Source organism: Prionailurus bengalensis, chromosome D1 (genome assembly GCF_016509475.1).
Source record: "Prionailurus bengalensis isolate Pbe53 chromosome D1, Fcat_Pben_1.1_paternal_pri, whole genome shotgun sequence".
Classification (NCBI taxonomy): Eukaryota; Metazoa; Chordata; class Mammalia; order Carnivora; family Felidae; genus Prionailurus; species Prionailurus bengalensis.
In genome coordinates this window covers 101796054-101868142 of record NC_057346.1, presented here as the reverse complement: position 1 = coordinate 101868142, position 72089 = coordinate 101796054, and the positions used below count along the sequence as shown (strand labels likewise).

The following is a 72089-nucleotide window of genomic DNA, read 5'->3' as shown; positions in this document are numbered from 1 at the left end:
GGTTGAGTCTTCTAATCTATGAACTCAGTATGTCCTGCCATTTATTCAGATATTCTGTGGTTTTCTTAATCAGCATACTTTTCAGCATACAGATCCTGCACATGTTTTCTGAGTTTCACTGTGAGTATATTTCATTATACTTGTGTGATTATAAATGGTATTTTAAAATTTTGGTTTCTATAATATATTTGTATGTTGATCTTTTATCTTTGTGCTTTCATGGAATCCTGTGATTTTGCTGAACTCATATTTTGGTGGGGGGATTCCTTGAGGTTTTCTATTGGACAACATGCCATTTGTACTACAGAGGGTCTCGTTTCTTCCTTTCCAAGCCCTATGCCTCTTATGCCATTTCCTTGCACTGTTTGGAATTTGTCATATTATCTGTTTTGTGCAACTTTAGATGAATCTGCATTTGAGATTTTTAAATTTTTTAAAAATATAATGTTATATTGTTTACACTTTTAAGTCTGATCTCCTTTACTCTGCATAATAATTTTGAGAGTCATCCATATTTTTGTGCATACCAATAATTTATTGATTTTTATAGCTGAAAGGTATTCATTTGCTTGGATATTCCATAATCTGTTTATCCTTTCTCAAGTGGAAGAACATTTGAATTATTTCCAGTCTAACTATTATAAATAAGCTTTCTGTGGACATTCACATAGAATATTTGCAATGGAATGTGATGTCTTTTCTCTCTCACATGGCAGTGGAAGGCCTAAATATATTAGCTGCCTTTTTACTTTCTAAGATGGTGAATCTTAAACCAGATGTTTTTAAAATATTTATACCATTTTAATTTTCCACCAACAATGTATGAGTTTTCATTTCTCCATATACTCACCAACAACTAGATATTACCCTTGGTTTATGGTGTTATCTCATTGAAGTTTAAATTGAAATGCACAAATGAAAGCAATGCTGAGCAACCTTTTCTGTTGGTAGCAGTACCTGATGTAAAATTAGGAGCCCGATGCATGGCTTGAACTCAGGAAGGTGAAATAATGACCTGACTCAAAGTTGGACGCTTAACCAACTGAGCCACCCAAGCACCCTAAGAATATAATACTTTCTGATATGTGTAATATATATATCTAGTAATGAAATAAAGATTTTTTGGGGGGGAGAGAGGGCGCAAGTGAGTGAGAGGGCAGAGAGAGGAGAGAGAGAATTCCATGGTGGGCAGAGAGAGAAGGAGAAAAAGAGAGAAACGGGGCTCACTCAAAGTGGAGCTCACGTTTTTACTCGAAGCAGGGGTCCTGTTCACCCAAAGGGGCTCGAGCTCACCTGATGTGGGACCCAAACTCACTAACCGTGATATCATGACCTGAGCCAAAGTCAGATTCTTAACCTACCGAGCCACCCAGGCACCAAATAGAGACTAATTTTTTAAGCGAATGAAACATATTATTGAAATTTATAAGTCTTAATACTTTATTTTTCTCTTTTTGGCTTGTATTCTGAGGGCTAATCAAAACACTCCAATATTTATTTTAGGAGTGGGATATTGTGTTATATTTACTTATCATTTGTTTTTTCAAATCCCTGTTTATTAACATTTCACCGTAATGCTGTCCTAACTATGTCACCTAAGAAACATGTATTTCTTTATATTTGTACAGGCATAGCTCATACTTAGGTGTATAATTTTTTAATATAAAAAATAAGCCATAAAGGCCCTATTAATTATTTGCACATGACTCTCTCTCCCTCTGTGAGTGTATGTGTGTGTGTGTGTATTCTTATTAATTACTTTTATTCAAATTTTATTGGCTTCACAGTTAATTTTATTCCATGATGGTGGACTCAGAAGAGTTCAGTCTCTCCATGATGCAAATACGTTTTTGAATGTTAAAAAAATAAAAGTAAACAAAAAATAAGGTATTTGGCAAGTGTTATGTAGGAAGTATGTCCAAAAAGCACACCAAGTATATATGCTTGACATCACATTTATTCACAGTCCAAACCATAGAATTTTCTTCTTTTGTTTTCTCCAGGCAGGGGCAGGGTCATCCAATCAATGTAGTCTAACAATTTACCTGTTCAAAATATAGTACACACTCATTTGAAACAAATTTGTGGAAAGAGTCAACACTGTTATTTATGATAGAATAGATTTCATATGCAACCATACAAAAAAAAAACTAGAAAATGACTTTTACACAAAAATTATCCTTGTTCTTTAGAGAGATAAAGCATAACTTCATTAGACAAAAATAAGCATTTAAGATTCAAAATTAGGGCACATGGGTGACTTCGTGGGTTAAGCGTCCAATTCTTGATTTCAGATCTCAGAAGTCCTGGGATCAAGCCCCTCACTGGGCTCTGTGCTGACAGTATGGAGCCTGCTTGGGATTCCTTCTCTCCCTCTCTCTCTCTGCCCCTCCCTCATGCTCTCTCTCTCTAAATATAGACTTTAAAAATTTTTTAAAAAAGGAATCAAGATCAAGCTGGCAAGAGAAATTTAAAAATCCAAAAATGTGTATGGCAGACCCCATGAAATTTAATTCAATTGCTATGTCCACTATTATAGACAAATGGACACATTTAGACAAAATTAGATGCTGTGGTGATCTTCTGGATTGTTGAAATGCCAAGTGTGTGTGGGGCACCTGGGTAGCGCAGTCGGTTAAGCGTCCGACTTCAGCCAGGTCACGATCTCGCGGTCCGTGAGTTCAAGCCCCGCGTCGGGCTCTGGGCCGATGGCTCAGAACCTGGAGCCTGTTTCCGATTCTGTGTCTCCCTCTCTCTGCCCCTCCCCCGTTCATGCTCTGTCTCTCTCTGTCCCAAAAATAAATAAACGTTGAAAAAAAAAAAAAAGAAATGCCAAGTGTGTGTAGTCGATAGACTCTCTGGGGCTTCAGTCATGAAAATAATGAAAATAATGGCGCTCGTGAAGAAAGACCAGGACACAAAGACCCTTCATGGAATGGAGAGATTGGAGCACATTCAGATGACTGATGACTTCAAGTTAAGGCAATACACTGAACCTGCTTAAAACTACAATCAACTGTGTTTTAGACACCCCATAGAAACCTATGTAGGTTAAACAGAAAGAATGTACTTACAGAAAAACATACCTACAGGTACCTTTCTGTTCCAGGTATTCTTCTTCACTTGCCCAAAGCATTTCCACACTCCTTGCTTGGTGTTGAGTCTACAGACTAGTAACCATTCTACTGTGCTAACACATTGCCTAATTATGATGCTCATAACTCTTGTCTTTCCCTCAAGAATGGAAATATATTCGTTATTTATTCACAGTGTGTTTAGAGCACTTCAACCTATGACTGATGCATAGAAGTCAATCTCTGGATATATGTTGAACTCACTTATCCTTGACCTTTCCTCCGAAAGAACAAATAGAAATGTTTAATGTTGACAATCTAATTCACAGGAACCACATAGTATACAACAAACTTAAGAAAAGGTACTACATAACTTTTTCCATATCCTATGGAAAGCATATTTTACATCTATGTTCCTCAAGCTATAAATCAAGGGATTCAACATGGGGATGATGAGGGTGTAAAATATGGATGCCACTTTATCGGCATCAAAGGAATGACTGGACTTGGGTTGCACATACATAAATATCAGAGTCCCATAGAACACTGTGACTACCGTCAGGTGGCATCCGCAGGTGGAAAAGGCCTTGTGCCTACCCTCAGCTGAGTTCATCCTGATGATGGCTGCCAGGATCAGCAGGTAAGACACAATGACTACAAGAAGGGATGACATCAAATTAAAAACTGAGAAAGTCAAAATTATCAATTCAATTTCATGCGTACTTGAGCAGAGCAAGGACAACAAGGGAAGACTGTCACAGTAGAAATGGCTGATGACATTGTAACCACAGAAGGATGAACTAAAAATCTTTATGGTGACCAGAAGAGACACAAATGTGCTGTAGAGATAGGGGATTGTCATCAGCACCTGACACACCCTTTGTGACATGATGACTGGATAGAGCAGAGGATTACAGATGGCCACGTAGCGGTCATAGGACATAGCCGACAGAATGAAAAGCTCGCTAATGATGAACATAATGTAGAATGCTCCCTGCGTGGCACACAAATGATAGGAAATTGTGTTTTCTTCCACAACAAAACTTGCTAACATTTTGGGTCCCACAGTTGTTGAATAACCCAGATCAGTGAGAGCCAGGTGTTTGAGGAAGAAGTACATGGGTGTTTGTAGCCTGGAGTCCACCTTGGCGAGGATGATCAGGCCCAGGTTGCCCACCACTGAGATCACATAGATGATGAGGAAGAGCCCAAATAATGGAGCCTGCAGCTCACGACGGTGTGTGATTCCCATGAGAATGAATTCTTTCACCACTGTCAGGTTGTGTTTTTCCATCCAGGTTTACTGGAAAATCTATCCTGAATAGATAATCAGCACAGTAAATAGCTTTCATGTTATATCATCTGGTTGTGTTTTACCCTGAATATAAGTAAAATAACAGTGTCAAGAGTCTAAGAAAGCAACAGAAATATGCAGTATTGTAATATTATAAACACATTCATAGAAAATCCACACTTACAGCTCATAAGACATTGCTTATAAGATGGCGAGATTCTGATAAACTGCTTGTTACCAAGTACACAACTTCTTCGGTGAGAAATACTGAATTTGAATTACTTTAAGAAAAACTGTTATGTGAACAGAAGGAGAAACAATATAGTGTTGTTTGGGTGCAGTGGTGAACGGTGAAAGAAAAAAATGACATTGCTGGTGCTGATTTCCTGTGAGATAAGGGAGAAGGGCTTTTGCTCTTGAGCTTGACATCTAGGCTTTCTCTCTTGAGTCCAGCAAAGCACATTTTTTTTCACAGTTTACTATCTGTTTAGAGATCAGATCCTTGTTTTTTGAAGTTATACTCTTTGAGAAAACTATATTTGCTTTCTGTCAGATTCCGCTGGTAACTGAACATGCTGTATATTTACCGTCACCAAAAAACTGGATACTAAAAGTCTCCTAGGCTCCAAATATTAGTTTTCACACCTCAGTATGAGGTGGAGTTTCTCTTATTGCTCATTAAAAAGTAGGAAAAAATCACATTTATAAATTGATTTAAATAACTATCACAATGTTTTTGAGAAGGGGATAAGAAGAATCTAGTCCCTAATGACTGATAATTTAGATATCAAATGAACACCTGAACACCTCAAGTTTCATAATTCTGCCATACATTTTATCCTTTATTTTTAACAATTTTTTAAATATTTATTTATTTTTGAGAGAGAGAAAGAGAGAGAGCAAACGGGAGGTGTAGAGAGAGAGGGAATCACAAGCAGGCTGCACACTGTCAGCACAGAGACATGCAAAGCTAGAACTCACAAACTGTGAGATCATGAGCGGAACGGACACCAAGAGTCCAACACTTAGCCAACTGGGTCACCCAGGTTCCCCTATTCTTTATTCTTGACACTTTAGTTGGGCTTTATGGTAGCTCAGTTTTGACCTGTATTATTTATATGATCAAGTATTTACATGAAACATACATTTACATAAGCTATATGGCAGTGACATTTCAAAAATGCTTATTAGCCTTTGTGAAGATACTTGAACAAGTAATCTGAAGAGAAAGAAGAACATTCTTATTCTGTCACGCACTATCAATAGTGGAACACAGAAGCGAACCAGAAATCCTAATGTTTTGCTATGCTTTGACAATGGAATAAAACTGTTACCTTGCAAATGTCACCAAAACTATTTGGATATTGGTATAATACAGCATTACATGAAATATTCTGTTTACCTGTGATCTAACTTCTGTCTTGTCTTCCCCATGTGCTTCATAATACGTGAGATCATTTTATGGATTCTTTTTCGCCCTCTGAGACTCTCCCTGAGGATATGCCGAGCAATTTCTTGATCATCCCTGAAGCATTTGAAAGCTTTGCCAAATACGAGGGGGGGATGTTTATTAATTGTGTAGAATACTTTGTATTCACCAGTGACTTAGTTTTTTTTTTGTTAGTTTGTGTATTACATTCATACATTTTACTCCTGATTTGCTCTTTTTCCCCCATGCTTTGATGGTTAATTTTATGTGTCCACTTGGCTAAGCTGTGATGCCTAGTTGATTAGTCAAATATTAGTCTCGATGTTATTGTAAAGATTTTTTTTTACATGTGATCAAAATTTAAATTAATAGAATTTGAATATAGTCATGTACCCTCCGGAATGTAGGTGGACCTCATCCAATCAGTTGAAAGCCTTAAGGAACAAAAAATGAGGTCCCCCAAAGAAATTATGCTCCAGACAGCAATATAGAAAATCTACCTCAGTTTCCCCTCTTTGTACTCAAGACTGCAATATCAACTCTTACAATGCTCGGCTACTCTGCAGATTTTGCCTTGCCAATCCCAACAATCATATGTGTTAATTTCTCAAAATCTCCTCTCTCTCTCTCAAAGCTGTATTATCATATATTGTATACAGTTATATATGTATTTGTATGTTATATAAAAATATTTTGCACATATAAAATATGACATATTCATATATGTGTGTATCTGTACGTATGTGTATGAAACCTTCTTTTGATTTCATTCCTCTCAAGTACCTTTACCAAAACAAACATATAGGGAAATTGATTAACATATGTTATCTACACCCCTAGCTTGCCAGTATTCCTTCAGTTCTACAATGGTGTCCTTAGGTGGATGACACACGGACTCATTTTTAAACACCGTCCTATTGTATTGTTTAAAATGATTAAATGCGTTACAAGTAATAATATATTGTGTATATAAGGTGTGCCCTTAACCTTTTTTTTTCATGTTTTAAATTTTTTTTGAATTTTGTTAAAGGAATATATAGAGTCTCTGGTTTATAAAAATAAGTGTTTAGTAGAAGAGACAGGCAAATAAGCTATGTGCAAGAATATGTAGGAATGGCACCTGATCTGGAATTGAAACTAATTGAGGCTAATATCTGAAGTATGAGCAAGAATCAGAGGGGCACCTGGGTAGATCAGTCAGTTGAGCGTCTGACTTCAGCTTAGGTCATGATCTCACAGTTCGTGGGTTTGAGCCCTACATTGGGCTCTGTGTTGACAGCTCAGAACCCGTAACCTGCTTCGGATTCTATGTCTCTCTCTTTCTCTCTCTCTGCCCCTCTCCTTCTTGCTCTCTCTCTGTCTCAAAAATAAATAAATAAAAATTTTAAAAAAATTAAAAAAATCAACAATCTGTTAGAGGATTGTTCTCACTTGAACTTTTAAAATAATGAAAAATTTTATTTATTTCTATGGTTATCACATTTTGATTGTTGCCCATCCCCTGGAAACAACAGTACAAGACTCCCGCAGAGTTATAGTTTACATTGGTTAATACATACTTTATTGTTAGTGTATCTTACAATGAATTTTAAATACCACAGTTGCAAATATCCTGCAGGTCCTATTAAGAGCATTTTTTTTTACCTCTTTGTTCCTCAAGCGTGGATCATTGGATTCAGCATGGGTATAAGTAAACTGTAATGTAAAATAAAGAAGTTATTTTATCAGTGTCAAATGACTGGCTGGATTTGGGCCATACATACATAAAAGATAGAGTACTGTAATATATGACTATCACTGTCAGATGGATCCACAGGTGGAGAAAGCCTTGTGCCTGCCTTCTTCAGAGTTCATTCTGAGGATGGCAACAAGGATCAGAATGTAGGACACAAGGACTATCAGAAGAGATGACACTAATTTAAAAGTTGAAAAGATCGGAGTTATCAATCTAATTTCGTAGGTCCCTGAGCAGAAGAAAGTTATCAATGGAGACTATCATAGCAGAAATGCCTGATGACATTACAGCTGCCAAATTATGAAAGGAAAATCCTTACAATAGTTAGCAAAGACAAAATGGTGCTGTACAGATAGGGTCTCAAGCAACTGACAATCTTTGTGACATGACTATGTAGAACAGAGGGTTACAGATGGCTACATAGCAGTCATAAGCCATTGCCAACAAAATAAAACTTTGCCAGTAATAAACATACTGAAGCAAGTGAATTGGGTAGCACCTTAGTTATACAAGATGGTAGTTTGAGCTACAGAAGAATTTACTAACATTTTGGGTCCCGCAGCTGTAGAATAATCCAGATCAGTGAAAGCCTGGTGTCTGAGGAAGAAGTACATGGGTGTTTGTAGCCTAGAGTCTATCTTGGTGAGGATGATCAAACCCAGATTACCCACGACCGAGACCAGGTAAACAGTGAGGAACAGTCCAAATAATGGAGCCTGCAGCTCAGGGAGTCCTGTGATTCCCATTAGAATGAATTCTTTCAACAGTGTTAGATTGTGTTTGTCCATGCAGGCCATTCGGGAAACCTATACTGGGAATAAATATAAAAATAATCATTAACTTTCATGATATGATGGAGATGACTGTTGTAATAAGTGATTAAAGGCCTAAATCTTTCATTATGGCCTGTGGCCTTAATTGGCTGTTCTGACACCCAACAGCTCAATTCTTTCTCTCCCAGTCCAGCTGAGCTCTTTACAGCTTTTTATTATGTAATACCAAAGACACAAACAAGAAAAGTAAAAACAAATAAATGGGCTTTATCAAAAGTTAGAAAGCAAATTTTTGTGCATCAAAGGACACTATCAAAGAATGAAAAGACCCACATGATGGAGGAAATTTTAATTCACATATATCCTAAGGCTCTATTATCTAAAATATATAAAGGATTTTTCAACTCAACAAGAAAAAAAACCACAAATAATCCAAATTAGAAAACAGGCTAAAGACTTGAAGACACATTTCTCACGGAAAATATAGAAATGGCCAATAAACACATGAAGAAATGTTTAACACATAAGAAATGCAAACAAAAACCACAATGAGATATCATAAATGGTTATTGAAAAAGAAAAAGACAAATACAAACGCTGACAAAGGTGTGGAGACATTAGGACCTTTGTGTATTGTTTTTGGCAATGTGAAATGGTACAATTTGATGGTTATTCAATAAGTGAAACAGAGGATTACCATTATAACCCAGCAAATCTATTTCTAGATATATATCCCAAGGTTTTGAAAACCACAGGTGCTCATACCAAAAAGTGTAGGTAAATGCTCAGAGCAGCTTTATTCACAATAGTTAAAAAGTAGAAACATCTTAAATGTCCATCAGCGGGTCCATCAACTGGTGAATGGATAACAGATGTGCTATATCCATACAATGGGATATTAGTAAGCCGTACAACGAAAAGAAGTATTAATATATGCTAGAGCATGTATGAACCTTTAAAACATTATGCTAAGTGAAAGAGTATAAAAGGTCACATATTGTAGATACTGCACAATTCCATTACATGAAATATCCAGAATAGGTAAATCCATGGAGACAGCAGATTAGTTGTTGTTTGTTCAGGAACACTGAATTAGTTCTGAAGACACAATACCTTTAGGGACATATTTTTAGTGGGTATTAAAAAGCATTCTACATCTCCTGGAATAAATGAGAGTTTTATTTTTATTTTTTTTAAACAGGTGCAAATATTTTTTTCAATGTTTATTTATTTTTGAGAGACAGAGACACACACACTCACACACACACACACACACAGTGTGAGCAGGGGAGGGGCAGAGAAAGGGGGAGACAACAGAATCCGAAGCAGGCTCCAGGCTCTGAGCTGTCAGCACAGAGCCCGTTGCGGGGCTCGAACCCATGACCCATGAGATCATGTCCTGAGCCGAAGTCGGGCGCTTAACTGACTGAGCCACCCAGGTGCCCCATAAATGAAAGTTTTAAAAAAGTGTTCTTTTTTTCTGAATCTGTGCTAGTAAATATAAGTCTTCCTATATGTGAAGACAGATATGAGATATTTTTTTCACTGTCTTTATACTTCTATATAATGCACTAAACTCTTCTCTGTCCCCGTGGTTTATTTATATTATATTATATTATATTATATTATATTATATTATATTATATTATTATTGGAAATAATCTACTTTGGACCATTGAAATTGTTATTTTTTTCCTGCTTAAGACCCTACAAACATGTAAAAACAATACAATGGGCAGAGATTTAGCATTGAATCTTCACTATAAAACTGCTCTATGAATAGAAATGAGAATTAAACCAACCCATCCCTGCCCCATCCCCCTGCCAAGTAGAGCATTCAACATTAAAAAGAATGACCATAAAGGTATACTATGATTATAGATAAATAAAATTTGCATTTAAATGCATATATTTAAAACCGAAGTAACTTTTGAGGGGGAATAAAGGGAGTTTTAGAAAGAGCTACTAAATAAATAAGTGGCAAATTTACTTTATTTTTATGTATGTATGTATGTATGTATTTATATTTATTTATTTTTTTGCTTTTAGTTAAGTGCCCTTTTCCTTTCTTTCTTTCTTTCTTTCTTTCTTTCTTTCTTTCTTTCTTTTGCTCTTTTGTTCTTTCGTTCTTTTGTTCTTTCTTATTTTTCCTCCCTTCCTTCCTTCCTTCCTTCCTTCCTTCCTTCCTTCTTTCCTTCCTTCTTTCTTATTATTTAAATCCAGATTAGTTAACTTACACTGTAATAATGATTTCAGGAAAAGAATTTAGTGATTCATCACTTCCATATAGCACCCAGTGCTCATCCCAGCAAGTGCCCTCCTTAACTCCCATCATCCATTTATCCCATCCCCCTACCCAACACCCCTTCAGCAACCGTCAGTTTGTTTTGTTTTCAAGAGTCTCTGATGGTTTGTCTCCCTCTCTGTGTTTATCCTATTTTTGCTTCCCTTCCCCTATATTCATCTGTTTTGTTTCTTAACTTCCACATATGAGTGACATTATGTGATGTTTGTCTTTCTCTAACTGACCATTATTTCACTTAACATAATACACTCTAGTTCTATCCATGTTGTTGCAAATAGCAAGATTTCATTCTTTTTCATTGCTGAGTAATATTCATATATATATATATATGCATATATACACACACACACTACACCTTCTTTATTCATTTATCAGTCTATGGGGATTCGGGTTTTTTCTATAATTTGGCTATTGTTGATAGTGCAGCTGTAAACATTGGATGCATGTGCCTTTTTCAATCAGTCTCTTCAGCAAATGGTGTTGGGAAAACTGGACAGAGGCATGCAGAAGAATGAACAAGGACCACTTTCTTGCATCATACACCAAAATAAAATGGATTAAAGACCTCAACATAAGTCAGAAAACCATCAAAATCCTAGAGGAGAAAACAGGTAACAACTTCTTTGACCTGGGCTGCAGCAACTTCTGACTTGACTTGTCTCTGGAGACAAGGAAAACAAAATACAAAATGAACTACTGAGATCTCATCAAGATGAAAAGCTTCTGCACAGTGAAGGAAACAAGCAGCAAAACTAAAAGACAACCGACAGAAAAGGAGAAGATATTTGCAAATAATGTATCAGATAAAGGGTTAGTATCCAAAATCTACAGAGAACTTATCAAACTCAACACCCGAAAACAAAGAATCCAGTGAAGAAATGGGCAGAAGACATGAATAAACACTTTTCCAAAGAAGATATCCAGATGTCCAACAGAAACATGAAAAGATGCTCCATATCACTCCTTATCAGGGAAATACAAATCAAAACCACACTGAGATATCACCTCACACCGGTCAGAGTGGCTAAAATGAACAAATCAGGAGACTATAGATGCTGGAGAGGATGTGGAGAAACGGGAACCCTCTTGCACTGTTGGTGGGAATGCAAACTGGTGCAGCCACTCTGGAAAACAGTGTGGAGGTTCCTCAAAAAATTAAAAATAGAACTACCCTATGACCCAGCAATAGCACTGCTAGGAATCTACCCAAAGGATACAAAAGATACAGGAGTGCTGATGCATAGGGTCACATGTACCCCAATGTTTATAGCAACTCTTTCAACAATAGCCAAACTATGGAAAGAGGCTAAATGTCCATCAACTGACGAATGGATAAAGAAGATGTGGTTTATATATACAATGGAATACTACTTGGCAATGGAAAGAATGAAATATTTTTTTCCTTTTTTAAAAATTTTATTTAATTATTTATTTATCTTATTACATTATTTAGCGTAATAATGGTTTCATGAATTAGAATTTAGTGATATATCACATACATTGTTCAAACAAACTTTTGAATGTTAGCTATCACAGCTGAAATTAGTGACAGAGTATATTCCTTATTTACATTTATCTAATGAAGAATTTTTTTTAACGCACTTATATATTTTTGGCTGTTTTGATATCTTCTTTTGTAAAATGTTTCTTCAGGTTTCTTGCACCTGCCAACCCACCTGTCTTATTCACTCTCAATAGGTTGACTGTGTTGATCATCCTCATTCTAGGAGTTAGGCAATTTGTTGTTTTGTTTTGTTTTCTTTTACAAGTTACTTTGAAAGGGTGTGCATATTTTTTTAAAGATGTTTTTAATGTTTATTTATTTTTGAGAGACAGAACGTGAGTGGGGGAGGAGCAGAGAGAGAGGGAGACACAGAATCCGAAGCAGGCTCTATCCAGGCTCTCAGGTGTCAGCACAGAGCCCAATGTGGGGCTTGAACTCACGAACCGTGAGATCATGACCTGAGCCATGTCAGATGCTTAACCGACTGAGCCACCCAGGCACCCCAAAAGGGTGTGTATATTTCAAATGAGGTCTCTGTGGATATTTTTTCCACTTTTTATGGTATATTTTTATTAATACAAATTTTCATTCTAAATAGAGTATATTTATCAGTGTTATTATTTTTTTGTACCCTGCTTAAGGAATCTTTGCTGATCCCATCATGAAGATATTATTTTACTTTACTTTAAGAACCTTTTTCGGTTTCAGTTTTCATATTCACATTCATAACACAACTCAATTAATTTTTACATGCAGTATATAAATGACCAAAATTCATGTTTTATATAGGAACCTAATTGAATAGGTTAATCTACTGGGAAGCTCTATTTTCCCCATTACTTTGCTGCAGGGCTTTTGTTTTAAAACAAGTGTTTGAAAACACACTACTCTACATGTGAGTATTTTTGGACCTTATTTTATTGATCTCTCTGTAAACAAGTGCACTAAATACACATTTAAAAAACTAATCTAGCTTCAGTAAAGGAATTGATATCTGTTATTAGAAGTCCTTTGACCTCTTCCTTCTTCTAAGATATTACCCTGGCTATTCTAGATCCTTCATATTTCCATGTAATTTTTTATATCAACTTAAGCATTAAAAACTACAGCTGAAATTTTTATTGTAGCTGTGTTAAATCTATAGGAAAATTATTTATTTATTTATTTATTTATTTACTTACTTACTTATTTATTTTTTAATATATGAAATTTATTGTCAAATTGGTTTCCATGCAACACCCAGTGCTCATCCCAAAAGATGCCCTCTTCAATGCCCATCACCTACCCTTCCCTCCTTCCCACCCACCCCCCCCCCCCAATCAACCCTCAGTTTGTTCTCAGTTTTTAAGAGTCTCTTATACTTTGGCTCTCTCCCACTCTAAATCTATAGGAAAATTTAGATAGCACTGCCTTCATCAAAACATTTATATCTTCCAACCAATGGACGTGGTATATATTAACATTTATCTCTCCTTTAATAACTCTGTAACATTTTTCGGAGTGTCTAGCAATGAAATTATGCAAATTATTCATTAGGATTTTCTGAATTGTTAGACAGATTTTTTTTCTAGTATAGTCAATAGTTTCAAATTTCAATTTTACCTGTTTTTTTGTTAGTGGATAGCAAAGTAATTGTTCTTTAATATGCTGATCCTATATCCAACGATCTTGTAAAATTCACTTATTATTTCTAACAGATTTTTAAAATACACAATTAACGTCACTCGAAAATAGCCAAACTTTTATTTCTGCTTCTCTCTGCATATATGTGTTCACGTATCATAATGTGACAGAAATCTAAAATGTCACCCACCACAGGAAAATAGAGTTAAAGTGTCATTAAGGCAGATATTGTTGATTAGTCATTGGTATATCTATATGCCTAGCAACAAAAACCAATACAGGCCATCTTTTATATGTCAATATGCCAATGTTGTGGGCTCTAGGCCACACACAAAATATTTAATAAAAGACATAAGAGGGGCGCCTGGGTGGCGCAGTCGGTTAAGCGTCCGACTTCAGCCAGGTCACGATCTCGCGGTCCGTGAGTTCGAGCCCCGCGTCGGGCTCTGGGCTGATGGCTCAGAGCCTGGAGCCTGTTTCCGATTCTGTGTCTCCCTCTCTCTCTGCCCCTCCCCTGTTCATGCTCTGTCTCTCTCTGTCCCAAAAAATAAGTAAATGTTGAAAAAAAAATTAAAAAAAAAAAGACATAAGAAAGCCTTTTAAAAATTATCTAATGGCAGATGTATTAAAACAGACTTCTCTTAAGTTGAAACATGAGTACTTGGCAGTGTGAGAATAGAAATCAGACCTCAGTGTTTTACAGTAATACTTAAGGACCAATTAAAGTTGATAACAGAAGGATGATCACTACTTGAACACCTACAAGTTGAAAACAGGAAACACATTCCTAGTTTCCCATGGCTTTTACACAATACTCCTTTCTAAGGCCTATGACATATAAAGACAGTAGTCTAGAGCCTAATTTATTATATATTTATTATTATTTTATATATGCAATAATGCATACTCACGATAATCTACACAGGCCGTTTGTGCAGATTTTTCCATATCCGACGCAAGGCACCTTTTACCTCTTTGTTCCTCAAGCTGTAGATCATGGGATTCAACATAGGTATTATCAATGTGTAAAATGCGGACGCAATTTTATCAGTATCAAAGGAATGACTGGATTTGGGTTGCACGTACATAAAGAAGAGAGTGGCATATAATACCACGACCACTGTCAGGTGGGATCCACAGGTGGAGAAGGCCTTGTGCCTGCCCTGTGCAGAATTCATCCTGAGGATGGCCTTCAGGATCAGGATGTAGGAGACAAGCACTATCAGAAGAGATGACACCAAATTAAATGCTGAAAAGATCAGTATTATCAACTCAATGTCATGTGTGCTAGAGCACAGCAAAGTTAACAAGGGAAGACTGTCACAGTAAAAGTGTTTAATGATGTTATGGTCACAAAAGGATGACAGAAAAATCTTTATGGTGGTTATCAGAGAAAGAAAGGCACTGTAGACATAGGGGACAGTCACCAGCACCCAGCACACCTTTTGTGACATAACAACCATATAAAGCAGAGGATGACAGATGGCCACATAGCGGTCATAGGCCATTGCTGACAGAATGAAAAGCTCGCTGATGATGAACAAGATGAAGAAAGCCAGCTGTGTGGCGCACCAGTTATAAGGGATTGTGTTTTGATTACCTATGAAATTGACTAACATTTTGGGCCCCACAGCTGTTGAATAACCAAGATCAATGAAAGCCAGGTGTCTGAGGAAGAAGTACATGGGTGTTTGTAGCCTGGAGTCCACCTTGGTGAGGATGATCATGCCCAGGTTGCCCACCACTGAGATCACATAGATGATGAGGAAGAGTCCAAAGAAGGGAGCCTGCAGCCCTGGCCGGTCTGTGATTCCCATTAGGATGAATTCTGTTAGCACTGTTTGATTTGGTTGGTTCATCCAGGCCATTAGGAAAAATTGCTGTGGGAAGAATCATCACGTGAGTCACTGGCATTCAGAAAATGACATCTGTTAACTTACTTAGTATGCAAAGCCATTATGATTAAGAGAAATCCAAGTTTTAAATATTTTTTCATGTTTATTTATTTTGAGAGAGAGAGACAGAGCGGGCAGGGACGGGCAAGAAAGAGGGATAGATAAGCCCAAGCAAGCTCCACGCTGTCAGCGCAAAGCCCAATGTAGGGCTCAAACTCACGAATTGTGAGATCATGACCGGAGCAGAAACCAAGAGTCAGACGCTTAACTAACTGAGCCACCCGGGCACCCTGAAATCCAATTTTTTTTAATTTAAATTTTATTTCAATAAATATCTATCTTTTTTACTTAAAATACTTATAATTTGTTAAACACATCATACTTTAGAAGGAATTATAATAAAAGGAACAGCTCTCTGCTTCCAGACCTGGCAACTTTAGTCCCAACTTTCAAGGAAAATCATGATTAACTCATTTAGTAGACTTTGATTTAATTCTGTGTATTTCATGATATTCCTGTTCCATTACCCATTTGATTTTTTAAATTGTATGCTTATTCCACTTTACTTCATGAGTTTTAAATATTGTTTAATGATTTTTATGATGATAGTTAATCATTTAACTTGCGGAAGTCCCCCCCACACCCACTGTAGTGCATATAAATAAATGTTATTTTCTCTAGAATAGTGTGTCTGAATATTCAGCACTTGCCTGTGGTTTTTTAAGTTTCTGATTTTTGCTATGTTGCACACCAAGTAAGGCCTGCATCTATAAGTTATTCAATATAAAAAAGAAGTATTAGCAAACATTTCCACTTTTGCTTTGACTTTAGCATTAACATCTCTGAAATGATGGGTTTCATGGTGTAGTTGTATTTCCTAGCACATATTAAAACAAGTAAAAATTATTAAAACGTATTTGTTAATGTACGACCTAAAATCATCCAGTAAGTTGCTATAAATATGCATCCAAAAAGGGGAAGCCCCTTCAAAATAGGGGCTGCTATCTCAAATGTCTTAGAGACCTGTTTCAATGTACATGGACCAGGACGAATGGTGTTTTGATCCACATAAAGCCCAGTGGACATGGTATTCATAGAATTGGAGTACATTTACTATATTTTAATTTGAACACAATTCTTACACGTTTATGTCATCTTCCATCAAGAATACCTAAAAGGTTTTGGTTAACACCTTTTAGTTAAGGATTACACTTCATCTTCCTCTACTTCTCCAACTCCTTTCTCCTTCAGATTGTTTTTAAGGCAGGTGTTTCCAAACTATTGAAAAAAAAATCCTCATCCGTATTTCTTACAATTCCAAGGTGCAAAAATGAGAACCCCATTGCGATTCATCCTAGGACACAAAATTATGTTTTTTTATTTTTTTTTAAGTTCATCCATTTATTTTGAGAGAGTGAATAAAGAGCACAAGTAGGGGAGGGGCAGAGAGAGAGGGAAAGAGAGAGAATCCCAAGAAACTGTGCTCCATCAGTGCAGAGCCTATTGAGGGGCTTGAACCCACAAACCGCGAGATCACGACCTGAGCCGAACCCAGGAGTCAAACACTTAGCCAACTGAGCCACGCAGGAGCCCCACAAAATTGTGATTTTAAAAAAGAAAGATATAAAAAATTTTAATTAAAAAATAATAAAGAAAGTTATAATAATAAAAGGAACCCACAATATATTCAAGCTTATGGGATGCCTGAATGGCTCAATCAGTTTAGCTTATGACTCTTGATCCCAGCTCAGGTCATGATCTCAAGGTTTGTGGGGTCAAGTCCCGAGCCCTGTGGTGATGACAGCATGGAGGCTGCTTGGGATTCTCTCTCTCCTCTCTCTCTCTGCCTCTCTCTGTTCATGGTCTCTCTCTCTCTCTCTCAAAATAAATAAATAAATAAATAAATAAATAAATATTTAAAGTTATATTCAGGATTATAATTTCATATATATATGTGTGTGTGTATATATATATACACATACATACATACATACATGTCATTGATATATATTTAAAAAATGTGTAAGAATTACAGGACAGTTGTCCAAGCTGCCCTGATCCCATGTTTGGCTGGATGGTTTAATTTTGGAAGCTGTAATTAGAATTCATCACATTATCAGAGTGAATTAGAAAGAAATTGAGCATTTGAAGAAATGAATTAATACCATTTAGAATGGACAAAGGCAAAAAAAAATTCAGAAGAAAAGGGAAATTCCATGATGATGGAATATCTTATAAAAACTAGACTGAACCTACCCTTAAAAGGTGAAAAGTTAAAACTTCTTTGGGAAAGAGTATAGAAATCATACATAAATCGGATAAATACTATATTCCTGGATTGGGCAACTTAGCGTTGTAAAAATGTCAATTCTGTACAAATTAATCTTATTTGAACAATGCCTTTACAATCAAAATCTCTCTAAGGGAATTTGTACCGTTTGACAAGGATTTAAAATATATTTTAAGAATGCAAAGTATAAAGAATAATCAAGACATTTTGAAAAGACATGTGCTACCAGATAATAAAACTTATAAAACAGGGTTACGGAGACAATATGGCTTACAACAATGGGATAGAATAGGGATCTCAGAAAAAGACCCAAGAATGCATAGAACTAAGGTGTGTGATAGCAGTAGGATGTTAGGACAAGCATGCATAAATGATCCAGTCCGTAGATCTGGGGAAAATGATTATCTTTATAGAAGATGATGAAACTGGATGTTTAGTTCATCCTATAAGAATCAACCCTAGACTGGTCAAGGACTTAACGTGGTAAGAAAATGTTAAAATTTTCTGACCTTAAAAACCAGAAACTCTCCTTGTCCTTAAAAAGGAATTTCAAAATATAGAATAGAAATTCACGTTTAATTTGGCAGATAAAATTTCTTTGCAAAATCTGCTCTATTAAAAGATCTATGCAAATTAACAAAATATTTACAGCAAAACAATAACAATCACTCATTAGCAGCAACCAAACAGATGACAAAGTCTAAAGCCTTAAGCTGCAAAAACTGGACCCAGAAACAGGACTATTTCATAGCAGTTCGCACAGTTTGGCAAACTTCCTCATCCCATCACCTGAATATTTAGGTGACCCGCCTTCCCACCAGCCCTACCCAAGCACTGCCTGGAAAGAAACAAGGAAATTGAACATCACACCTGACTCTTATCAGATGGAAGCAGAAACTCCAGAGATGTACCAGCACCAGGGGGATGGGCATGAAGTCCCAGGATGTCCTCTTATGCAAATGTAAGCGCCCCATCTCAACTCAATATTCTATAACATTTTCCAATAGCCCCAATTGAAATAAATGGGTTGGTCAAATTGAGAGCATTGCTCTCCCATGTAAAGGGGGGAGGGAAAGAGAGAGGGAAGGTAGGAGAGAGGGGAGTTCTAACTGAGCTTGCAAAAATGCTGACACCCTCTTCATGATGTTTATCATCTATAGTCTCAAAATAAATGTAGAAATAATGACACATATAAATGAGGTTCCTTACCACGTTCAAAGAAAATAATAATAGTGGTAAAAATACACCATTACTATGGAGAACCTAGTTATGAAAAAAAGATTATGAGTACACACGATATAATGTACTGAGTCTGGCACTGGTGACTCTTATTGGTAATTTTTATCGGAGACAGTCATCAAAAATCATCACTGCAGCTAATCTCATAATCATTATAATCAGTGCCTCCTATTCCTTTTAAATGAGGACTGACTTCTTGCTCCCCCATGTGATTACTAATTTAACTGCTGTTAAAAGAATTTATGAGTGTCCCCTCCCTTTGAGACATCCCCTGGGAGCTTGAATGCCATTCTTGGTTATTCCCAAAGCATCTGAAAACGAGAAATGGTGCCACTGTCTTTGCTAATTATCCAGAGTTACTTTGATTTCCCTCTTGAAGAAATGGGCTTTTCTTTATATAGAGAAGTCGCCTACTTTAGTTGCTATTTTCATTGCGTTCGCTCAAATATCTGGATTTAAGTGGATTATTTTTTAGATATATGTTTTAATCATTTACAGATTACATAAACTTTTAGCATTTTCCACAAAGACTTCTTCCATGTTTGATACCTGAAGATAAAGACGAAACTATTTACACATGACCAAAGTGTGTTAAAAGTTCAGAAGGAATAAAAATTATGAATATGTGTGTAAAGTTATCACATATATATTTTTTAATCTAAGGGACTAAATTGAATAAATGATACCCTAATTCCACATCCCTTCTTTCAGTTTCCTTTCCTACACAGGTACCCCCTCTACAAAAGTTGATGTATGTTCTGGAAAAGAAATGCAGCTCTATAAAGTGAAGATAGCATACGTTTTAAAGTGTACAAAAATGTTATAAAACTTCTTTTGATACTTCAAGGTTCTCACTCAACTGTGTGTTTTTGAATTGCATTCATTTTCTACATACACACCAATGTTTTGCTGGCTTCTGTTGAATAAAATTGCTATAATCTGTCTCTACCCTCATTTACCAGAAGTTTGCTCCCATAGTGACAGTCTTTTAGTTAGTTACCAACCTCTGACATCTACAGGGATCACCATAATCAACAACGCTGTGTGTGTGGTCCCCACTGACCCAAGAATGAACAATTCTGAACTATCTTCCTGGGCCCTGTTTTGGGGAGTACATGAACACATTTAATTTATTTAAACCAGGATGGATCTTTTTCAAGATTTCTTTTACTGTATACATTCCGCCATCATACATTGCACTTCAGACTGTGGACCTCCGTCTTATCACTATGGGCTACGTGTATGAAGTATGAATGATGAAGATTGCAACAAACAATTAAAACAGATTTAACCTTCTAGAACTAAACCTATTTTTCCTTGATTTAACACCTTATTTTTTTAAAGAAATCCAGATAGTAATCTAGATTTGAGACAGAAAAGTGCACTAAATATAATCCTTACCAACAACGAAATTCAGAAATGATCACCAAGAGAGAGACAAGTTAATTTTAATCTAATCTTACTATTTGAATGTCTACAACAGTGATAATGCCGATAATGTAGTTATTGAGGTGACAAAACCCTGACACATATCTTGAGGCAGAGGTTGGGGGATGACCTCCCAATCTTGCTTTTCCTCCTGGGCACCCAGCTGGCGGGATCTCAGCCTCCTGGCAGTTAGGAGTGGAGAAGTGGCCGAGTTGTAGCCTGACTCACCTGTGGTAACAGAGCATCTCCCTGTTTGCAGCCAATCTCTCCACCACCAGAAGATGCCGCAGCTATTAAGGAAGTGTTTGCATTCATATTGACTATTCATTGATCTAAAGGCAATATTTTAAGCATCCATATAAGTAAAAAAAAAACAAAAAACGTGCTTGGAAATTCTCCCAATATGGAAGTTTTCACTTATAGATTTCATAGGGTTTTAAATTGATATTAATCTTCTGAGTCCATGTCTTAAATTAACGATGTTGACATTAATAATCATTATCATTCGGGGTGCCTAGGTGGTAGCTCAGCTGGTTAAGCGTCCAGCTTTGGCTCAGGTCATGACCTTGTGGTTTGTGAGTTTGAGCCCCACGTTGGGCTCTGTGCTGACAGCTCAGAGCCTGGATCCTGCTTCAGATTCTGTGTTTCTCTCTCTCTGCCCCTCCCTCTGCTCACACTCTGTCTCTCTTTCTCTCTCTCACAAAAATAAACAAGCATTAAAAAAATATAAAAAATAAAAACTAATCATTATCATTCAGTAATCTTTCAGTTCTTTAAAATATTAATATTAGTGTTTTCTAAAATCATTACTTACCTTTTCTGTCAACTATAGCTCACATTGGTTATGTGGCTTGATGTTTTTAAGAAGTAGGTTTTTGATAATATTTACATTTTAGGTAACCCCAAATCATGTACATTTTGTGAGACGAGATAAGAGTTTGTGTTCCAAGATGTTTTGTCAGCAGAATTTCTCCAACCTGGATAATGGCTGTTGTTTACAAAAGTACGTTTATGTAGACATTTGATGAAGGTTTATGCACTTCCCGGGAGATGGTATTAGCAGCTCGAACCAAAATTATCTAGGATGTAAGTGACAAGAATTCCCCACGAGAAGACTTAGAATTCCTCAATTTAACTTTTGAATTAAAAAAAAATCAGAATCATCTTAGATTTTTGATACAGTAGAAAATATTTATCACTAGACATATGTCTCAGGACATAAGTAAAACATCAAAGTGTGTGATCCGCGTACTTCAAAAGAAAATGAACTGCTGTGAAAATCGTCCTTCAGGAAGTTTTTGGGTTTGAATCTCTGAAATGGCACTTGCTCTGCTGAATTTGGGAGAGTTTGATGGTTTTTCTTATTTTCATGGTCTTGAGAAGATTCAGGGTGGGCCACCCAAGATTTACGCACTTGAGATGCTCTCTGCCTAGAGCATCCCTAACTATGGCGTCAGGTCAGTCGACTGCCTCTGCAGCAGCTGCAGAATGCAGAGCTCTGTAGTGTCATTTGTCTGTCCTAAGTTTACAGGTGGTCAGACCTTGTCTTATGACTGTCTTGCATCTTCTGTCCCCCCTCACCGCTAGGGGGATTTTATTGTCTCTGGACACAGGGGCCATGGAGACTCCAGAGCAGTTAGGTAGGGAGAGGCAGGAAGCACAGGTGACTTAACATCTCACAGAGTGAGCCTTGATCGACTAGAGATCAAAGCTGACATAAATTATTTTCTCGATCTTACTCCGTGAAAAACCGGTGCTGGGCTGATGTGCCTGCCTGGTTGGTTGATTATGTTGGCTCACCATTCCTGATAAATGCGTCCAAGTGATATGTGAGTGCCTGTATATGCGTGAATGTGTTGTTTCAAGCCAGGGAGTCAGTGGTAATTTGTCACCGTAGCGCTGGGAAACTAATACCACTGACAGCACAATTATTTTTAGAAAATAAATGTATGTAAACCAAGTCAAAGGGTAGAAAATGCTACAGTTTTCATTCTTGACTTTGATTTCTCAATAAAATGCATAGGATTGGTAGAAGTGCAAGTGTGAGATTAGCCCTTCTGTTACAATTCTATTCACTTAACTAGACTCAAAGAGAATGGCTTTCTGCTGGGAAAGGTACTGCTCCGTTGTACGTATGTAGCTTGGTGCAGCAAATCCAGCCATAGGAAAACACACACTCATATACACACATGCACAGGAAAACACAAAATCAATTCTGTATATTATATAGTTTTATATATTTATAAAGAAGAAAGCCTAAAGTCTGAAAGCCTAATGCTATCAAGCTCTTGCCAATTTTGTCTGTAAAGACTAGGAATATCTACCAACTGGTGTGACTTTTCTGTTTTCAGCTAGCTGTTCTTACTTAAAATAAAAGTAAGGAATTAGCCTATGAAACTGAGTGTCACAGTTCCTGTATTTGGCTTATTTCTGACTTCTTGGAAAATGTCATCAATCTACTTTATTTCCAGGCATTGCCTTACCTCACAACCCATGCCCCTGCTTCCTCAGGACATTGTTAGCAGATTTTGCATGCAATAGGGCACAGAATGACTATTAACGTGTATTTATTTATTTATTTATTTATTTATTTTCTTTATTGGCCATGGTGCCCTTGAGGCTTGGTGTCACTTAAGGCCAATGATTTTTTGGGAGGGCCTGGGTGGCTCAGTTGGTTAAGTGTCCGACCTCAGCTCAGGTCATGATCTCACGGTTTGTGAGTTTGAGCCCCTCATGGGGCTCTGTGCTGACAGCTCAGAGCTTGGATGCTGCTTCAGATTTTGTGTTTCCCCCCTCTCTCTTTTTGTCCCTCCCCAGCTCGCACTCTGTCTCTCTCTCTCAAAAATAAATAAACCTTAAAAATTAAAAAAAATAAAACAAAAAAAATGACAGTGACTTTTTCTTTTCTTCTTCTTCTTTTTCTTTTTGGTGGTCTACTAATATTTTACCCCCAAACACTAAACAATAATCCTCAAAGAAATGCTACCTGTTGTTATGATTTTGTAACACTGATGAGTAATTCTACACAAGTTTTTGCTAAGAGAATATTATATGCAGAACCTTAATTTTATTAATTTTATATCATACCAAGATAAATACCAACATTTTGTTTCATGTACATGCACCAAATGAGAGGGATAAAAAAATGGAATCACCTTTCATACATTTTCTTTTGCTTTGCCACATGTCCTATTTCCACGTATATCTAAGCATTTTTTTGTTTAGTTTTTATTTTATCCTAAAGTTTTTTTTCCTGTGATATAAATTTACATAAGTGCAAGATACAAATGGATTCAAAAATTTTCAGAAGTGGAAAGACAAACTACTGCAAAAAGTAAAAATAAAACTTTAATTGTTGAACAAAGCATACATATAGCAATGAAGAGGACCCGACTCTTTACCATATTCTAAGAAATGGTTCTCACACATCTTCTCCAGCTCCCAGAATTTCTCTTCTTTGATTAGAAATTACAAAAACCCAGTAGTCAACTTATGTTACACTGTAAAATGTGTTTATATTGAAATCACTGTTTACTACTTAAATACGTGTACTTTTTTGTGGTAACTAACACATCTTTGTATTAGGGAAAGCTCAGTATTTGAGGTTGGGAATAGAAAAGCTTAAGATTGTCCCATGGAGGGGCGCCTGGGTGGCGCAGTCGGTTAAGCGTCCGACTTCAGCCAGGTCACGATCTCGCGGTCCGTGAGTTCGAGCCCCGCGTCAGGCTCTGGGCTGATGGCTCAGAGCCGGGAGCCTGTTTCCGATTCTGTGTCTCCCTCTCTCTCTGCCCCTCCCCCATTCATTCTCTGTCTCTCTCTGTCCCAAAAATAAATAAACGTTGGAAAAAAAAAAGATTGTCCCATGGAAAGCCATGGGATTTTTAACTATTGCCTCTGCACTTAGCAGAGATTAGCTTTTCAGGAGCAAATAAAAACCCTTAAAAGAAGACACCTGTAATTTTAAATGTACATGAATTTGAAAGACTGACATGCCTTATTTAGGAAACTCTTCAATGCATCCTTCACATCCTTGTTCCTTAGGCTGTAAATGAGGGGATTCAGCATGGGTATCACCAGGGTGTAGAAGACAGAGGCCATTTTATCAGTATCCAATGAGTGGTTGCTCCTTGGTTGCAAATACATGAAGAGAAGGGTCCCGTAGAACACAGTGACAGCCATCATGTGGGAGGCACAGGTGGAAAAGGCTTTTTGTCGACCCTCTGAGGAACGTATCCTCAAAATGGCAAAGATGATGTTGAAGTAGGATATTAGAACAATTATCATAGAGAAAAGCAAATTGATCCCTGCAGAGGTAAACACTACTGTTTCTGGAATATGGGTATTGGAACAGGACAATGCCAACAAGGGGACATTATCACAGTAAAAATGGTTGATTACATTGGAAGAGCAGTATGACACAGAGAACACACAGGAGGTGACGGTCAGTGCTGTGGTCAGACTGTAGAGGTATGTGAGGGATACCAGCAGCAGACAGATCTGTGGAGATACCACAACCATGTAGAGCAGGGGATTGCAAATAGCCACATAGCGGTCATAGGCCATTACAGCTAGCATGAAAATCTCAGCCACAATAAAGATTAAGAACCCACCCAGTTGGGCTGCACATCCATAGTAGGATATGGTCTTCTTTGAAGCCAAGAAGTTAACCAGCATTTTCGGGGCAATGACAGTAGAATCGCCAAGATTGATGATAGCCAAGTGCCTGAGGAAGAAATACATGGGGGTTTGAAGCTGAGAGTCAACACTGGTGAGGGTGATGATGCCCAGGTTCCCTGCCACGGTCAACCCATAGATCACCAGGAAAACAAAGAAGAATGGAATCTGGAGCTCTGGGCGGTCTGAGACTCCCATGAGAATGAACTCAGTCACTGAGGTGAGATTCTCTGGGGCCGTGTATTCAGTGGCTTTCATCTCTAAAGGAGAAAATGGAAGGAGATTAATAGATGGTAAAATCAGGTTTTCTGGTAGATGCTGGATTGTAAACTGTTTCATTTAGGTTGAATTTATTTTTTGTTTACAGTGAAAGGTGTCAGAGTTTAATTTTATTTCTCCTAATGTTTTAACAAAATTCAGATATTTAAACTCTCTAAAGACCAATTTCAAGTTGTTAGAACTGTGATACCAAGCTATTAATTTTTCAGTTCTGTGTTGTACAGAATTTATATTAGATGAATATACATTAATCTACTGTATTACATGTCTTAATATTCATAGGCATATTTAAAAATATTAATTATAACATTGCATAAATATATATTTACATATACATGCATATGCCTCTGTATACGTGTATGTTTCCAACGATAAAAGATAACTACCTATAAGAAGTTGATGACCCAGAGTGATTCACAGTTATTTTTTCCTTACCTGCCACTGGCTTTCTCTTCAGCTCGTAATGTGTCATCATCTTTGGGATTTCAATATTTCTGCAGGAAATATTTTGACTGTGTTGGTTTTTCCTTATCAGTTTCTATCTAACCACACTGCTTCAGTTATCCACCAACAGACTACACCTCAGTAGTGTTCTTTCTTCGTGTCATTCAGAAAGTGAATTTTTTAAGTTTAACCACATTTCCTTTCTTCTGCCAAATAAACTAGTCCTTTGTATCACTCCGACCTCTACCTGCGATGACACATCTGTATTATTGTCTTCTGGAAGCCCTTTCTTGTTTTCTAGCTCATACCTCTTTCCTTTACATCGTTCAAAGCCTGTTTTGATGTTTGGAAAAAGTATCATTTGTAGGCTTGGTTTGCTCAAGTTTGATAACTTCGTTTTACTTGTACAGACAAATGATTGGAGAAGCATGCTAACATTATTCAGTATGTAGTGTACTATGGGCCCAGAGCTATGCTAGCCATTTCAAAATAATAATCTCGTTATTTGGCAGGAGTGTCCTAGAAGATGGATGAAATTATTTCCATGTCCAATGAGACAGTTGAGGCTCAATGAGCTTAAGTCATGCAAAGAGACTGTGTTGAGTACTGATTAATGCTTTGGTTTTGTGGTTTTGTTTTACGTGTTTGTTTGGTTGATTGGTTGGATGTTAGTCCACCAATTTCTAGCTGTGTGGTTTTTGCCAAGTATTCATACCTGTGTTGTGTGAATGTCATGAGGTAATACACATATGCAAGTTAGTACAGAGCCTGATAACAATGAAGGCAAAAAAAAATAGTACCAGCAGTTATTGTTATTAGCGTATTTTGAATGATTTTCTAATGTGATTTCCTGCTTGTGTCCCTGTAATCCATTCTACCTCACTGAGGAGTTTTTTAGTTAAAATAGGAATAGCAACGGATGCCTCAGTGGCTCAGTCGGTTAAGCGTCCAACTCTTGGTTTTGGCTCACGTCAAGTTCTCATGTTTAGTGAGTTTGAGACCTGTTTGGGCTTGGTGCTGACAGCAGGGAGACTGCTTGGGATTCTGTCTCCCTCGCTCTCTGCCCCTCCCCCACTGACTCTCCATTTCTCTCTCCAAAGAAATAAAAATAAACTTAAAAGAAATAGGAATAGCAAGTGAATTGCAATTTTGCATATCCAAGCAACTGGGGCATGTGATATCTAGCTACACATTTAGCAAACAAATCAGTTGTGTTGTTTCACAACTTGTGTTCTCTCACCACTTGCTTCTCTATTAAAAGTGTGGTGTGTGTTTGTTTAGTCAAAGATACTTTAGGGACACCAGGCTTGCTCAGTCAGTAGAGCATGGGACCCTTGATGTCAGGGTTGTGAATTCTACCTCATGCTGGGTATAGAGATTACATAAAAATAAGAACTTTAACAAAAAAAAAGATACTTCTTTCCATAAATCAAATATATGTTTGATGAGCTTATACAACTGTGTTGCACTAAACATCCCATGTCTCTTGTCCTACCACTGTGTCTGAAAAGAAATACACAGGTAAGTTTCTGATGAAAGTCACTGTGGCAACACTCACTTTAGGCAAAGCGTTTCCTGAACAAAAACAACTCAGTGCATGTTTCACTCTGGGTTATCATATATTCAATAAGTGTATCCTTAATTTAACAACAACAAAAAAAGCACCAACAACAGTAATTGTGGACTGGTTACAATGAATTCATGCAATTATCTTTTGAAAATAACATATTTGCATATACTCTTAGCTCTTTTGAATTCATTTTTAATGAAGTATTACTAATGGCAAGTTGTTTTTTTATTTCGGTAAGTATATCTCAAAATAAAAGATATTTTGACTTGTACATGCCGTGTTTCTCAAGTGTGTTTCTGAAAAGAAATATTTTATAGCTCTACCAAAATATTGAATTCTCAGTAAAAAAACAAACAAAAAAACCGTTTGAAAATATACTTAATGTTAATCATTTGATGGTACAATGTGGCTGAGAAATAACATTGCATATTAGTTTTTAAACAGCTTCCGAAATGATTTCAAGAGCACAGTCCGTTCTTCCCCAATTTGTCTGAAAGTGACTTATACATGGGCTATGTTAAGGGCAAACTGCATCTTCTGCTGAATTCTCAGCGTCCACCAGCAACATACAGACTGTTGGGTCCACGTCTTTCCATCATATGGTTTATCACCCTGGGCAATGTGGGAAAACAGGGAGAGGAAAAACTAGGTTTTTTGCTTGTTGTTTGTTTTTGTTTTGTTTTATGTTAGGCAATCTAGTAGGTCTTTCTTGGAGAAGAAATCTTATATTTCAAAGACACTTACGAAGCTTCTTATCTGGTGTAAATGCCTTCTATAACATCTCTTCTGCCAGCTCTCAGGCAGAAAGAATTCCTCCTCATCCTAAGTTGAAATGGACTCCTTGCAATGTCTATTGGTTATTCCGTAGAAGTGCTCACACTTTTGAATTTATCAGTGGGGAGCCTGGACACCTTTGTTTGAGTCGTTTCCTTATCCCTTCCACTTGGCCATCAGGGGACAGAGATTTGAGTCCTCAGGAGAAGAGAATAGAGCAGATATTTCAGTCCTGAGTCTGAATTGAATTGGTAAACCTCCCCGAGTACTTCGGTCGTCACACCCAGAATGAGCGCTTCGTAAATCATTGGGTTGAACCTACCTGTGCACAGAGGTCTGCTGAGACCCACTTCTAAGGTTCCGCAGGAGGTCTTTTGAAGAGTGTTACAAGTGTCTGAAGTCCCTGTAGAGCCACACACTGAACTAAGCTGGTTTATGGCTCCAGTTCCCACATGTGCACCCAGGAATTCCCAGGTAAAGTTCTGATTCCCTGGGGACGGGAAGACCAATTACTCAAGTCTCCACACAACAACTGCACCCCAGAGTGAAGATGTGGGGTTAGCCTAGGGACACAGGTGGGCGATCATACTGAGTAACCATCACGTGCATTGAGCCCACCCTTTGTGTGTGTGTTTGTTTTGATTCGTCCCTTGTATTGGCTGCTGGTCCTGGGGTGAAGCAAATCCAACAGTTGGAAAGCCCAGGATTCTGGCCCCAATGCTCCATTTTACTCTGAACACTGGGGACAAAACTGAATGCAAAGCTTCCATTCGGGGGCGAGGAACAAGCCTGATATATTTGCCATAAAAATCAGATGATATACAGCATGTGTTCGAAATGCGCATCACTCTAAGAAGACTAAATATGAATTGTTCTTTTGAAATTCAGAAAGCACCCATCATATACCTGATCCTGTGGCCGGTGTTTTATTAAAATTATTCGATGGAAATTGCATTTTTCAGAAAACCTTGTGATCTCTTATCAAGCATTTAAAATGTTATAAGTAAATATTGATAACATTTTTAGTTTCCTGTTTGTATGGGGCTTTCTAGTCTGTATGCTTTATAAATGAAAATAGTACATCTAAATGCCTTTGTATTAATAGCTTCTAAAATACTGCCCAGGAAAGAGTAGGTGTTCAAAAGATTTTTATTGACTACTGACTCATAAATGATAAAAAGTGAATGAGTGAATATAATAACCATCTTAGAATTCTGAAATAAAATAGGAAGGATTTTTAAGTGATTATACTCTATCTTTAGTATGATTTTCACTTTGGTGAAGAAACAGTGACAACTTGCATATCATTCTCTAAAATATTCACTACTTCTGTCAGGATACACTGTTTCTTCTTCATCTTGGCCCATTCTAGGCTCCATAACCACTGAAGTAACAGACAACTTGCAGACCATAAAGAGGAAATAAAGATTTTTACAAATCTCAAGTTACTCATGACAATGAATTTAAACCCTTGAGGTTCTTTCCAGAGTCCAAGTACCCACAAGAGGGTTGTGTTGTTGCTTCCTCTCCGATGACATTTGCTGATTGTCTGTCATGTGACCACAGAGAGTCGGTACCCCGCTCAGTTAACCGTACTTTCACTCCCACATCAGCTCTGCCAACCTCCCCATCTAATTAGCATTCCCACAACGTTGTAAAATTAAAAAAAATAGTTACTTTTGCATTTTTCATTGTTATTGATGCTTTATTTTACACTTTGATCTCTTATTTAAAAGGTTTGTTGCATAGGAGGTGTTGTCCCTTTCCTAAGTTGTGAGTACCATATATAAACTTACTTTGGTCAAGCAAATAAAGTTCTAGGATAGGACAGGACCATTGTGAATCACAAAATTTCACCTTTCAACATATTTATAATAAACATTGCACACATCTACATATACATATACATACCTATATGTTCAGGAAATTATAGTACAGGCACCATACTTCTATCCCTCACCTTAAAGAATAGTTTTCTCATACACGATTCATTATTTATTTTATTAAGTTTATTTATTTCGAGAGAGAGAGAGCATAAGCAGGAGAGGGGCAGAGAAAGAGGGAGAGAGAGAATCCCAGGCAGACTCCTACAGTCAGTGCAGAGCCTGGCACTGGGCTTAATCCTACAAACCAGGAAATCGTGACCTGAGCCAAAATCAAAAGTCAGAGACGCTTAACCCTGAGCCACGCATGCGTTTCTATGATTCATTATTTTAAGGTAATGCTTTAATTACATATAAACTGAATATGCACTAATCCATTATCCCCATTCACATTCCCTCCGCCCCATCTACAGACAAAGTTAGTAACTACACACAACCTTTTTGTCTTTTTCCCAAATCTTTTTATTTATATTTTATTGTGATCAGAAAACTTAAAACTTCATAGGAGCTCTACACCCTTGACCAATATTTAAGTGCACAACACAGTCATGGTGATCATAGGCGCAATGTTTTATAACAAATCTCTAGAACTTAATCATCTTGCAAAGCTGAAACTTGATACCTGTTGCTTATCAACTATTTCTCCCTTCCTCCAGTCCCTGACGGCCACCATTCCACTCTCTGATTCTATGTATTTAATTATTTCTATACTTCACATAGATGGCCTCATGCAGTACTGTGACTAGCTTATTTCACTTAGTATAATGTCTTCAAGATTCATCCATATTGTCTTTTGCAAAATAAAGAATGTATTTTCTGTTATAGTTTTGCATACATAAATTATACATAGTATCGCCAGTTATGTGGTTTTACAATTTACAGAAGTGAATTCAAGATGTTTCCCTCATTGTGATTGGTACATACATGTGTAATTTAATTTGCATGTATTATTGGTAATAACTTTTGTCTATTACATGAAATAAAATAATACCTTTTCAATTTCTTTATGACATCTTTTATACCATTTTAAATTTGGTGCAGTCACATTAGTTGTGTTTGCAAATTACCTAACTTGAACAAAATTAATTAATTCTGGGGAGTAATTTTAAACGCTCTGAAAATATTAGCAATGTAACTATGTGTTTTCCTAAATTAAAACATATTTGCTGTTCATAATAAATATTAAATAGGAATACAATTGACTTTACATAGTCACAGTCATTTTATTTACTTTTATCACAAAAATGCCTTTTCTTATAAAATTGAATCTTCTTTGATACCCCTTCATTTTTCTATTAATCTTGGCCCTGATCATATCACATTATCTGCTTTGCCACAGGTAAATTTTATCTGCACTTTGTCATTCATACGTAGCTTGTTATTGGTTAACTATATACTTATGTACTTATTAACAAAACACTAGAATTTCGAAGGTATTTAATTTATATTGTATACTGAATGTCTTTTTCTGCAAGTGCACTTGGAAGTATGACTTATACATAGAGGTCAATCTCTAAATATACGTTGACTCATTTATCCTTGCTTTTCCCTCTGAAGGAACACATAACAATGTTTAATGTTTATAATGTTATTCATAGGAACCACACAGTGCAATAAGTTAAGGGAAGGTATGCATAGTTTTTTTCCACATCCTTTGTCCTGCATAGTTTACATTTTTGTTCCTCAAGCTATAGATCAAGGGATTCAGCATGGGGATAATGAAGGTGTAAAATATATGCACCACTTTATCAGTGTCAAAGGAATGATTGGGCTTAGGTTCCACATACATAAATATTAAAGTCCCATAAGACTCCGTGCCCACTGTCAGGTGGGACCCACCGGTGCAAAAAGGCTTGTGCCTGCCCTCAGCTGAGTCCGTCCTGACCGTGTGTAGCAGACTCAACAGGTAAGATGCGAGAACTATCAAAAGGACTAAAATCAAATTAAAAACGGAGAAAATCAAGGTGCCGGGGTGGCTCAGTCGCTTAGGCATCAACTCTTGATTTCACGGTCCAAGGTATCTCGCCGTCATGATCTCACAGTTCATGGGATCAAGCCCTGCAACAGGTTGTTCACACAGAGCCTGCTTGGGATTCTCTCTCTCCCTCTTTCCCTTTCTCCGCCCCTCCCTTGCTTGCTCTTTCTCTGAAAATAATTAAGTAGACATTTAAAAAAAATAAATAAGAACTGACAAAATCAAAATCATCAACTCAATCATGCCTATTTGAGCAGAGGAAAGATAACAAGAAAGGACTGTCACAGTAGAAATGATTGATGATACTATAGTCGCAAAAGGATAAACTAAAAATGTTTATAGTAAATAGAAGAGAAACAAATGTGCTGTAGAGATAGGGGATGGCCACCAGGACCTGACACACCCTTTGTGACATGAGGACTGGATAGGGCAGAGGGTTACAGATGGCCACATGGCCATGTAGCTACCATAGGGTGTAGCCAATAGAATGAAAAGTTCACTAACAATGAGGATAATGTAGAAAGCTACCGGTGTGGTGCACAAATAATCAGAGATTGTGTTTGCTTCCATGATAAAACTTATTAACACTTTTGGTCCTAAAATTGTTGAATACCTCAGATCAATGAGAGCCAAGTGTTTGAGGAAGAAGTACATGAGTGTTTACAGCCTAGAGTCCATCTTTGTGAGGATGATCATACCCGATTGCCCATCACTGAGACTGGGTAGATGAGGAAGAGCCCAAACAATGGAGGCTGCGGCTCAGGATGGTTTGTGATTCCCATGAGAATGAATTTGTTCAGCACTGTTTGTGTTTTTTTAAATGTTTTTATTACTTATTAATTTTGAGAGACAGAGAGAAACAAAATTTGAATGGGGGAGATGCAGAGAGAGACGGAGACACAGAATCCTAAGCAGGCTCCAGGCTCTGAGCTGTCAGCACAGAGCCCGACCTGGGGCTCGAACTCGCAGACGGGGAGATCATGACCTGAGCCAAAATCGAGAGTCAGACACTTAACCGACTGAGCCACCCAGGCACCCCAATGTTTTTTTAATCTAGGTTTATCGGAAAACCTATTCCGAATAGATAATCTGCATAATAAACAGCTTCCTTGTTATATCATCCGTGTGTTAGTGTTGTAGCATAGAAAAACTAATATAAATAAGATAAATCCAAATTTCAAATTCAGGATATCTTAAAATAAACCCCCAACCCACAACAAAACATATATAATAATTTATATTGTTATAAAGACACACACAGAGAGAGAGAGAGAGAGAGAGAGAGAGGAAGAAAGTAAGGAAGAATGAAAGATTGGGCCAGAGATAGAGATAGATCAGTGTTTCAGCAGTATTACACTGGGATATTTGTCTTCCAAAGAACAGTTGACACTGTTTTGAAGTGTTTTGGTTGTCATAACTTGAGGAGGAATGCTACTGGCATATTATGGGCAGCGTCCAGTGATGCTGCTAATAATCCTACTATATTAGGGCTGTCTCCTACCTGACAAAGAATTAAACAACTCAAAATGCCAATGGGGCCAAGGCTGAAAAACTGCATAGACAGATAGATAGATGGATAGATGATAGGTAGATAGATGATTAAGTGGATAGATAGATAGATAGATAGATAAAGGCATCAAACATTTTAAAAAATGGTAAAAACCATAGATGTATAGGTGGTTATCAAATTTTTCTGTTTGTTGTTTATACAATGATGATTACATAATTACATTTACCAAATTACATTCACATGATATAATATATTAGTTATGTACAAAAAATTTAAAACCTAAGTGCCAATCATCCATGGAAACATCTAAAACCACTGTTGTAAAGCATAGTTCTGTTAGACCCTTATGCCTACACGTGGTACAGGATGAAACAATTAATACACTTGACTGACATATGACAGAAGTATGTAAGTAGGAAACTTTAACAAATCATAGTAGAGATTATTTGACTTTATTTAGAGAATTATCCCAAGAAATATACATAAGTAGATGGGGTCTCTGCTATACTTAAAATGGTGGTCTATGCAAAGGAATACTTTGAGCAAATGATATAAATTATCTTATTCCCTGTTTCCATATCAGCAAAATCATTTTTTTTGCAAGACTGCTGGGAAAGACAAATGAAATGAGAATTGGTTCAATGTGTTTATGGTACCTGGAAATAGCTTTCAAATATCATATACATAGTGGGGTTTTTCGTGTGTTTTTTTTCAGAGGCGATAGTATGTTGTCTGAAACAGATTATCTCTAAATATGCACATATAAATACTTTTTGTGCAGCTTCTTTTCAGGGTTATGATGATGAATAGTTTGTTATCAAGTCAAGTAGTATGTTATCCAGCTAATTGTCCCCAGTCCCCTCACCCTGTCACATCCCAACTCCATGACTAAGATTGGACCATCACTGTGCTGTTCTTTTGGATAAGTTGTTTCTACTTTACATACAATATGTAATAAAAATTTACCTAAAACCAAAACATTTCCTCCCCCCCCACGTGCATTTTCATTACAACTGACATACACCAAGTTGTTTGTAACACATCAGACATATATTGATTGTAGGAATCTAGGAAAAATATGAGGAGATTGAGAAAACTGGGAGAAAGTGAGGTTACTGGAATTTGTTTTATATAATAAAATTGTATAAAAATTCCCTTTGGATAAAGGGATCATTTTTTTTTAAAGAAAAAAATGTGTCTTATGCTTACTATATTATTCAACAGACTACTGTCAAGGTAAATGATGCAGACAAGCTTATAGATAGATAGATGTATATATAGATACAGGTTTATAGATTCTGGAATGATATTTTAAGTTTTTCTTCACATTAAGGCCACAAAGAACTACATACTATGAGAATAGCCTATAACATGCACAAGCATAAGTATAATGAAATAAAAATATATATAAATACCCCTAATAAACTACTAATTAAAAACATCAGAATAAACTGAGGATGGCAGGCTAAAGTAAAAGAATAAATGGTTTAAAAAAATTATCATTGCAGAATTCTATAGAAGAAGGAAGAAATCAGGAAGGGAAAGAAGGAGGAGGAAAATAAGGTATGTTGGAATTATATTGAAACTATAGATCAATCTAAAGATATTGGACGTTGTTACAATAGTAAATCTTCTATTCCATGGACATATTTGGGTTAAACTTTCATTGATTATTCCATGTTAAATTTTTATACATATTATTAATGATGACTCATATATTTGTATTGGATTTTAATAAATTAGGGATTTATTTTGTTTTATAAACGTTATCGCTCCTTCAATTTTATTTTCTAATTGTTATGGGTGGGATGTAGAAATAAAGTTGATTTTTCTAAATTTGTTTTGTATCCAGCAAATTTACTAAATTCACTGATTATTTTTAATAAATTATTTATAGATTTTTTCTATGTAGTTAATCATAACATTTACCCCCAAAAAAGTTTTTAATGACAGTATGTGGTTTCCTATCTTTATACTTTTTATTTTCTATTATGGTGAACCAGCTACCAATGTCCAATACATATTGAATGTACATGATGAGTCCGGGTCTCTTAGTCTTAGGGTCAATTTCAGAAGGTAAGTGTTCAATGTTTCCGTTTTACAAGTTTTCTGTATGTTTTAAATGCAATAATATGTGTCCATGATTATAATACTATAGAAGTATTTTCGCTAACTTCAATACCTCTGTGTTCAATCTATTTATTCCCCCATATGTAAGATTTTTATAGATATCATTTATAACACTGATTTCTTCTATTCTACTCAGCTTGTCAGTTTATTACAAGTTGCTGTTGAATTTTATCAGAAACCTATTTGTTTTCTTTTAACTAATAAGAATGTTGATTTATGGATTTAAGTAATGGGCTTTCACGTGTGAAATCAGCCTTGCATTCTTGCCTACATGCAGTACTCCTCAACTGCATCAAACATTCTAAACCAAAATGGGTCACTTCTATAAAGTGCCAAATGAGTACAGTTCAATCTCATTTATATTTGCATATGCCAGTGTGATTTTGGGAGAGCCTAGTGTCTTTCACCTGATATTATGTCCATTCATTGTTCACCTCCCTGGCTTTCTTTGCTTATTCCAACTCATGGAGATATTTTCCTTTTGTTCAAGAAACGTTGTGGTTTTGGGGCACCTGGGTGGCTCAGTCTGTTAAACAGCTGACTCCTTATTTCAGCTCAGGTCATAATCTCATGGTTCTGCTGGTGAGAAGAAGCCCTGTGTCCACCTCTGCACTAACAGCAGGGAGCCTGCTTGGGATCCTCTCTCTCTGCCCCTCTCCAACTCGTGCACGTGGGTTCACTGTCTATCTCTTTCTTTCAAAAGAAATAAATAAACATTAAAAAATAGTCTAGTTTTGTTAAAGGAATTTATACCCATCATTAAATTCTTCTTCTTGGGTATTACCCTGGTTATTAAAGCTTTTGCATTTCCATATACATTTTGATATTAACTTAAATATTTAAATACCGACTGTGATTGGATTGTTACTGTGTTACATCTATAGGATAATTTAGGGAGAACTGATCTCATCACAGCATTTACTTCTTCCAACCAAACGACATGACATACTCCGACATCTATGTTTCCTTTAATAACTCAGTAATGTCTTTGTAGTTTCTGACAACAAATCATGCAAATTGCTTATAGATTTTTCCTTGGATACAGATTTTCTTTTCAGGTGTAATTAATAGTATAAAATTTCATTTTTACAAGTCTTTTGCTAGTTTCTAGCAAAAAAATTGATCTCTTATATGGAGACCTTATATATACCAACCTTGCAAAATTTAGTTGTTATTTTTAATGTTTCACCTTGAAGTTCTTTTGAATTCGTATTGTACACAATTACGCAACTTAAAAAAAAACAGTGCTTTTATTTATACTTTGTTAAGCATGCACATGTTCACAAATCATAATTTAACAGAAATCTGCCCATCCCTTCAAGCAATAGTACAGGTTGCAGAATGTTAATTATAGTATACATTGGATAACACATCATTTATTGTTAGCATATCTTACTGTGAATTTTAAATAAAACACAGGCATACTTCTTTTATTCTGCTTCACTTGATTATACTTAGCATTATATATTTGTTATGTGTGTGTGTGTATGGGTCTGTGTATGTTTTAAACAAATTGGAAGCTCAATTCTTCAGTGGAAGAAGTAATTTCAGATGTGGGAGAAACAGCAAGAGAACTAGAATCAGAAGTGGAGCCTAAAGATGTGAATGAATGGCTTAAATATCATGATAAAACTTTAATGGATGAAGAATTGCTTCTTATGCACGAACCAAGAAAGTGATTTCTTCACATGGAATCTACTCCTGGTGAAGATGTTGTGAGGTTGTTGAACTGGCAACAGTGGATTTAGAATATTACATATACATGGGTGATAGAGCAGCAACAGGGTTCGAGAAGATTGACTCCATTTTGAAAAGAAGTTCCACTGTGGGTAAGTTCTATCAAACAGCATCACATGCTATAGAGAAATTATTCATGAAAGGAAGAGTTAATAAATGCAACAAACTTCATCGTTGATTTATTTTAAGAAATTACCACAGTTGGGCACCTAGGTAGCTTAGTTGGTTGGGCGTCCAACCTCAGCTCAGGTCATGATCTTTCTGTCCAGAGTTCGAGCCCTGCGTCAGGCTCTGTGCTGACAGCTCAGAGCCTGGAGCCTGTTTTGGATTCTGTGTCTCCCTCTTTCCCTCTCAATTTGCCTCTCCATGCTTGTGCTCTGTCTCTCTCTCTCTTTCAAAAATAAATAAACATTTAACATTTTTTTAATAAAAAAAAACAGAAAATACCACAGTCACCCTAACCTTCGGAAACCACCACCCTGACCACTAAGCAGCCATCAAGATGGAAGCAAGACCCTCTGTGAGCTAAATATTATGACTCTGAATGCTCAGATGACAGCATTTTTAAGCAATGCAGTGTTGTTTTAATTAAAATATACACATTGTATGATTACCTCTAATGCTAAAGAACACTTAACAGACTATAATACAGGGTCAACATAACTTTTATACGTATTGGACAACCAAAAATTCATTTAATTTGGTTTATTGTGAAATTTGCTTCATTGTGGTGGACTGGAACCAAACCCATAATATCTCTGAGGTATGCTTATGTTTGCACACTTTCTCCAAGTTCTTCGTAGGGCATTTTTCACCTCTTTGTTCCTCAAGCTGTAGATCATTGGATTCAGCATGGGTATAACCAACGTGTAAAATAAGGCGGCCATATTATCAGTATCAAAGGAATGAGTAGATTTCGGCTGCACATACATAAAGAATAGAGTGCCATAGAATAAGGCAATCACTGCCAGATGGGATCCACAGGTGGAGAAAGCCTTGTGCCTGCCTTCTGCAGAGTTCATCCTGAAGATGGCAACAGAGATTAGAATGTAGGACACCAGGACTGTGAGAAGAGATGACACCAAATTAAAAGCAGAAAAGATCAGAATTATCAATCTAATTTCATCGGTGCCTGAACAGAGTAAAGCTATCAATGGTAGACTGTCCCAGTGGAAATGCCTGATGACATTACAGTCACCAAATGATGAAAGGAACATTTTCATGATGGTCAGCAAAGACAAAGAGACACTATAGAGGTAAGGTATTGCCTCCGGCACCTGACATAATCTTTGTGACATAACAGCTGTGTAGAGCAGAGGGTTACAAATGGCCACATAGCAGTCACAGGCCATTGTCTGCAGAGTGAAAATTTCACTAATGATAAAAATATTGAAAAAAGTGAGTTGGGTGGCACACCCATTAAAGGAGATTGTATGTTGATCTACAGCAAAATTTACCAGCCTTTTGGGTCCCACAGCTGTTGAATAACCAAGATCAGTGAAATCCAGGTGTCTGAGGAAGAAGTACATGGGTGTTTGTAGCCTAGAGTCTATCTTGGTGGGGATGATCAAACCCAGGTTATTCACTACTGCGATCACATAAGCAGTGAGGAGTAGTCCAAATAATGGAGTCTGTAGCTCATAGAGTTTTGAGTTCTCTTGAAAAGAAATTATAAAAACCCAGTAGCCAACTTATGTTGCACTATAAAATGTGTTTATATTGAAATCACTGTTTACAACTTAAATATGTGTACTTTTTTTTTGGTAACTAATACATATTTGTATTAGGAAAAGTTGGTTATTTGAGGTTGGAATAGAAATTGGTTACGATTTTCCCTTAGAAATTTATGGAGTTTTAAACTATTACTTCCTTGGCACTTAGCAGACATTAGCTTTTCAGGAGAAAATGAAAACCCTCAAATAGAGACAATTGTAATTCTTATTTACATGAATTTGAAAGACTGGTATGGTTTATTTAGGAATCTCTTCAATGTATCCTTCACATCCTTGTTCCTTAGGCTGTAAATGAGGGGATTCAGCATGGGTATCACCAGGGTGTAGAAGACAGAGGCCATTTTATCAGTATCCAATGAGTGGTTGCTCCTTGGTTGCAAATACATGAAGAGAAGGGTCCCGTAGAACACAGTGACAGCCATCATGTGGGAGGCACAGGTGGAAAAGGCTTTTTGTCGACCCTCTGAGGAACGTATCCTCAAAATGGCAAAGATGATGTTGAAGTAGGATATTAGAACAATTATCATAGAGAAAAGCAAATTGATCCCTGCAGAGGTAAACACTACTGTTTCTGGAATATGGGTATTGGAACAGGACAATGTCAACAAGGGGACATTATCACAGTAAAAATGGTTGATTACATTAGAAGAGCAGTATGACACAGAGAACACACAGGAGGTGACAGTCAGTGCTGTGGTCAGACTGTAGAGGTATGTGAGGGATACCAGCAGCAGACAGATCTGTGGAGATACCATCACCATGTAGAGCAGGGGGTAGCAAATAGCCACATAGCGGTCATAGGCCATTACAGCTAGCATGAAAGTCTCAGCCACAATAAAGACTAAGAACCCACCCAGTTGGGCTGCACATCCATAGTAGGATATGGTCTTCTTTGAAACCAAGAAGTTAACCAGCATTTTCGGGGCAATGACAGTAGAATCACCAAGATTGATGATAGCCAAGTGCTTGAGGAAGAAGTACATGGGGGTTTGAAGCTGAGAGTCAACACTGGTGAGGGTGATGATGCCCAGGTTCCCTGCCACGGTCAACCCATAGATCACCAGGAAAACAAAGAAGAGTGGAATCTGGAGCTCTGGGCGGTCTGAGACTCCCATGAGAATGAACTCGGTCACCGGAGTGAGATTCCCTGAGGCCATGTATTCGGTGGCTTTCATCTTTTAATGGATAAAATGGAAGTGGATTAATAGATGGTAAAATTTATTGTAAACTATTTCATTTAAATTAGATCATTTTTGTTAGTAATCAAAAGTGTTAAATTTTAATTGTATTTCTCACAATGTTTGAACAAAATTCAAAAATACAAACTCTCCAGTAACCAATTTCAGATTGTTAAAACTGTTGTACCAGGCTATTCATTTTTTCCCATTCCATGTTAGATATAATTTAATTTAGCTAAGTATACATTAATCTACTATATCATGTGTATGAATATTTATATGCATATTTAAACATTAATTATCATATTGCATGCATATAAATATTTAAACATGCACACACATGCCTTTTTGTATGTTTTCAATGATAAAAGATAGGTACATAGAAGAAGTTAGGCATCTGGGTGGCTCAGTCGGTTAAGTGTCCAATTCCTGATTTCGACTCAAGTCATGACCTTACCGTGTGTGAGATCGAGTCCCGCATGGAGCTTTGCGCTGATAGCCCAGAGCCTGCTTGGGATTCTCTCGCTCTCTCTACCTCCCTCCCTTTCTCTCTGTCTCAAAGTACATAAATACACAAACAAAAAAAGTTGATGAGCCGGGATCACTTTCAGTGACTTTCAGTTATTTTTTCCTTAGCTGCCACTGGCTTTCTTTTCAGCCCATTCCTGATCATCATTCTTGGGAATGTCAATATTTCTGTGGGAAAAATTTTGAGTCTGCTGGGATTTTCCTTATCAGTTTCTATCACACCACGCTGCACCTCACCAACGCACTGCACCTCAGTAGCGTTCCTTCTTGGTGTCATTCAGAAACTGATTTTTGAACTTAATCACATTTTCTTTCTTCTGCCAAATGAACTAGTCCTTTCTATCACTCTAACTACTATCTGCTCAGACGCTTCTCTAATATATTGTGTTCTGACTGCCATTTCTTTTTTTCTAGCTTATACCACTTTCCTCTGAATTTTTTAAAACCTGTTTTGACGTCTTAAAATATTACTTATAGATTTTATTTGCTCAACGTTTATCACTTTGTTTTACCTGTACAGAGAAATGTGTGGAGAGGTGTGTTAACATTATTCAATATGTCGTATGCTCTGAGCCCAGGGCTATGCTACCCATTTCAAAATAGCGATCTCATTATTCTGCAGGAGTGTCCTACCAGATGGATGTAATTAATTCTATGTCTGATGAGATACTTGAAGCTCAATGAGATTAAGTCATGCAAAGAGTCTGTGTAGAATGTTGATTAATGCTGTGGTTTTAGAGTTTTGCTTTACGTGTTTTGTTTGCTTTTTTGGTTACTTCATTGGTTGGATATTACCCCACCAATTACTAGTTGTGTGATTTTTATCAAGTGTTTATATGCTTGTGTTGTGTGAAACTATGGGATAATACACAAACATGAGATAGTACAGAGCCTGATAACAAAGAATGCAAAGAATTGGTACCACATTTATTGTTACTAGTATGTTTTGAACAATTTTCTTTCTTTTCTTTTCTTTTCTTTTCTTTTCTTTTCTTTTTTCTTTTCTTTTCTTTTCTTTTCTTTCCTTTTCCTTTCCTTCCCTTCCCTTCCCTTTCTTTCTTTCTTTCTTCTTTCTTTTTTTTTTTCTTTTTTAGAGAGCATGATCAGGACAGGGACACTGAGAGGGAGAGAGAGAATCCCAAGCAGGCTGTATGCCATCAGTACACTGCCTGATGCAGAATTCAAAATCATGAACCTTGAGATCATGACCTCAGTCGAAATCAAGAGTTAGATGTCCAACCAACTGAGCCACCCAGGAATCCCTGTTTTGAACAAGTTTCTGATGTGGATGCGTGTTTGAATCCCAGTAACTCATTCACCCTCACTGAGGAGTTCATAGTTGAAATAGGATTAGGAATAGCAAATGAATTATAATCTTGCATATCCAAACAACTGGGACATGTGCTATCTAGCTAATTATTTAACAAACAAATCAGGTTGCGTTCTCCCACAAACTGATTCTCTTTTAATACTGTGGTGTTAATTTTATCATATATCAAATATATGTCCGATGAGCTTATCCAACTCTGTTGCACTGGATATCCCATATCTCTTTTCTCCTACCATTGAATTCAAAAAGAAATTCACAGGTAAGTTTATGATTTAAAAAATCATTGTAGCAGGGCTCACTTTAGAAAAAGTCATTTTCTGAATAAAGCATTTCAGTTAATGTTTCAGTCTGAGATGTAATATACTCAATAAATATATCCTTATTTCACAAAAGTAAAAAAAAAAATCAACAACAGGAATTACAGATTGGGTACTATGAACCTGTGCAGTCAGCTTTTGAAAAGGATTTATTTGCATATACCTTTACCTATTAATTTTATTTTCTACTGAAATATTAACTAATGGCAAAGCTAGGGTTGCTTTTTATTTTGGTAAGTACATGCCACAATAATACATACAGTTCTTTTCAAGTATGTTTCTGAAAAGAGATATTTTATAGTTTTATCCAAACAATAAATTCTCAGGGAAAAAATAAAGCTTTCAAAATATACTTGATGTTCATCACTTTATGGTAAAATTGGTCTGAGAAACATTATTCCATATTAGTTTTTAAATAGCTACTGAAGTGATTTCGGAATATATTCCATTGTTTTCTCACTATAGAAATTTGTCTTAAAATTATTTAAACATGGACCATGTTAGGGATACACCATGTCTTCTTATGAGCTCTCAGGGCTCAGTAACAACATCGGTAACAACATCAGTAACCCCTGTTGACATTAGGGAATCTTTCCTTCACGGGGTTTGTCACCCTGGGAGATGTGAAAATCATGAAGGGGACAAACTTGTGTTTCTTGATGCTAAGCAATGTAGGAGGTCTTTCTCAGAGGGGAAAAAAAAATTATCTTTCAAAGACACTTAAGAAGTTTCCTAAGTGGTGTAGAGTTCCTTCTAGTACATTAATTCTACCAGTTGTAAGGCAGAAAGCACTCCTCTGTCACCTAAGGTGAAATACAGTCCTCATAATGACTACTGTTTATTCTGTACAAATGCTCACACGGTCCAATTTATCAACAGAGATTCTGGATACCATTGTTTGAGTCATTTCCCTGTCCCTTCCACTTGGCCATCAGTGGGCAGAGATTAGTCTTCAGGAAAAGAGAGTAGAGCAGGTATCACTTCAGTCCCAGGTCTGATTGGAATTAGTAAAGCTCCCAAGATACTTGGTCTTCACATCCAGAGTGAGCACTACGTAAATTGTTAGGCTGAACCTACCTGTGTGCAGAGATCTGCTGAGACCCACTTCTAAGGTTCCGCAGGAGGTGCTTTGAAGAGTGTTACAAGTGTCTGAAGTCCCTGAAGGCCCGCACAGTAAATAAGCTTGTTTATGGCTCCAGTCCCCACGCTTGAACACAGGAATTCCCAAGTGAAGTGACTCCTCAGGGAAAGAAAGACCAAGTACCCAAGGCTCCACACAATTGCACCCTCAGAGTGAAAATGTGGGGTTAGCCTAGGAACACAGGTGGGTTATCATACTGATTAACAATCACATGCAATGATTCCACCCTTGGTGTGTTTATTTGTTTTGAATTGTCCCCTGTATCGGTTGGAAGTATGGCTGTTGGCTGTGGGGTGGAGAAAATCCAACAGTTAGAAAGCACAGGATTCTGGCCCCAGTGTTGCATTTTACTGTGAATGTTCAGAATGGAACAGAGTGCAAAGCCTCCATTCTGGTGTCAGGAACAACCCTGATGTATTTGCCATAAAACCAGATGATAAACAGCATGCATTCAAAACGTGCATCATTGCAAAGACTGAATATCAATTGTTTTATTGAACTTTATAAGGCACCCCATCATATACCTGATCCTACTGCTGGTTTTAGATTAAAAATAACTGATGGAAACTTCATTTTTCATGTAATCTTGTGATCTCTCCTCATGCATGTAAGATACTGTAGTCAAATATTGATAACATTTTTATTTTACTGTTTGTGTGGGATTTTCTAGTCTGTAAGCTTTTAAGTGAAAAGGGTATATCTAAATAGTTTGCCTTTGTATTAATAGCTTCTAAAATAATACCCAGGAAAGAGTAGGTGTTGCTGACTTACTCCCTTATGGAGTGAATCATGAATAGGTGAATGAGTGAATATAAGATCCATCTTAGAATTCTGAAATAAAATATGAGGGTGTTTGGGTTTTTTTTTTTGTTTTTTGTTTGTTTTGTTTGTTTGTTTTAGTGGCATACTCTAATGTGATTTTCACTTTGGTGAAGAAACAGTTGCAAATTGCAGATCATTCTCTAGAATATTCGCTACTTTAGGGCAGGATGCACTGATCCTTCTTCACCTTGGCATATTCTAAGCTCTACAGTTACTGAAGTAACAGACAAATTCTGGACCATAAAGAGGAAACAACAAAGATTTTTATACATCTGAAGTTATTCATGATAATGAATTTCAACCTTTGAGGGTCTTTCCAGAGTCCAAGTACCCACAAGAGGGTTGTGTTGGTGCTTCCTCTCTAATGACATTTGTCAATTGTCTGTCATGTGACCACAGAGAGTCGGTACCCTGCTCAGTTAACGGTACTTTCACTCCCTCATCAGCTCTGCCAACCTCCCCATCTATTTAGCATTCCCACATTGTTGTAAAATATAAATTTTTTTTACTTTTACATGTTGCATTGTTACTAATGCATTATATTATAGTTTGATCTGTCAGTCACACTTATTATTTATTACACAAGAGGTATTGTCCATTTCCTAAGTTGTGAGTACAATATATAAACATACTTTGGTCAAGCAGATAAAATTCTAAGAAAGGACCATTCTGAATCACAAAATTTCCTTTCAAAGTATTTTTAAGAAACATAAATACACACATCTACATACATATACATACACAAACTTATATATGTGCAAGAAATTATATTATAGACACCATAGTTCCATTCTTCACCTTAAATTATAGTTTTTTTCTTATATGACTCATTATTTTATTTTATTTTAATTTAATTTATTTTATTTTATTTATTTATTTTGAGAAGAAGAACATGGGCAAGGGAGGGGCAGAGAGAGAGAGAAAAAAAGAGAGAATATCAAGCAGGCTCTGTGCTGTCAGCGTAGAGCCTAAGTAGGGGCTCAAACCTACCAAACATGAGATCATGACCTGAGCCAAAATAGAGAGTCAGATGCTTAGCTGACTGAGCCAACCAGGCGTCCTATAATTCATTATTTTAAAGTAATACTTTAATTACATATACCTTGAATATGTACTAATCCATTGTCTCCCTTTCCATTCTCTTCACTCCGTGTGGAGGCAACAGCTATACGACCTCTTTCTCTCTTTCCAAATTTTTTAATTTACTTTTTACTGTGATCAAAAAACTTAAAACTTAATATAAGATCTACATCTTGACCAATATTTAAGTACACACCACAGTCCTGGTGATCATGGGCACAATGTTTTAAAACAAATCTCTAGAACTTATTATATTTTTAGATACATAAATTATAATATTATCACAAGTATATGGCTTTAAAATTTATATAAGTGGATTGGTTATGTTTACTTCATCCTGTGATTGGTACATACATGTGTAATTTAATTTATATGTATTATTGATAATAAATTTTGCTTTTTATATGCAATAAAATAATAAATTCAATCTCTTTATGACATCTTTTGTTTTATAACATTTTAAATTTGGTGCAGTCACATTAGTATATATTTGCAAATTGCCTAACTCACAAAATTAATTAACTCTGGGGATTCTACTAATTTTAAGTGCTCTGAAAATATTAACAAGGTAACTATGTGATTTCTAAATTAAAACATATTTTTGTTTCATAATAAATATTAAATAGGAATACAATTGACTTTATACAGTCACATTAGTCAATTTTTTATTTACTTTTACCACATAAATGACTTTTATTATAAAATTGAATCACCTTTTATTTTCATTTTTCTATTAAACCTGGCCCTGATCATATCATGTTATCTGCTTTGCCACAGGTAAATTTTATCTTAATTTTGCCATTCATTGTTACTGGTTAACTATATATTTATGTACTTATTAACAAAACACTAGAATTTTGCAGGTATTTCAATTAATTTGTATTATACACTGAATGTCTCTTTCTGCAAGTTCACTTAGAAGTATGCTGGTGCATAGAAGTCAATCTCTAAATATAAGTTGACTCATTTATCCTTGCTTTTCCTTCTGAGAGAATACATAACGATGTTTAATGTTGATAATCTAATTCATAGGAACCCCATAGTACAATAAATTAAGGAAAGGTATGCATAGTTTTTTCCACATCCTTTGTCCTGCATATTTTACATCTTTTTCCTCAAGCTATGGATCGAGGGATTCAGCAGGGGGATAACAGTGGTGTAAAATTTGGACACCACTTTATCAGTGTCAAAGGAGTGACTAGACTCAGGTTGAACATACATGAATATCAGACTCCTGTAGAACACTGGGTCCATTCTCAGTTTGGACCTGCGTTTGGAAAAAAAAAAAAAGGCTTGTGCCTACCCTCATCCTGACTGTGGCTAGCATGATCAACAAGTAAGATCCAAAAACTACCAAAAGGAATAAAATCAAATTAAAAACAGAAAATCGGGGGTCCTGGGTAGCTCAGTTGGTTTAGTGTCTGAACTTTATTTCAGCTAGGTCATCATCTTATGGTTCATTGGCTTAAACCCTGCTTCAGGCTCTGTGCTCACAGTGCAGAGGATAAGATAACCTATTTCTACCTTTTGTAAAATATGTAATAAGTATTTACCAGAAACCAAAATATTTCCTCCACCCCAGCTGCATTTTTATTATAACTGACATACACCAAGTGGTTTGTAACAGGTTAGGCATATATTGTATTTTAGGAATCTAGGAAAATATGAGGAGATTGAGAAAATTGGGAGAAAGTGGGGTCACTGGAATTGATTTTACATAACAAAATTTTATAAATATTCCCTTTAGATAAAAGAAACCTCTACTTTAAAGAAAAAATATGTATACTTTATGTATTTTATGTCTACTTTACGTACTTTATGTCTACTTTAAAGAAGAAACAGAATAATGGCAAAGCGAAAGCACACAGACAACTTTATAAATACGTAGATGTATATAGAGATATAGGTTTATAGATTCTGAGATGTTATTTTAATTTTTTATGCACAGTAAGGCTACAAAGAACTCCTACATACTATGAGAATAGCATAAAACACACAAGCATAAGTATAATGAAATCAAAATAGATACAATTGTCCCTAATAAACTACTAATTAAAAAATATCAGAATAGAATGAGGATGGCAGGGTGAAGTAAAAGAATGAATGGTTTAAAAAATGGTATTGACGCAGAATTCTATAGAAGGAAGGAAGGAAGCAGGAAGTGAAAGAAGGAAGAAGAAAAAAATTTATGTTGGAATTATACTGAAATTATAAATCAATCCAAAGACACTGGACTCGTTATAGCAGTAGTAAATCCATTCCATGGACATATTTGGTATTCATTTTCATTGATTAAATGCCTTGTTAAATTTTTATACATATTACTGAAATTTTAGATAATTTTTATTAGATTTATTCATAAAATGGGGAGGTTAGTGGTTTTATAAAATATATCTCTTGATGGAGTTAGATGGCACAGCAGCATGGAAACCCTGAGCTTTTCTCATCTCTGAAATACAGCTAGATCATCACCAATCCATTTAGAAAACTTAGGAAGTTGATCTGAGGATTAACACAACAATCTGTATAACTTTAGCCACAGAATTTGGCAGTTTTTTTCTTCCTCCAGAATAACAAAATGAAGGAATTCACCACAAAGGGAAGAACAGGAAGAAATGACAGCCAGGGGCTTAATCAACACAGATATAAGTAAGATTTCTGAACTAGAATTTAAAGCCACAGTAATAAGAATACTAACTGGGACTTAAAAAAGTGTATAAGACACCAAAGAATCCCTTTCTATGGAGATAAAAGAAAAAAACCTAGTCAGGCAGAAATTAAAAATGCTATTACCAAGATGCAGTCTCAAATGGATGCCATGATGGCAAGGATGGGTCAAACAGAGCAGTCAATCAGCAATATAGAAGATAAAAATATGGAAAACAATGAAGCAGAAAAAAAAGGGAAACAAAGGCAAAAGATCACAATATCAGACTTAGAGAAGAACTCTGTGACTTACAAAGGAATAAAATCCCAATATGGGAGTCCCAGAAGATGAAGAAAGAACAAAAGAGGTAGAAGGTTTTTGTGAGCAAATCATAGTGGATAGCTTTCCTAATATGGGGAAGGACACAGACATCAAAATCCAAAAAGCCCAGAGAATTCCCATTAGATTTAACAAAAACCAACCATCACCAAGGCATATCACAAAATACACAGACCAGGAAAGGATGTTAAAAGCATCAAGGGAAAAAAAAAGTCCTTAACCAAACAGGGAAGACATATTAGGCTCCCAGCAGACCTATCCACAGAAACTTGCCAGGTGGGAAAGGCGTGGCAGGATATATTCAACATGCTGAATTGGAAAAACATGCAGCCAAGAATTCCTTATCTAGCAAGTCTGTCATTCCAAATAGAAGGAGAGATAAAGAGTTTCCCAGACAAACCAAAATTAAAGGAGTTCATGACCACTAGACCAGCTCTGCAAGAAACTTTAAGGGGGATTCTTTGAGTGGAGAAAAAACAAAACAAAAAAAACCAAAAGCAACCAAGACTGGAAAGAACCAGAGAACTTCACCAAAAAACCCAATTCTACAGACAACACAATAGCACTAAATTTATATCTTTCAGTACTCACTCTAAATGTAAATGGACTAAATGTTCCAATCAAAAGACATAGGATAACAGAATGGGTAAGAAAACAAGACCCATCTATATACTGATCACAAGAGACTCATTTTAGACTTAAACACACCTCCGGATTGAAAGTAGGGGGATGGAGAACCATCTATCATACTAATGGTCACCAAAAGAAAGCTGGCCTAACCTTACTTATGTTAGACAAATTAGATTTAAAATAAAGACTGTAACAGGAGGTGAAGAAGGACATTATATCATAATTAAGGTCTGTCCACAAAGAATATCTAACAATTGTAAAGATTTATGCCCCTAATGTGGTAGAATCCAAATATATAAATCAATTAATCACAAACATAAAGAAACTCATTGATAATAATACCATAATAGTTGGGGATTTCAACCACCCACTCACAGCAATGGAGAGATTATCTAAGCAGAAAATCAATAAGGAAGCAATGGCTTTGAATGACACACTGGTCGAATGGACTTAACAGATATATTCAGAACATTTCAGTCTAAAGCAGCAGGATACACATTCTTCTCAAATGCACATGGACATTTGCAGAATACATCAAATACTGGGTCAAAAATTCAGCTCCCAACAAGCACAAAAAGATCAAGATCATACCTTGCGTATTCAGACCACAACACTATGAAACTCAAAATCAACCACAAGATTTTGTGGAAGTATTCATGGAAAGACCATGAATACTTGGATTAAAGCACATCTTACTAAAGAATGAATGGATTAACCAAGAAATTAAAGTGGAGGTTGAAAAGTACATGGAAGCCAATGAAAATGAAAACACGGCATTCCAAAACCTCTGTGATGCAGCAAAGGTGGTCATAAGAAGGAAGTGTATAACAAACCAGACTTCATAAAGAAGGAAGAAATTTCTCAAATACATAACGTAAACTTACACCTGAAAGAGCTGGAAAAAAGAACAGCAAATAAAGCTCAAAAGTAGCAGAAGCAGGGAAATTAATAAAGTTTAGAGTAGGAGTTAATGTTTGAAATAAAACAAAACACAAAAAACAGTGGGATCAATCAATGAAAGCAGAAGCTGGTTCTTTGAAAGAATTAACAGAATTGATAAAACCCCTGTCCAGACTGATCAAAAAGGAAAAGCAAAGGATCCAAATAAATCAAATCACGAATTAAAGGAGATCACAACCAATGCCACAGAAATGCAAACAATAATAAGAGAATATTATGAGCAATTATATGCCATCAAATTGGGCAATCGGGAAGAAATGGACATATTCACAGAAACACGTACACTACCAAAACTGAAACAGGAAGAAATAGAAAATTTAAACAGGGGGGCCTGGGTGGCTCAGTTGGTTAAGCATCCGGCTTCAGCTCAGGTCATGATCCCACGGTACATGGGTTCGAGCCCTGTGCCGGGCTCTGTGCTGACAGCTCAAGAGCCTGGAACCTGCTTCGGATTCTGTGTCTCCCTCTCTCTGCCCCTCCCCGACTCATGCTCTGTCTCTGTCTCTCTCAAAAATAAATAAACATTAAATTTTTTTTTAAAAAAGAAAATTTTGGGGCGCCTGGGTGGCTCAGTTGGTTGGGCGACTGACTTGGGCTCAGGTCATGATCTCTCAGTCCGTGAGTCCGAGCCCCGCATTGGGCTCTGTGCTGACAGCTCAGACCCTGGAGCCTGTTTCAGATTCTGTGTCTCCCTCTCTCTCTGACCCTCCCCCGTTCATGCTCTGTCTCTCTCTGTCTCAAAAATAAATAAACATAAAAAAAATTTTAAATAAAGAAAATTTTAACACATCCATAACCAGTAAAGAAATTGAATCAGTAATCAAAAATCGAGAGTCCAGGGTTGAACGGCTTTCCAGGGGAATTCTACCAAACATTAGACAACAGTTAACAGCTATTCTTTTGAAGCTGTTCCAAAAAATAGAAATGGCAGGAAAACTTCCAAACTCATTTCATGAGGCCAGCATTACCTTGATCCCTAAAGCAGACAAATATCTCACCAAAAAGGAGAACTACAAACCAACTTCCCTGATGAACATGGATGCAAAATTTCTCAATAAGATACTAGCAAACCAGATCCAACAATACATTAAAAGAATTATTCACGAAGATCAAGTGGGATTTCTTCCTGTGATGCAAGGCTGGTCCAATATCTGCAAATTAATCAATGTGATACATTATATTAGTAAAAGAAAAGATAAGAACCACATGATTCTCTCAATAGTTGCAGAAAAAGCATGTGACAAAATATAGCACTTGTTCTTGATGAAAATCCTCAAGAAAGTAAAGGATAGAAGGAACATGCCTCAAGATCATAAAGGCCATATATGAAAGACCCCACAGCTAAAATCATCCTCAATGGGGAAAAACTGAGAGCCTCCCCCTTAAGGTCAGGAACAGGAAGGGATTTCCAGTCTCACCACTGTTATTCAACATAGTGGTGGAAGTCCTAACCTCAGCAATCGGACAGCAAAAAGAAAGAAAATTATCCAAATCAGCAAGAAGGAAGTCAAACATTCACTCTTATTTCACCTCATTGCGAATTGAACTATTCTTAACATTAAATTACTTATCCAAACTTATACTTTTCATATATTTCCATAATGTGAAACTTCTCAACCATCTTCAACATCTTTTGTGACAACTTGTTTCAGTCTACACTCGGCCACTACTTTCTAGGACGGCATAATTCAAATATATTGTCTTTGTGAAAATTATTGCATAGACATTCGGCAAAATCACAGAACAATGACATATTTCTTTGTACTCAGAACATATTTTGTATAAGAGTGACTGTCACTCTGCCAAGCAATTTTTCTCATTTGGCATTTGTTCCAAGATCAGGCTTCCAAGTAGAAAGTCTTTATATCAACTGTAAGTAGTTCTAAATAATTCTATTCATTTTTTCTGCTGAAAAAAAATCCAGGAATATCCAAAAGCATGCTTCTCTTTAACTTTGTATCATGTCTGTGCATCTGCACAATAGTTATTTGTTGTTGTCTGCAGTGATGTACAAGGGGCAGTCTTTAAAACCTTTATTCATTCCTACGGAGAGTTTGCCTTCTAATCTGAGCCATACGTACAACAATAACAGATATTTTTCTCACGCTGCACGAATTCTTTTTAAAAATCACTTACATGTGTATTTCCAATGGAGCTTAGCACTTATAAAATTTCTGAGCTTACCGAAAGTATGCTGGTCTTGAAGGGAAGGGACTTGGGAAGTAACTGCGTTTCCCAAATCATAGAACTTGAAAAGAGTAAAACCCTCAATTGAAGCATTTTGTTGAACTTTCTTCTTATTGTCATAAAAGACATATAGCATAAAATGTACCATTTTAATGATTTTAGCTTTTAATTTGTAAGTATATATTTGTGTCATTACATACATACCTACTGTTTTGCAACCATCATGGTTATCTACCTCCAGAACATTCTCATCATTCCAAACTGAAACTCTATACCCACAAAACATCTATACCCATTCTCTTTTCTTCCATCATGTTGCAACTACTGTTTCTGCTTCTATGGATTTTACAGTTCTAGCTTCCTCACATAAAGGAAGTCATACGAAATAAATAAATACATAAACATTATCTCTTTTTCATTTTTTTCTAATTATTATGGGTGGGATATAGAAATAAAGTTGATTTTTTGTAATTTGTTTCATATCCAGCAAATTTTATAAATACATGTATTATTTTTAATAAATTATTTATAGTTTTTTCTATGTAGGTAAGACATCAAAAAAATTTTTAATGGTAGTGTGTGCTTTCCCATCTATCTTTATACTTTTTATTTCCTAATGTGGTGAACCAGCTACAATGTCCAATATATACTGAATATAAATGGTGAGTCTGGATCTCCTCGTCTTAGGAGTGTTCAGAGGAAAATCTTTAATGTTTCAGTATTATATTACAAGTTTTCTGTAGGTTTTTAAAATGTAATAATATGTACCCATGATTATGATATCATACAAGTATTTTCACTACCTTCAATACCTCTGTGTTCAATCGATTTATTCCCCCACATGCAGGATTTTTTTAGGTATTATTTATAACACCAGTTTCTACTATCCTGCTCAGCGAGGCAGTTTATTACAAATCAGTGTTGAATTTCATCATAAACCTGTTAAGGATGTTGAATTATGTGATTAAGTAATGGGTTTTCGTGTGTGAAATCAGCCTTGCATTCTTGCCTACATGCAGTACTCCTCAACTGTATCAAACATTCTAAACCAAAATGGGTCACTTGTATAAAGTGCCAAGTGAGTACAGCTCAATCTCATTTATATTTTCATTAGCCAGTGTGATTTCGGGAGAGCCTGGAGTCTCTCATTTAATATTATATCCATTCATTCTTCACCTCCCTGGCCTTCTTCACTTATTCCGAGTCATGAAGATATTTTCCTTTTGTTCAAGAAACGTTGTGGTTTTGGGGCACCTGGGTGGCTCAGTCAGTTAAACAGCTGACTCCTTATTTCAGCTCAGGTCATAATCTCATGGTTCTGCTGGTGAGAAGAAGCCCTGTGTCCATCTCTGCACTGACAGCCAGGAGCCTGCTTGGGATTCTTTCTCCCTCTCTCTCTGCCTCTCTCCCATTCACACATGTGATCTCTTTCTCTCAAAATAAGTAAATAAACATTTAAAAAATAATCTAGCTTTATTAAAGGAAGTTGTACCTGTCATTAGATTCATCTTGTGGGACATTGCCTGGCTATTTTAAATCTCTTGGCTTGCCATATAAATTTTGATATCAACTGAAATATTTAAAAGTACTATTGGGATTGTACTGTTACTGTGTTAAATCTATAGGATATCTTAAGGAGAACTGACCTCATCACAGCATTTACTTCTTCCAAACAATGAACATGATGTACTCCTACATCTATGTTTTCTTTAATTACTGAGCAAGGCTTTTGTAATTTCTAACCACAAAATCATGTAAATTATTTATTAGATTTTCTCCTAACTATGAGACAAATTTTTTAGGTGTCATTGATAGTTTAAAATTTTATTTTTAAGCAGCACTCTCAACAATAGCCAAATTATGGAAAGAGCCTAAATGTCCATCAACTGATGAAAGGATAAAGAAATTGTGGTTTATATACACTATGGAGTACTACATGGCAATGAGAAAGAATGAAATATGGCCCTTTGTAGCAACATGGATGGAACTGGAGAGTGTTATGCTAAGTGAAATAAACCATACAGAGAAAGGCAGATACCATATGTTTTCACTCTTAGGTGGATCCTGAGAAACTTAACAGAAACCCATGGGGGAGGGGAAGGAAAAAAAAAAAGAGGTTAGAGTGGGAGAGAGCCAAAGCATAAGAGACTCTTAAAAACTGAGAACAAACTGAGGGTTGATGGGGGGGTGGGAGGGTGGGGAGGGTGGGTGATGGGTATTGAGGAGGGCACATTTTGGGATGAGCACTGGGTGTTGTATGGAAACCAATTTGACAATAAACTTCACATATTGAGAAAAATAAATTAAAAAAAATAAAGGCAAAAAAATAAAATTTTATTTTTACCTGTTTATTACTAGTGGATAGCAAAATAATTGATCTTTCATTTGGAAACTTTATATGTACTAACCTTGCAAAATTTAGTCATTACTTTCAGTGTATCAGCTTGAAGATATTTTTGAATTTTTAATATATACAGTTATGAATCTTACAAACAATAATATTTTATTTATGCTTTCCTCAGCATGCATATAGTCACAAATCATAATTTCACAGAAATCTACCCATGCAAGCAATAGTCCAAGGCTGAAACAATGTTAGTTGTTTCATCAGTGGACGAACTCATTGCAGATGTGGTAGACATAGTGAGAGAACTAGAATCAGAAGTGGAGCCTGAAGATGTGAATGAATGGCTGAAATCTCATGACAAAACTTCAATGGATGAAGAATTGCTTCTTATGCATGAACCAAGAAAGTGATTTCTTCAAGTGGAATATCCTCCTGGTGAAGATGCTGTAAGGTTGTTGAACTGGCAGCAGTGGATTTAGAATATGGATTTAGAATATGACATACATATGGTCGATAGAGCAGTAGCAGGGTTTGAGAAGATTGACTCCATTTTGAAAAGAAGTTCTACTGTGGTTAAATGCTATCAAACAGCACCACATGCTACAGGGAAGTTATTCATGAAAGGAAGAGTCAATCAATGCAACACACTTCACTGTTGTCTTATTTTAGGAAATTACCACAGTTGGGGTGCCTGGTGGCTCAGCTGGTTGGGTGTCTGACTCAGCTCAGGTCATGATATCACCATTCAGAGTTTGAGCCCTGCATCAGGCTCTGTGCCTGTTTTGGATTCTGTGTCTCCTCTCTCTCTCTCTGTTCCTCCCCCACTCATGCTCTGTCTCTGTCTCTGTCTCTCTCTTAAAAATAAAGAAACATTGCGGGGCGCCTGGGTGGCGCAGTCGGTTAAGCGTCCGACTTCAGCCAGGTCACGATCTCACGGTCTGTGAGTTCGAGCCCCGCGTCGGGCTCTGGGATGATGGCTCAGAGCCTGGAGCCTGTTTCCGATTCTGTGTCTCCCTCTCTCTGCCCCCTCCCCCATTCATGCTCTGTCTCTCTCTGTCCCAAAAATAAATAAACGTTGAAAAAAAAATAAAGAAACATTTAAAAAAAATTTTTAATTAAAAAAAAAAAAACAAAATACTACAGTCACCCTAACCTTTGGCAACCACCACCCTGACCAGTAAGCAGCCATCAAGAGGGAGGCAAGACCCTCTAGGCAAAATATTATGACTTTGAAGGCTCAGATGACAGCATTTTCAAGCAATACAGTGTTTTTTTTTAAAGTATACACATTGTATGATTACCTTTAATGCTAAAAAACACTTAACAGACTATAATACAGGGTCAACATAACTTTTATATGTATTGGAAACCAAAAATTCATTTAATTTGGTTTACTGTGAAATTTGCTTCATTGTGGTGGACTGGAACCAAACCTGCAATATCTCTGAAGTATGTCTATATTTGCACACTTTCTCCAAGTTCTTCGTAGGGCATTTTTCACCTCTTTGTTCCTCAAGCTGTAGATCATTGGATTCAGCATGGGTATAACCAACGTGTAAAATAAGGCGGCCATATTATCAGTATCAAAGGAATGAGTAGATTTCGGCTGCACATACATAAAGAATAGAGTGCCATAGAATAAGGCAATCACTGCCAGATGGGATCCACAGGTGGAGAAAGCTTTGTGCCTGCCTTCTGCAGAGTTCATCCTGAAGATGGCAACAGAGATTAGAATGTAGGACACAAGAACTGTGAGAAGAGATGACACCAAATTAAAAGCAGAAAAGATCAGAATTATCAATCTAATTTCATCGGTGCCTGAACAGAGCAAAGCTATCAATGGTAGACTGTCACAGTAGAAATGCCTGATGACATTATAATCACTAAATGATGAAAGGAAAATTTTCATGATGGTCAACAAAGACAAAGAGACACTATAGAGATAAGGCATTACCACTAGCACCTGACATAATCTTTGTGACATAACAGCTGTGTAGAGCAGAGGGTTACGGATGGCCACATAGCGGTCATAGGCCATTGCCGACAGAATGAAAATTTCATTAATGATAAAAATATTGAAAAAAGTGAGTTGGGTGGCACACCCATTAAAGGAGATTGTATGTTGATATACAGCATAATTTACTAGCATTTTGGGTCCCACAGCTGTTGAATAACCAAGATCAGTGAAAGCCAGGTGTCTGAGGAAGAAGTACATGGGTGTTTGTAGCCTAGAGTCTATCTTGGTGAGGGTGATCAAACCCAGATTACCCACGACTGAGACCAGATAAACAGTGAGGAGTAGTCCAAATAATGGAGCCTGCAGCTCAGGGAGTCCTGTGATTCCCATTAGAATGAATTCTTTCAACAGTGTTAGATTGTGTTTGTCTGTGCAGGCCATTTGGGAAACCTATACTGGGAATAAATACAAAAATAATCATTAACTTTCATGACATGACTGAGAGGACCATTTTAATAATGATTAAAGGCCTAAATCTTTCATTATGACCTGTGGCCGTAATTGTCTGTTCCAGCACCTGGCAGCTCATTTCTCTCTTTCTCTCCCTTCCTCTCTCTTTCTCTCCCTCTCTCAGCTTAGCTGAGCTCTTTATAGCTTTCTTAGATATGACAGCAAAATAACAAACAACAAAGTTAAAATCTCCTAAATTGGATTTATCAAAATGTAAAAAACAGACAAGTTGTATGCATTAATGGACATTATTATGGAATGAAAAATTAACTCATATAATGAAAAAGTTGTCAATCTTCTATCTGGTAAGTGTCTAGTATATAAAATTTACAAACGACTCTTACAGTCCAATATCTAAATGAAAAATTACCCAAATTAAACAAAAAAAAACAGGCAAAAAAGTTGAAGGACATTTCTTACAGAAGATATGCGAATGGACATCGGCATATGAAAAGATATTCAACATCATTAGCCATGAGGGCAATGCAAATCCACACCACAAGGAGATACCACTTCCCTTGTCCTAAGGTGGCTTAAAAAAGAAAAGATAAGAAAAGAAAAAAAAATCACAAAGGTTGACAAGGGTGTAGAGATAAGAATCCTTGTGTATTAATGGGAAGGTAAAACAGTACAGTCACTATGGATGGAGTTTGACGGTGACTCCATACATCAAGCTAAGAATTACCATTCTGATCCAGTAATTCCTTTCCAGATGTGTACCCCCAAAGTACCGACAACCACAAGAGTTCATACAAAAACTTTGCAGGTAAATGTTCATGACAGCATTTGTAAGAGTTACACCAGTTCATGATAGTCAAAACTTGGGGACAACCCAAATGTCCATCAACCAATGCATGGATAGCATCTCTGTTGTCTCCACACAATAAGAAATTAGGAAGCCATACAAGGAAAGAAGTATTGTTATATGCAACAACATGGATGAGCCTTTAAAACGTGCTAAGCAAAAGAAGCCAACTATAAAAGGGCACATTTGTGCGTATTATATTATATAATTCCATTATATGAAATATCCAGAAGAGATGAATCCATAGAGAGAGAAAGCAGATTAGCGGTCAGGAACACTAAATTCATTCTCAGGAGACAATACAGTTAGGGACATATTTCAGGTGGATATTAAAAGCATCATAAATCTCTCGGAATAAATGAGAATATCAGAGTGTGTGCTTTCTTTTAAATCCATGCTACTAAATACAAGTCCCCTTATATGTGAGAAAAGATATGACGTGTTTCTAATTATCTTTAGAGTTCTATGTAAAACACTAAACTTTATTTTACATGGTTCTATTTACATTACTTTGTATGATTATTGAAGGTAACCTGGTTCTTACCTTTTAGATCTGTTTTTTTCCCTCCCAACTTTTTTTCAAACATGTAAAAAACACAATGAGATTAGCGTTGGACCTTCACTATAAAACTACTCTAAGGATAGAGGTGAGAGAATTAAATTATTCCCCAGCCCTGCCCCCTCCTATTGCCAAATACATCTTTTTACACTAAATTAGGTGACAATGAGTATATTCAACATGGAAGGTCAACAAAATATAGATTTAAATATATATACTTACACATCAAAGTAATTTTCAAGGGGGAATAGAGTTTTAGAAAAAAACTATTAAATAAGTGGAAAATACACTGTAATTGTAATCAAAATACATATTACTGCTTTAAAATTTTGCAAGAATCCTTCTTTATTGAAATTTGTATGTGCACATATTTTAATCTTAATTCCAATCTACATGAGATGTGCTTTTCGTTATTTAAGGGATAATCTGATGGCATTTCAGAGACTATTCCAAAGCTTACAGGTAAGGAAGAGGGGCAATCCTGTTATTAATCAGATGTTACGGGGTGATGGAGGCATTATGTACTGATATCAATGCTTTAATAGTTTGCTTTCACCTCACTTCCAACTAAAAGGGATGGTTTGAAAGGACATTGATAAATTTGGGAAACACATGATGTATTTGAAACAGAGAAATTGCAAGTGTTACAAACACATTGAGGCAATCCTTTTACTTTAGAGGGACTGGAAACCACTATGGAAATGTGTGATTTGAGTTAGAAATTCTGAAAATATCAATTAACTACGCATAATAGTATCATATTTGACATTTTACTAAGGGTCCAAGTGAAAGAAACTAAACAGGAAAATCTTAAGGTCTTGGGTGTGAATTTCTTAACCAACTCCCTTTTCAGAGATTGCTTTTCCCCCCCACTATTCAATGATTACAACCTTGCTGCATCTTAGCAAACGTCTAGCTTTCACCAAAAATTATAATAAAGATGTTTACAACCTTGTATTTGCCCAGAAACTTCAGTTAACAAAAGAGAACTGTTAAAGAGATAGTTAAATCATGGAAGCGGCTGGGGGTTTGGGGACAATAATGTAAATCGGAGGTGGGGTCCTGAAGAGTCACTAGACTCAGAGTTAGTCACAGAGACAGCTACAGTGTGCTCACCTGCGAGGTGGAAAATCTCTGGGCTCCCATTTGTTCATGGCACAACCCAGTAAGGATTTATGGATGACTTTACTCCTTTGAGTCTCTCCCTGAGGAGAAAGAATACAAGCTAATTATGCCTCAAGCGTTTGAAAATATCAAACAAAGGCGTGGTATATCTCCTAATTCTACAGGACATCTTTATATTCCCCTGCAAATAAAGTTATGTTAGATACCTTTCCACAATGTCTCCTGGCAAAGTCTTTCTACTGTAACCCAGTGATCTGGAATCAAATCGTTGTATTTGTAGGAAAGATGTTTTCATTGTTCTTGCAACCCTTAATGATCTTCTTCTACTACAATGGCTTTTTATGAGTTTATCTCTGGGGGCAGAATGAAGATGATTGAATGATGCTTACTACATCATTAAAAAATTTACAAGTAAAAGTAAAAATTTACAAGTACTTGTTTTTCCCTTTTTTGTGGTGTTTTAACTTATTTAAACATAATATACTTATTAACAAGTGCATGCATCATACATTTTTGCAAATTCAAGACAACTGTATAATCAGAATCCAGATCAAACAGCTATGATGATAGTAAAATTGAAACATTTACCAGGACCCCAGGAGAATCCTTCAGTCTGCTGTCTGCGATGAACTGTCCCCTTAAACACACACACACTCACATGTGCATACACACATGAATAATCCTTTTTCTGCCTGCTAACACTGTGAATTATTTTTATCTATTTTTGTTACCTTTATTTTTTTTTAATTTTTTAAAACGTTTTATTTATTTATTTTTTTTTTTTTTTTAAATTTTTTTTTTCAACGTTTTTATTTATTTTTGGGACAGAGAGAGACAGAGCATGAACGGGGGAGGGGCAGAGAGAGAGGGAGACACAGAATCGGAAACAGGCTCCAGGCTCCGAGTCATCAGCCCAGAGCCTGACGCGGGGCTCGAACTCACGGACCGCGAGATCGTGACCTGGCTGAAGTCGGACGCTTAACCGACTGCGCCACCCAGGCGCCCCTATTTATTTTTAAGACAGAGAGAGACAGAGCATGTGTGGGGGAGGGGCAGAGAGAGAGAGAGAGAGAGAGAGAGAGAGAAAGACACAGAATCTGAAGCAGGCTCCAGGCTCTGAGCTATCAGCACAGAGCCTGAAGTGGGGCTCGAACTCACACACTGGGAGATCGTGACCTGAGCCGAAGTCTGACGCTCAACAGACTGAGCCACCCAGGCACCCCGTCATGTATTTTTTAAGGATAATAATTTATAGTTTATAAAAACATTTTTCCCTGATATAGAGAAGAATTTCTTGAAAATGGTAATTAAAAACAGCTACTCCCACATCCTTGATGTCCACACCAGTACCTTTTGTCATCTTCATATTGTATTTCTTGTCTACTCTTTATGGATTTGGAACAGTTACCTTTATATTATGCTTACAAATCCTTTGTCCGAGGTTTGTCTGATTATGTAGGTCTGATAAAAGTATCTTCTCCCTCAGGCATCTAAGGGTGCCTGGGTGGCTCAGTTGGTTGAGCATATGACTTCAGCTCAGGTCATGATCCGCCCTCCATGGGTTCAAGCCCCAGGTGGAGCTCTGACAGTTCAGAGCCTGGAGACTGCTTTGGATTTGTGTCTCCCTCTCTCTCTGCCCCTCCCCCACTCATTCTCTGTCTCTCTCTATTTCTCAAAAGTGAATAAACGTTAAAAAAAATACTCCCTTGGGCATCTGGATGGTTAAGTTGGTTAAGAGTCTGACACTTGATATTGGCTCAGGTCATGATCTCATGGTTTGGGAGTTTGAGCCTCTGTTGGGCTCTGTGCTGACAGATAAGGATTTTCTCTTCTCTCTCTCTCTGCTCCTCCACACCCTCTAAAAAAATTTTTTTTAAAAAGCATCTTTTCCCACTGTTAGAGTTTCCTTCTCATACTATTAATTGTGATGAACATAATTTAAGTCAATGCAATGAATCATTTTAAATCTTAGATAACCATTGTTTTATGAGGTCTGTTTAAAATGCTTTATATATTTCAATATCTCCAAGATGTTTCACTATTCTTTCCTTTTAGATGTTTGTATTTCACATTGAGATCTTTAATCAAGTAGAATTGAGTCTGTATAGGGACTGGGTACGCGCCCAGATCCTTTTTTTCTCTCCAAATAAATATACAAATTGCCTAAGAGTATTTATGGAGAAGATCGTTCTTCCTCTTTGAGAAAATAGTGATGCATCCATCATAAGTTAGGTAACAGTGTATTTGTAGATCTGTTTCTGAAGTCACTATTGTATTCCATCAATCATTTGGTCCGTTTTCTGGACAATGTTCTCTTTCCTTTTTTTTTTTTTTTATTGCAGTGTAATTGACACACAACGTACGTTAGTCTCAGATGTAAAACACAGTGAATCAACGTGTTTATCCATTATGTTATGCTAACCACAAGTGTAGCTACCACCTGTCAATACCATTGACTATATTTTCTATGCTGTACCTTTTATTCCTGTAACTTAACTCATTCCATAATTGGAAGCCTGTATCTTCCTCTCCTCCCCCCCCCCCACCCGGCCTTTTTGCCTATCCCCCATCCCCCTCCTCTCTGGCAACCATAAATTTGTTTTCCGTATTGATAGGTCTACATCTAACTTTGCTTGTTTGTTGATTTGATTGTTTGTTTTTAGATTCCGTATATTAGTGAATCATATGGTATTTGTATTTCTCTGTCTGGCTTGTTTCGCTTACCATAATACTTTCTGTGTCAACCCATGTTGGCACAAATGGCAAGATCTCATCCTTTTTTTTTTTTTTACATTTATTTATTTTTGATAGAGAGAGACAGAGCACAAGTGGGGGAAGGGCAGAGAGAAGATGAACCAGAATCCCAAGCAGGCTTTGTGCCATCGTCGCAGAGCACGACGTGGGGATCGAACCCATGAACCGTGAGATCATGACCTGAGCCAAAGTCGGATGCTTAACCAAATGAGCCACTCAGGTGCCGCAAGATCTCATCCATTTTAAGGCTGAGTAATATTCCATTGTGTATAAATTCCACATCTTCTTTATTCTATCATCTAACAGTGGCTACTTGGGCTGATTCCATATTTTGGCTGATGTAAATACTACTGCAGTGACTATAGAGGTGCATATAACTTTTTGAATTAGTGTTTTTGTATTCTTTTATATTCTTAGGGTAAATACCCAGTAATGACATTCTTGAATCATGTGGCATTTTCATTTCTAAATTTTAGAGGAACCTCTTAAGTTTTTAGAGCCACTATTTCCACAGCGGCTATACCAATTAGGGAAAAAGAAATTTAATTACTATAGCTTTGTAATAGGTCATGAAATCTGGTAGTATAACTCCTGTAACTTTAATCTTTCTTCAAACTATCTTTGTATTTTTTGGCATTTTGCCTCTCTTAATTAAGTTTATAATCAGCTTCCATAATTCTAAAATAAAGAAGGAAAAAGAATGAAAGAATGAAGAAAGGAAGATTAAAAAATAGTTTCTATAATAATTTAAATCTATCTAGTTTATTAATGTTTACACATTAAAATAATATTGCTTAATTAAAGAAATTGGTATTATTGGAATGCCTCTGTATTCTTTCTTCTATAATATTCTAGATATTTGCATTTCCACGTAATCTTTAAAATCAACTCGACTATTAAAAAATGCTGCTGCAGTTTTGATTGTTACTACATTAAATATATAGAATAATTTAGGGAAAACTAACTACCATGCAACATTTACTTCTTCTCAGCAATGGTATGGTATATGCTACATTTATGACTTCTTTAATAATTCAGTAATGTTTTTATAGTTCGTAGCAGAGATGTGATGCAACTTGCTTATTAAATTTTCCCTAAGTATTATAGACTTTTCATTTCTAGTGTAATTGATAGTTTAAAACTTTACTTTTACCTTTTTTTGTTATTGTTATTGTTATTTGTTATTGTTTTTTTGTTATTGTAACAAATGTTTTGTTTTGTTATTGTTTATTTGTTTTTGTTATTGTTTTGTTATTGTAAAGCAAAAAAACAAATCTGATCTTTAATATGCTGACTTAATGTGCACTAACCTTGCAAAATTCAGTTATTATTTCTAATGTTTCAGCATGGACAGTTTTTGAAATTTTAATGTAAACAATTATGCCGCCTGAAAATAAATACACTTTTATTTCTGCTTTCCCCAAGCATATACAGGTACACTTATCGCTTAATAAAAGCTGAGATGCTTCCCAAACAAGAGGATAGAGTTCAAGTGTCATTAAGGTAGATATAATTGATTATTCATTATTGTGTGTATTTCCCCCAACAGGAACAATAGTTGCCATCTTCTATATGCCTTATGCCATTGTGGTGGGGACTAGCATTTATTTAACATTTAGGCAAAGACATTAGAAAGCCTTTTAAATAATAATATCTAAGGGGAGATGTATTACAACAAACCCAAGAAACAATACAAGTTGTCTTCAACTGTAACATAAGTACTTAGGAATGTGAGAACAGTAGTCTGGACTTCAGTCGCCTCCACTGAAACCAAAAATGATATCAGAGGGATCATCATTACTGAAACATCTATACATTGAAAATGGGAAAAACAATTCTAGTTTTCCGTGACTTTTATACATTAGTCCTTTCTAAGGCCTATGGCACATAATCGACAATAGTCTATAAACTAATTTATTATATACGTAGTTCACAGTGAACTCTACATAGGCAGTTTGTGCAGATTTTTCCATATCCGACGCAGGGCACCTTTGACCTCTTTGTTCCTCAAACTGTAGATCATGGGATTCAGCATAGGTATTATCAAAGTATAAAATACAGAGGCAATTTTATCAGTATCAAAGGAATGACTGGATTTGGGTTGCACGTACATGAAGAATAGAGTTGCATATAATACAATGACCACTGTCATATGGGATCCACAGGTGGAGAAGGCCTTGTGCCTGCCCTGTGCAGAGTTCATGCTGAGGATGGCCATCAGGATCAAGATGTAGGAGACAAGCACTACCAGAAGAGAAGACACCAAATTAAATGCTGAAAAGATCAGTATTATCAACTCAATGTCACGTGTGCTTGAGCACAACAAAGTTAATAAGGGAAGATTGTCACAATAAAAATGTCTAATGACATTATGGTCACAAAAGGATGACATAAAAATCTTTATGGTGATTATCAGAGAAAGAAAGGCACTGTAGACATAGGGGACAGCCACCAGCACCCAGCACACCTTTTGTGACATAACAACCATATAAAGCAGAGGATGACAGATGGCCATATAGCGGTCATAGGCCATTGCTGACAGAATGAAAAGCTCGCTGATGATGAACAAGATGAAGAAAGCCAGCTGTGTGGCGCACCAGTTATAAGGGATTGTGTTTTGATTACCTATGAAATTGACTAACATTTTGGGCCCCACAGCTGTTGAATAACCCAGATCAGTGAGAGCCAGGTGTCTGAGGAAGAAATACATGGGTGTTTGTAGCCTGGAGTCCACCTTGGTGAGGATGATCATGCCCAGGTTGCCCACCACTGAGATCACATAGATGCTGAGGAAGAGTCCAAAGAAGGGAGCCTGCAGCCCTGGCCGGTCTGTGATTCCCATTAGGATGAATTCTGTTAGCACTGTTTGATTTGGTTGGTTCATCCTGGCCATGAAGGAAGAATGCTGTGGGAGAAACATCACAAGAGTCCTTGAGATTCTGGAGACAGCATCTGTTCCCATTTTAGAACCCAAAGTCATTATGGGTAAGACAAATCCAAGTTTTTAGGGGAGGTGACTTAAGGGGCGCCTGAGTGGCTTAGTCACTTAAGCATCTGACTTCGACTTAGGTCATGATCTCACAGTTCGTGGGTTTGAGGCCTATGTCTGGCTCTGTGCTGGCAGCTCAGAGCCCGGAGCCCGCTTTGGATTCTGTGCCTCCCTCTCTGTCTGCCCCTCCCTGACTCACGCTCTGTCTCTGTCTCTTAATTAAACACTAAAAAAAAATTTAGATGAGGTGACTTGAAACAAGACTCACCGCCAACATTGAAGCTGGAACCAAATTTAGAAAGTGTTATAACCTAAGATATATAGTAGCCATTTTTTTTTGTGCCAAATGCTAGCTACAATTATCAAATATATACAACCCCTTTATGACTCTGTCAACAGTGCATCATTAGAAACGTTTGATCTTGAGTGGAAATCCGGATATCCTTTTTAGAAATGTTTTTCGCTTAAAAACTGGAAGGAATTATAATAAAAGGAATACCCTCTACTTCTTGCCCTTGCAACCTTAGTCTCAACCTCCAGAGAAAACCGTGATTAACTAATTGAATAGACTTTGATTTACTTTCTCACTATAATTCTGCATACTAATGGCATTCCCATTCCACCGTTCATTTCATTTTTGAAACCATATTATCATTTCACTATGGTTTTATGAGCTTTAAATATTGTTGATGATTTTTTGAGGATAGACACGATAGCTATTTTGCAAAAGTCCCCAACATGTGCACTGTAACATACATAAGTAACTTTTATTTTCTCTAGAACAGTGCATGTGAAATTTCAGCACATGTATGTGGTTTTTTTTCAGTTTATGATTTTTTCTGTGTTGCATACCAAGTGAGACCTGCATTTAGAAGTTACTCAATATGAGAAAAACACTAAGTGTCATTCTCACATTTGCTTTGACCTAAGAACTAATATCTCTGATGTTGGCTTAATGTTGTATTTACAGTTTTCTAGCACATATTAAAGCAAATAAAAATTATTAAAACGTATTTGCTAATGTACCCCCTAAAATTATCCAGAAAACTGCTATAAAATAGTGATTCAACAAAGAGAAATGTCACTCCAAAGTAGGCAGTGCTATTTCGAATGCCTTAGAGACTGGAAAATAATATTGCATGAAGAACATGAGTGAAAGACAAAGATGATAGGGAACAAGGAGAAAGAGATGTGGCATGATTTATTCCATGTACATAAATTTTACCTGTTTAAATGTACATGGACCAGGACAAATGGTTATTTGATCCAGATAAAGCCAAAGGACCTGGCATGGACAGAAATGGAATATATTTACTATATTTTAATTTGAACACAATTCTTACCCCTTTATTTCATCTTCCATAAAAATACATAAAATGGTTGGTTCTAACACATTGAATTTAAGGACTGAACTTTATCTACCTCTACTTTCCCAACTATTTTCTCCTTGTTTTTAAAGGTAGGTGCTTCCAAAGTTTTGTGGGGAAAAAAATCATTTCAAACTCTCCAATATATAAGAAATGAGGACTACAGTGTGACTCATTCTAGGAGGCACAAAATCCTGATTTAAAAAATAAAAATATAATTTAAAAAACCACAATATATTCAGGCCTATAATTTCACTTATATAGATATAAAACCCTAAACAATACTAATATATTATTGGTATCACTTTTAAAAATGTGTAAGAATTATAAAACACTTGTTCAAGCTGTGTTGATTCCATGTTTGGCTGGAAGGTTTAATTTTGGAAAATCTATAATTAGAATTCACCACATTATCAGAATGAATTAGAAAACAAAATGACCATATGAGTAGATGAGGAATTAATAATATTTAGGATAGATAAAAGCTATAAAACTTAAGAATAAAAAGAAAATTCCATAATTGTAGGATATCTTATAAAAACTAGGCAGAACCTACTCTTAAAAGGAGAAAAAATAAAATGTTTTATGGAAACATTATAGAAGCCTTAAATAAATTAGTACAAATACCATGTTCCTAGATTGCACAATGAAGTGACAAAATGTCAGTTCTGCTGAAATTAGTCTATTTTATCGATGCCCTTGCAATTGAAATCTAAGGATATTTGTAGAATTTGCAAATGATTTCAAAGGCATTGAGAAAATACAAATTATATGGAATAAGCAAGACATTTTGAAAAGACCAAATGGTAAAATTATAAAGCTGGAATTATTGAAACAATATGGCATACATCAGTGGAACAGAATAAGGACTTCAGGAAAAGATCCATGAATGTATAGAACTATAGTTTATGACTGAAGTAGGATGTTAGGACAAGCATGCAAAATCGAACTATTCAGTGGAGCTAGGGAAAATGTTTATCCCTATATAGGATGAAGAAATCGGATATTTGCTCATCCTTACAAGGTCAAGGACTTAACATTATAAGAAAATGTTAAACTTTTATAACCTTAAAATGTTAACCTTTTATAACCTTAAAAACTAGAACCTCTGGTTGCCCACAAATAAAAATTTCAAGTTTAATTTGGGAGATGAAACTACTTCACAAAATTTTCTCTACCCAAAAGTCTATTCAAATTAACAAAATATCGACAGCAAAGCAATAACATTCACTAGCAACAACCAAACAAATGACAAAGTCTAATGCCTGAAGCTACAAAAATTATACCCAAAGAAAGGACTAATCCACAGTAGTTTGTACAGTTGGCCAAACCTCTTCATCCCAACATCCATTTTATTGTGATTTTACAAACCCTGGAGTTCTTCTGAAATTCAATGGAGTAAGTATTAAGTGGCCCTCCTCCCACCAGCCCTAACCAAGCACTGCCTGAAAAGAAACAAGGAAACTGAGCATCACACCTGACTCTTATTAGATGAAAGCAGAAACTCGAGAGCTGTACCAGGACCAGGAGGATGGACATGAGTCTCAGGATGTTCTCTTATGCAAATGTAAGCACCCAATCTGAAGTCGATATTCTGTAACATTTTGCCAATAGCCTCGAATGAAATAAATGGGTTGGTTAAATGGAGAACATTGCTCTCCCACTCAGAGGAGGGAGGGAAAGAGAGAGGGAGGGAAGGAGATAGGGTGACTTTAAGCTGAGCTTGCAAAAAATGCTGACTCCCCCTTCAGGATGTTTATTGTCTAGAATCTCAACATAAATGTAGGAATAATGGCAAATAAAAATGATGTTCCTTATCACCTTCAATGAACATAATAATAGTGGTAAACATATACCATTACTCCAAAGAAACCTAGTTATGAACAGATGTTATTAATATACCTGATAGAATCTACTGAGTCTGGAATTGGTGACTATATTCATATCTTTCATTTAAATTGGAGACAGCCATCAAAAATCATTGCTGCAGCTAATCTAGCAACATTATAATCAGTGACATCTACTTACCCTAAGCGAGGACTGGCTTCTTGTTCCCCCATGCGATTATGAGCCTGACTGTTGTGAGAAGAATTTATGAGTGTCCCCTCCCTTCACGACATTCCCCTGGGAGCTTGAATGCGCTTCTTGGTTATTCCCAAAGCCTCCGAGAACAGGAAATGATGCCACTGGTGTTTGCTAATTATCCAGAGTAACTTGGATTTCTCTATTGAGGAAATGTTTTTTGTTTGTTTGTTTTGTGTGTGTGTGTGTGTGTGTGTGTGTGTATGTGTTTGTTTTTACATCTACAATTCACCTGCTTTTATCAGTTGTTATTTTTATTGCATTTACTCAGGTATCTGGATTTAATAGATTATTTCTTATATGTCTTAATCACCTACAAAGTACATATTTTCGGCATTTCCTGCAAAGACTTCTTCCATATTTTATATCTGAGGATAAAGACAAAATTATCTAAATATGGCCTATAGGGTTTTAAAAGATTCAGAAGGAATACAAGTTATGAATATGTGTGTAACTCCTATATTTATTTCTTTTTCTAACCTCAAGGAGTAAATTGAGTTCATGACACCCTAATTCTACAGCCATGTATATCTTGAGTACTAATTTTCCCTCTCCACTTGTATTTCTCTTCTCCACATAGGTACCTCCTTTACAAAAACTAATAAATGTCTTTACAATGGAATATAGTTTTATAAAATAAATATGACATATGCTTTAAATTGAACAACATATTACATAGCTCGTTGATATCTAAGGTTCTCACTCAATTATATGTTTTTGAATTATATTCATTTAACCCCTGAATTCCAATATTTTGTTGATTTCTATTTAAATAAAATTGCTATAACCTGATTCTGTCCTCATTTACAGTAGGTTTGCTCCCATAGTAATAGGCATGTAGTTAGTTACCAACTTTTGATGTTTACATGTCTCACCACAATTAAAAACTTTGTGTGTGTGGTCCCCACTGACCTATGAATGAACATATCTGTGATATATCTTCTGTGTCTCTGACTTGGGAAAAATAGGTACATTTAATTTATTTAAATAAAGATGGTTCTACTTAAAGGTTTCTTTCATTAATATATATTCCACTATCAGTATCCAAGCACATCATAGTCTGGACATCTAACTTATGAATATGTAGGACTTGTACAAATGGTAAAAGTTGCAACAAATAACTAAAATCAGATGTAACTTTTTAGAGATAAACTTGTGTTTCTTGGTGTAATACATTATTTTTATTATTATTTTTCAATGTTTATTCAGTTTTGAGAGACAGAGTGTAAGTGGGGGAGGGGCAGAGAGAGAGAGAGGGAAACACAGAATCTGAAGCAGGCTTCAGGCTCCAAGCTGTCAGCACAGAGCCTGATGCAGGGCTCAAACTCACGAACCAAGAGATCATGACCTGACCTGAAGTCGGCCGCTCAACCAACTGAGCCACCCAGGCGCCCCAAGACATTATTTTCCTTAAGGAATCCAAATATTGGTCTAGATTTGAAATAGAAACATGCACTAAGTATAATCCATGCCAACAAAGAAGTTCAGAAATTATAACACAGATACATGTTAATTTTAATTTATTAAATTAAATTTTAATTTAATTTAATATTAATCTTACTACTTGAATGTCTACAACAGTGATAATGCCGATAAAATAGTTATCGAGGTGACAAAACCCTGACACATATCTTGAGGCAGAGGTTGGGGGATGACCTCCCAATCTTGCTTTTCCTCCTGGGCACCCAGCTGGCGGGATCTCAGCCTCCTGGCAGTTAGGAGTGGAGAAGTGGCCGAGCTGTAGCCTGACTCACCTGTGGTAACAGAGCATCTCCCCATCTGCAGCCAATCTCTCCAGCACTGTGCACTTGCCCTGAATGCTTCCTACAGCACCTTTCTGTTTCAGAGATTGTAGTTCCCTCTAGTGGACCATGCAATGCTGATAAAATGCCGAAAAATCGTGAGAGAGGAAGCCAACAGAGAGAAAATTTATTACAAAAGAGATCAAGAAACTATTAGTTTTCCCCCAATGTCATATATTCTGTGATCAATATGCAATGTTTTAGGCATCCATATCTTAACATGAAAATATCTTACCCACATATTTCATAAAGGTTTTAAATTAATGTAATATAATCTCATGAGTTCATGTCTTGATCACTTTTTGTGATTGTGCAAACATTCATAACCTTTATCATTCACAAAAACTATTAGATCTTTGAAATAGCCATTTTAAAGTATTTTTGGCACTTTATATTTAAAAAATCATTAGTAACCTCTTCTGACAATTATAGCTAAAATTGCTTTTGTAGTCAGATGCTTCTTAAATTGAAATAGAATTAGCATGCAATTTTATATTAGTTTCAGGTGTCTAACATATCGATTCTATAATTCTATACATTACACAGTGCTCACCATGATAAGTATAGTCACCATTATCAACATTGATTACTATTACAAAATTATTGAATATATTCTCTATATAGTACCTTCCATATCTGTGACTTATTTATTTTATAACAGGAAGTTTGTATCTCTTAATCCCCTCTCTGTATTTTGTTCATGTCCTCACATACCTTCTTTCTGTCAACCACTAGTTTGTTCTCTGTACTTAAGAAACTGTTTGTTGGTCCGTTTGTTTTGTTTGGATAGTCCACAAGTAAGTGAAATCATATAGAATTTGCCTTTCTCTGTCAAACTTATTACACTATTTACCTATTACTACCTATTACATAGGTCTCTCTATGTTGGCACAAATTGAACAATCTCATCCTTTTTTATGGCCAAGTAATATTCCATTGCATTTGCTTTTTAAGAACTAGGTATACTCATATTTACATTTTAGGTAACTCAAAGTCTTGTATTTTGTGTACAGAGGTAAAAGTTTACCAAAGCTATTCTGTCAATAAAATTTCTCCAACCCAAATAATGATTGTTCGTAAAAATGGCTGTTTAGCTATTGAAAGAGTCAAAACCAATCCTGGACAGAAGCTTAGACAGTGCCACAGGGCATAGTTTGGGGAAGAATATCAAGCTTCATAAGTAGTACTTCTGCCTTGCACAGAAGGAAAGAAGAAAAAAAATATCTGTAGCTTTTATTGAGACACAGAGAGAAAAGAAAGGTGGAACAAAGAGGGAGTAAGACAAGGAACTAATATAAGGTTTAAGTCTGATGATATAAGAAAAGCAGTGGAGAA

General features: G+C 36.3%; 8 protein-coding genes and 2 pseudogenes across 8 annotated transcripts in view; all 10 read right to left on the bottom strand.

The window, feature by feature from the left end:
* Positions 1 to 3426: 3426 nt before the first annotated feature.
* On the bottom strand, positions 3427 to 4368 carry LOC122482778 (olfactory receptor 8K3-like). The gene has a single exon (XM_043579075.1). It carries the CDS (start codon positions 4366 to 4368, stop codon positions 3427 to 3429), a length of 942 nt encoding a protein of 313 aa, XP_043435010.1.
* Positions 4369 to 7452: 3084 nt separating this feature from the next.
* Positions 7453 to 8320, bottom strand: LOC122484343 (annotated as a pseudogene).
* A 6334-nt stretch (positions 8321 to 14654) lies between these two features.
* LOC122482777 (olfactory receptor 8K3-like) lies at positions 14655 to 15605 on the bottom strand. Its single transcript, XM_043579074.1, has one exon. The coding sequence runs from the start codon at positions 15603 to 15605 to the stop codon at positions 14655 to 14657; it is 951 nt and encodes a 316-aa protein (XP_043435009.1).
* An 8944-nt stretch (positions 15606 to 24549) lies between these two features.
* On the bottom strand, positions 24550 to 28152 carry LOC122484342 (olfactory receptor 8J2-like). The gene is made up of 2 exons (XM_043582301.1): positions 28143 to 28152; positions 24550 to 25493 (listed from the first exon to the last, which is right to left on the bottom strand). Exons 1-2 carry the CDS (start codon positions 28150 to 28152, stop codon positions 24550 to 24552), a joined length of 954 nt encoding a protein of 317 aa, XP_043438236.1.
* Positions 28153 to 31831: 3679 nt separating this feature from the next.
* Positions 31832 to 36785, bottom strand: LOC122484341 (annotated as a pseudogene).
* A 1502-nt stretch (positions 36786 to 38287) lies between these two features.
* LOC122484340 (olfactory receptor 8K3-like) lies at positions 38288 to 39453 on the bottom strand. The gene is made up of 2 exons (XM_043582300.1): positions 39432 to 39453; positions 38288 to 39222 (listed from the first exon to the last, which is right to left on the bottom strand). The coding sequence occupies exons 1-2, from the start codon at positions 39451 to 39453 to the stop codon at positions 38288 to 38290; spliced, it is 957 nt and encodes a 318-aa protein (XP_043438235.1).
* A 54-nt stretch (positions 39454 to 39507) lies between these two features.
* On the bottom strand, positions 39508 to 40455 carry LOC122482776 (olfactory receptor 8J2-like). The gene has a single exon (XM_043579072.1). It carries the CDS (start codon positions 40453 to 40455, stop codon positions 39508 to 39510), a length of 948 nt encoding a protein of 315 aa, XP_043435007.1.
* Positions 40456 to 56212: 15757 nt separating this feature from the next.
* LOC122484339 (olfactory receptor 8K3-like) lies at positions 56213 to 57202 on the bottom strand. The gene has a single exon (XM_043582299.1). It carries the CDS (start codon positions 57200 to 57202, stop codon positions 56213 to 56215), a length of 990 nt encoding a protein of 329 aa, XP_043438234.1.
* Positions 57203 to 64456: 7254 nt separating this feature from the next.
* LOC122482775 (olfactory receptor 8K3-like) lies at positions 64457 to 65398 on the bottom strand. The gene has a single exon (XM_043579071.1). It carries the CDS (start codon positions 65396 to 65398, stop codon positions 64457 to 64459), a length of 942 nt encoding a protein of 313 aa, XP_043435006.1.
* A 5972-nt stretch (positions 65399 to 71370) lies between these two features.
* LOC122482773 (olfactory receptor 8J2) overlaps positions 71371 to 72089 on the bottom strand; it is a 4104-nt gene continuing 3385 nt past the window's right edge. The window contains exon 2 of the mRNA XM_043579070.1: positions 71371 to 71381. Coding sequence (XP_043435005.1) covers positions 71371 to 71381 — 11 coding nt within the window. The remainder of the gene's footprint in view (positions 71382 to 72089) is intronic.

Coding starts and splice junctions, on each gene's coding strand:
- LOC122482776 (XM_043579072.1), bottom strand. CDS start 40,455: ATGGCCTCAGGGAATCTCACTCCGGTGACCGAGTTCATTCTCATGGGA.
- LOC122482777 (XM_043579074.1), bottom strand. CDS start 15,605: ATGGCCTGGATGAACCAACCAAATCAAACAGTGCTAACAGAATTCATC.
- LOC122482778 (XM_043579075.1), bottom strand. CDS start 4,368: ATGGAAAAACACAACCTGACAGTGGTGAAAGAATTCATTCTCATGGGA.
- LOC122484340 (XM_043582300.1), bottom strand. CDS start 39,453: ATGTCTGCTAAGTGCCAAGGAA. Junction 39,223..39,431: donor GTCTGCTAAGTGCCAAGGAA/GTAATAGTTTAA, acceptor TTTCTTTTCAAG/AGAACTCAAAACTCTATGAG.
- LOC122482775 (XM_043579071.1), bottom strand. CDS start 65,398: ATGAACCAACCAAATCAAACAGTGCTAACAGAATTCATCCTAATGGGA.
- LOC122484339 (XM_043582299.1), bottom strand. CDS start 57,202: ATGGCCTGCACAGACAAACACAATCTAACACTGTTGAAAGAATTCATT.